At 31.4% G+C, this 72,089-nt stretch overlaps 2 protein-coding genes and 1 long non-coding RNA gene across 3 annotated transcripts; 2 read left to right on the forward strand and 1 right to left on the reverse strand.

The window, feature by feature from the left end:
* The first annotated feature begins 3,735 nt into the window (after positions 1 to 3,735).
* LOC134681799 (uncharacterized) lies at positions 3,736 to 6,979 on the forward strand. The gene is made up of 3 exons (XR_010100698.1): positions 3,736 to 3,848; positions 5,657 to 5,743; positions 6,662 to 6,979. It is a non-coding gene; the product is annotated as an uncharacterized LOC134681799 (long non-coding RNA).
* Positions 6,980 to 14,532: 7,553 nt separating this feature from the next.
* LOC134681800 (sulfotransferase 1E1-like) lies at positions 14,533 to 20,718 on the forward strand. The gene is made up of 6 exons (XM_063541440.1): positions 14,533 to 14,670; positions 16,892 to 17,031; positions 17,532 to 17,852; positions 18,621 to 18,727; positions 19,621 to 19,789; positions 20,240 to 20,718. The coding sequence occupies exons 1-6, from the start codon at positions 14,648 to 14,650 to the stop codon at positions 20,347 to 20,349; spliced, it is 870 nt and encodes a 289-aa protein (XP_063397510.1). The 5' UTR covers positions 14,533 to 14,647; the 3' UTR covers positions 20,350 to 20,718.
* A 17,167-nt stretch (positions 20,719 to 37,885) lies between these two features.
* LOC134727536 (uncharacterized) lies at positions 37,886 to 46,772 on the reverse strand. The gene is made up of 7 exons (XM_063591917.1): positions 46,665 to 46,772; positions 44,957 to 45,050; positions 43,543 to 43,575; positions 41,192 to 41,230; positions 40,068 to 40,103; positions 38,402 to 38,432; positions 37,886 to 37,937 (listed from the first exon to the last, which is right to left on the reverse strand). Exons 1-7 carry the CDS (start codon positions 46,770 to 46,772, stop codon positions 37,886 to 37,888), a joined length of 393 nt encoding a protein of 130 aa, XP_063447987.1.
* Between the last annotated feature and the right edge of the window lie 25,317 nt (positions 46,773 to 72,089).

Here is a 72,089-nt window from a genome sequence, read left to right on the forward strand (position 1 = left end):
CAACTACCATCAGTTTACAATACTCGCAAGAACAAATAATCAAGAACCAGATCGTAAAGTGAAGCAAAATAATTAAAAACAATTATTACACGAGACAAGTCCAGCTGTATTCGAATCTAACAAGGATCTTCCTAGAATCACAAAAAGAGCATGACTTAAATTATATTTGGTTATCAAATTACTTAATTCTATCCTGGTAACTATGAGTTTATTTACATCCATCAATATTCACCAACTATATATATGCACCATCCTTAACCGTTATGTTATTATATACAAAGCAGATGTGAACCACGTTCAACTTGATGTCTACATTGATAAGCCTCGTGATACAACATTTCACATTTCATTAAGGTGATATAAGAGATAAGAGATATAAACTTCTTTATGGGCAGATTACTGACAGTGTTACAACAAAAGTACTTGCACAAAATATGTAAACTCTAATAAAAAGATAATGCAATTGAGAAAATTATTAAAATTAAATCCAAAAATAATTGTCATTAACATTCTTTTTTCTCTCTCTCTCTTTATTCCAGTAATGATAAAAAAAATTATGTGTAGCAGTGGTATAGAGAGAGTGTTATTCCTTCAAATGTTTTTGAAAATTTGATGATCGAATTCAATATCAATACACCTTATCGCTATGTGTCAGCCATTACTGGATATCAAACAGGTTCCGGTAAAATTTTGACGTCATAAAACAACATATCTGACGCCAAAATGGAAAAGTGATTGTTGTGTGCGTCAAAAGTTCAAGCTGCCGGGTCTTCCGGGATAAGCGATACGGTGAATTGTTCTGTCGAATAGGAAATTGTGTTATCTCTTGTTATCGCAATACTTCTATCAAGTTGATATCGTTAATATCCTTGCGACAATATCACTGTAGTAATTTCTGGATAGATGTCATTTGCATAACTGTCAATTTTCAATTTTACAAAATTATCACGGAACTCGATTAACAATTCACTTTATATTACCTGCCATGAATTATACATGTTATATAACTGTCCTAAATCAACTTGTACATCATAGATCCTTTTTTTGAATGAATATTCACACAAAGAATGCACAAACGTAAAATACAAACTACATTATCAAAACTAAATCCATCACACTCTAACAATCTCTATCAATTTCCTCAAATGCCTCAATATCTGTGTGTTGGAATATTTTAACTGATTTGGTGTTTGATTTAATACTTTTAACGAAATGTTATTGTCAAATACTTTTGCTCAAGCTTGAGTCGGTATAACATTGTATTTAGCAGTTATTTGACTCTTGATTTTAACAATTCCAGTCATTTCGTTTGACTTTTGTACGTTTATTTGACTCAACCAAATCATTTCTGACCTAGCTGAAATATCAACTAAATAAATCAAATTAACCCAGAACAAAGCACTTTATATAACACAATTGTCATTACCTCGTAAACGTTTTACACAACTATATATTATTTAAGTAAGCAGTTCCATCTTTTAAACCAATCACTATTATTTTGATATGTGTCATAAAATCAGTTCCAATGGTAGCAACTCAGATTTTGTATGCATGGACATTTCATTATTAACACTTATCTCAACTTCGTCGCTCGTAAAAAAATGTTCTCCTTATATAATATCTCGTATATTTTCAGGTAGAACATAATGTATGTTATCTGCTTACCCTCCCGGAGCACCTGAGATCACCCCTAGTTTTTGGTGAGGTTCGTGTAGTTTATTCTTTAGTTTTCTATGTTGTGTCATGTGTACTATTGTTTTTCTGTTTTTCCTTTTTATTTTTAGCCATGGCTTGGTCAGTTTGTTTTAGATTTTTGAGTTTGACTGTCCTTTTGGTATCATTCGTCCCTCTTTTATGTTAATAGTACAATCAAAATAAAAAATTTAATTTAAATACAATGAACTTAAACATGATGAACGGAAAATGAGAGATCACAGTTACTTGCAAAATCGGCCTAGAGTTTGAAACATATTAACCATCTTGTCTACCTCAACTCTACTGTTGTAATATTGTTGTAGTACATCTCGTTTTGAAATGCAGAACCGTTAAATGTGGCCTATTTAATGACAATTATGACAAAATTAGCTTTTCATCTTTTTACCTGAAGTTGAATATCTTCCTTTATAATAAAAATCTACTTGTTAAAGTTTGTTGTTCTTGTCCGTCCTCGTTATGTTTGTCCACTACCCATATGCTTATTAATTTGTCTCTCGATTCTATCTTATTTCGTGTTACATCTTCAAGTTTTTGTTTCATACTTGCAGTGTAAAAAATGCATCAATTACACTAACCTTTACCGTGCGCATAAGACATTTTGCATTCATGACTGCATACCTGTTTAAAGCTTTGGGTGTCGGTCATTATTAAAGTAACTGAAGGATAAGTCAGGCAAATTGTTGAAGTGAATCCTCAAAATCGTCAGCGGTCCTCCCCTCAAGAAATTCGGTAACATTTCTTCTTTTGCCCTTCACTTCAATAATTTGCTAGACCTATCCTTTCAGTTAGTTTGGTTGAACTTTAACGGATATTACTGACTACTCCAACACATTAAGTTGGTGTAATTTTTAATTTAATCGAAACGTTCGTGAGGAGAGGTTGAAATTTTAGTTCTAACGACAGGCAAACATGGACTTCCCTTTCTGGTTTTCTTTGTGTGGCCCATAATTAAAGACTCTTTCTGATCAAACTGTACAACATGGAATTGTTCAATTACCGAAACAAATTCACGCAAAATCTAACTAAACTATTTCTTATCAATTGTTTTCCTAATATCCAAAGTCACTACTTTTTGTTGATGAAGTCACATTTTTGAATATTCAAAAACACAAAGTATTAATTGTTCTAGATGTATCAAACTTTACACATAAAATATAAAATAAGTTTAACAATTAAAACTTTAATGGAAAAAACGATGACAGATTGACCAGTGATGCGTAGTCTTGTTAAATGATAGTAGTAAATCTACTTTTCATAAGTTGTTAATCATAATTTCAATCTAGAAAAAAACATTTTTTTTTATCAGAGATTCGAAAGTTCACATATACAACAAATGTTCGGAAAATGTGATAGACATACTAGGCACACCAGTATCTATAAACTATGAGAACAAAAAAATCACACAACAGTGCGGACAAACATAACGCATGAATTTCAAATACTAGACGAACAAAAACCGAGCATCAGTGTCCAGTATTGTAAGATAAAAAACAAAACATGCATCAGTGTGTAGAACTAATCGAACTGAAGCCATGCAACAGTTTCAAATCTGTGCGGACAAAAACAAGGCATTAGTGTCAAAACTAAGCAGCCATAAAACACGCAACAATGTACACCACTGTGCGGACAAAAAATACGCATCAGTGTCTAATAAAAGGCAGACAACAACTTTACAACAAGTCGTAGAGTGTAGCAAAAGAATCAAAAACAATAATAAACAACACAATTTCAACTTCATTCGAATTCAACAATCATGACTAGCCATTGTACGCTAAGTAAACAACAACCAAGTATTACATATTACATCTTTTTAAATGTTTATCTTTATCTTTATCTTTAATAATACGAATGAAAAGCTGAATGAAAACCAATATCGGTCATTCCGGTTTATAGCCCGAAATATAATTTTCTTAAATTTATGGCTTATATACAAACATCCGTATTTGGTTATATCCATTTTGAACAATAATTATAATATATGTTATCAGGAAACGTTACATTTCTAATTAACGAATTTTAAAAGGATTACACTAATTTTGCAGAACAAAACAAGTCAATTCACCAAATACATAGCATAACATGTATATGTGTTCATCCAAACGGAACGGTTTTTATTACAATCGATTTGATTTGTAAGTATGAATTTAAATACTTGTGTTAGTTATGTATGTAGTTTACCTGTGTATATTTATGTGTGTTTATGTATTTGTTTGGTTTTTTTTTTTTTTTATTTCTGTTGTCTCTTATCTGTTACAAGGAGCGAATATTATGCCTACATGTAAAACAATGAATTCAGAACGGCCGTCTTTAACAGCCACAACTTTAAACTCGTTTTATTTAAAACAAAGAGGTGTGCGTTTTAATTTATAAAATCCAAGTGAATATATATTCAAAGTGAATCATTTTAACATTGTATCATCATGTATGTTACTGCATGATTTACAATGCAAATTTAAAGCACGGAGTGTTCGAAACACGTTTTGGAATTTATCTGTCGTGATTTATGGTAGCTTTATCCATCCAAGGTAAACATATACAAAAACAATTGACCTGGTTTGAAGGTTTTCTTATCTTCCTTTGTTCCTTGCAATTGAAAAGATATAGAACTTAAGCATATTGTTTCATAGCAGGTATTACTCAATTCAAGTCTGTTAAGTTTACTTTAATGTTGTGCATATGCATGCATGAGGGTGGACAAGGGGGTTCCTAATACTGAAACACGTAAATTAAATATCACAAAAACGCGAAAAACGCTGCAAAGAAAAAAAGTGTCTTAATACCATTTTATTTTTATCCTTACTTATTAAAGTTAGGATTTTGCTTTTTGTTCATTATTTTACGTGAACATGGATATGTTATAAAAAAATCTGGAATACAACGCACCATATGCATCCGATCGGTTGTCTACTCGTATATATAGTAAATGTAAATGATTTATTACTTTGGAACTTCCGTGCTTTAAGACACGATGACAATACAAATTCAATTCTTTTTTCAGTTTAAAATGCAATCCTTTTTTTAAATATAATGTTATAATCATTATGATAACATTTGGAATCATGCATTTAGTTATATACATGTAATTCTAAAACTCGTTAAAAAAATGTATTTACTGGTTTAGTCATTAATAAATGTTTATATATAAAAAAAAATATATATACTTTAACGATTTGGCACTTAGGATGTGTTTAGGGAGTCCTAACATACGATGCGTCTGCAATAGCTTCGAAACACATCTTATCAGTGTCCTAAATTGATTCTAAGTACATCCTAAAATTGATCTTAGGATGTGACTTAGGATGAATCTTAGGATACTTTAGAAAACACAACCCCTGGAAAAAAGGATTATTCGCAAAGGTGAAACACGTCGCATGCTTTCACATGTAATGATTTTGGTAAAATGGTTGATGTACAATAGGTTTAGGTAAATATATATTATTATTCAATACATTGTTTTCTTTTGAAATATAGAATAAAACTATTATTGTCCATTGTTTCGGGACTTAAGTGAACTAAAAGACTTTTGAAAAAGAATATCCACTTTTTCCATTAGCCTCAGTCATTTTTTTCAAAACTCAATAAATCCCTTTTTCTAATTCATGAAAAGAGTGATACAAAGATTGACATTCTCCTGTGATATTCTATTTAATTTCATAAGGCAAAATCGGGTCTTCTTCGTAAAATATATGTGTCAGAGTTTCGGTCGTCTGTCCATTTAAAATTTCCAAAATTATCATCGACAGCCACATTTTATTCTAAAAAAAAAGAATGGTCAAGTAATACACATTCAATTTGTTTTAATATAGATATCTTAAGAGCGATATTATCTCAACTGCAGACTTTAGTATTACTCTGTACCTAATAGAAGACTAAGTTAGAAAGCAAGTATATTTAGCAGTAACCAATTGCAATGTCTTAATTTGATCTTTATTTCTTTTAGTATGAAACAAGATGTGTCACATGACATGTGGTATTGGCTGTTGTGTATTGGTGATTGCAATAGCCATAGTTTTGAGTTACAAAAAGGGTGAGTACAGAAGTTAACATTTGCCAAATACAGACTTAGAAATAAAGTTATATTCATATTTGTTTGTGGAAATGAAGTCTTAAGATAAGCGCTTTTTATTGATACGGACTAGGAATAGTCAACAGTTTTCATTTTGGGCCTTGCCTTTTATTACTGACTATATGGTATGGGGTTGCATCCTTGTTGAAGGCAGTACGGGGGCATAATTATAGTTGTTAATCTCTTGTCTCTTGTGAAGAGTTGTCTCATGAACTAATGATATCCTCATAGTATTTAGGATGTAAAAAAATATTTGTTATGTTTGCACAGATTTGAATATCGATAATAAAATTTTATTTGGGAAAACTTTTTGGAATTTAGGGTCCTCAATGCTCTTCAACTATGTACCTATTTGGCTTTATAACTATATTTTGATCTGAGCGTCACTGATTCGTGAGTCTTATGTAGACGAAACTCGCGTCCAGCGTATCAAATTATAAGCCTGGTGCCTTTGATAACTATTATAAAGTTATAAATAAATGCAGTACATTTACTTTATGTTACAGTATATAAAAGTCTAAAGGTACATTGTAACCATATATACTAGTCAGTGTGTTTTATGACTATTGTATGTGTTTTTTTCTATGAATTTGTTGGTGTCTCTTTTATTTCTTTTTTGTGTTATATTTCACCTCTTTTGAGCATACTACATTTTAACTATTTTCTTCTTATTTATTATTGCATTTTGATTTACATCATGTTTACATAAGACAAACACGTGCTGTCCCAATAAAATCAAAGAATAACACATATAGTTTATACCGATTCTTCTAGAATAACTGTCTCCGGGTACTTATAATTTGAGAAATAATATGTATAATTTGACGGGTTGTAACTTTAAAATTCTTGTTTGAAGATTGTTTATTCTTTTAATTTCAGAAGAAATATCTTGTTTCTTTAGTTGTTCATATGATTGCTACCTTGATCAATCTGGTCTTAAAAGTGGACCACATGTATGTAAACTGTCTTATGCAGCAGCATTCGGGCGACGTTTCTATGAAAGAAAGAATATTCTATCATTTAAAGATACTTATGTGACAACGAAAGATATTTTAAGTATGTGCGGACTATGGTGCTTTAAAATGCCGAAGATTTAGGATCTAGAACCAAAATACGCTGCCAAAAAAGATTGTTGTGCAAAATGTTGAGTACAAGCTGTAGTTGTGTAAGAAATACTGATATGCTATATAATATTAGTAATTTGTTCTCGTTTATTTTTCTGTTATTTGATTATTATTTACTCTTTCTTTCTTTGCTGAGTTGAGAAATTAAATATTACTACGAATACCATAAATGATGAACTTCACTTTCTTAAATGGCCATTCGATACTTTCAATTTGGGTCCGTGTAACACTTATCAATTCAAAGTTTTAAAAAGTTTTGATATTTTAGATTTTTGGAATTTTGATCAGTTTTAAAATATCAAAATTTCAAATTGTGTAAAAATTTTGAAATTTTGAAATTTTAACCAAATAATTAAAATATTAAAATTCTAAATATCGTTTATAAATTTGATAGTTTAGGAATTTGATCAAACTTTTAAAATACTAAACCTAACGTGCAATTTTGATTATTTCACTTTTTGAAAGTTTGATTTTTAAAATTTTTGATTAAAATATCAAAAATGGAAAGGGGCGACAAGAGGGGTACCTATAAACATTGATGTAAACACGGCTCTGATAATAATCAGTCTAAGTTATAAATAAATAGCACGAAATATATCAAATAATTTTAATGACAAAATAAATATTGAAAAGAAGAAGCCGTGTTTATTTTTTTAAGAAACATACAAGACATCACATGGGATAACAGTATCCTGAAATTTTAATGTTGTGCATTTATTAAAAAAATAGATAATTAAACCTATCTAAATCGGATTCAAATAAGTTGATTTAAATCTCTTATATAAGGTTTAGCGTTGGAGATAAATAATTCAGAGCTATTTGGTGATCCCAGTGCCCAACATTTAGAAGTAACAGTGAAAACTCACCAACTCGCAGTAAAATATGGGTGCTACAAAAACCAGCAAGTAAAATGGCCAATATCAGACTCTGAGCCGTACGTCTGGTTTTGAAATGATTTCTCTTCTTTTGAGAAATATTTATTTTGTCATCCAATTTTTCACCGCTTACAACTATTTGTCTGTGGTTTTATTTCATACATAAACTTTTAAGTGTCAGTATGCTTTCAATTCATATTGTTTCGTTTCGTTCCGCAGTTTTATTTCGTTTCGCTTTTTTCAGGTACCCCTCTTTTCGCCCCTTTTCTAATTTTGATATTTTAATAAAAAAAATAAAAAATAAAACTTTCAAAAAGTGAAATAATCAAAATTGCACGTAAGGGTTAGTATTTTGAAAATTTGATCAAATTCCTAAACTATCAAAGGACAAGGTATGATAAGGGCCGTTTTTGGCCCCCCTTTTTCCAGAATTTTTAAACTTTAAAGTTGAATCCCATCACGCTTGTGTAATGAACTTCAATATCTGTTCGTCCCTGTATAACCTTATTTTTAGGTGTTATGTACTCAAATATGTTCAAACTTAGACATTGAATAGGCTTAAACCGACGAAAAGTGTAAGAAATCTACAATTTTGTCAAGTTCGGAGACGAAATTTGACATCAGCGCCAACGTAGACCATCTTGAAATTTTTAACCATCAACGGTACTCTTCTGTATCTTTTCCATAACAAAATATCATGGTGGTCTACGTTGGCGCTCATGTCTAAAAATTTGAAAAATAATCCGATTGTTTACATTATTTTGGCAAGTCATTGTAATACGTCATAGGGAACGGCACGGGTAAGAAATTATTCCGGGATACATAATCGATCAGAATATCACGTACGGATAGTATTACGCCGTATCCAGTCATCAAGACATGTCACTCTCTTAAAGAAATATATTGTACGTGAAATTAGACCCATATAAATCAAAATAGTCCAACACTATGCAGCCAAATACAGAGTTTTGTCCCTTGAAATATGGTGAATTAAATTTTATTCATTATTATTTTCAAATATTCAACGAAATCTTACAAATGAATTTTATAATAAATTCACAATATATTCAAACCCTTTTTGTAGTTCTGAAGAAAATCATTTCATCAAAACTTATATATTTTGCACTTTGAAGTTTTCTATTTTACCATCTACAGAAAAATATGTTACATATCTATTGGTTTAAATTAAGTACATGTGAATTGTCCATTCTTTCGTACATGCTATAGATACTATGACGTGTTAATAGAAAAATATCTACATACAGTACTAAACTAAAACGTTAAGCATCAGTGCAAACAGTACTATTACTGAATGTAAAGTATGAAATGTAGTTATAAACATAATTCCATGTAAATTTCAGAGCAGTTGATACTGAAAATAAGTTAACTACACTTATACAATACTGTAAATTATGTGTTCCAGCCTTTTCATATATCGGTACACTAATTATTTTTCTTATACATGTGTCAGAGCACTCTTTTGACAAGCTGTAACCATACAAAAAAGTACACATGTAGCATTCAATTGACTCAGATCCAATTTGGATTTTCAAATAAAACATGCTATAGCGAAATTACTTTTAACATATTTTACTTTTTAATGTCGAGCACGTTCGTTAATTTAGATCTGTCCGTACGTCCATCCATCCATCTGTCCGTTTGTTTCTGTCCGGACATATACGTCTATTTATCGCCTTAAGATTTTGACCTAAAAAGCTTTTTATTTATAATAGAGATGTATATGTCTACAGGGTTTTGATTTTTTTTTATAAAATTTTCTTTAAATGTCCGGTATATTGACACATTAACTTTTTGGTACAAGCTATATATATGAAGAGTCGGTTACAGAGACGGATTTAGGGGGAGGGGAGGGGGACCGGCTCCCCTTTTGAGAAATAAAATGGTTGCTTATATATAGGGAATCACTGAAGCTTGACAAAATCATGCCCTCTCTTAGGCCTTCACTTATGAACATTTCTGGATCCACCACTTGGTTATCCTACAGTTTTAGAGATACAACTTTAATACCTTTATTGTACACCTAATTGAAGCATGCATTGCCACCGGATTTTTGTTATTCTTCAAATATTCTAAAAATGTCAGGCTTTTGGACTTAGTCAATATTTCTTGGTACTTAAAAAACCCAATTAGGGTAGTTGTTGAATATTCACCAAAAACGGTAGTTGAACTTGTTTTCCCTCTCACATGCTATATATATATATATAGATTACTGAAGACACAAATTGCACTACTAGTACTACAGTTAAATGTCCCTAATGCAATAAATAAGATTTTTTTTAGTAATTTTAAATATTTATTCAATACCGGAAAGGTTGAACTTGGTGACTTCTACAGCCGACATCATTGAGTGTGAAGTCAAAGGTAATATCTTTAGTTTGTTTGTTAGTAAGATGAACCATAAAGTCATTGTTAGGTCAGGTTAACTACCCTCCTTTAAGAATATACTACTTCAACAGATTGCCAATCTTTCTATCTGATGGACTATGCTACTTCGAAAAGAGGGTAGTAAACCTGACAAAATAATGACTTCACGGTTCGGCTAACAAGCAAGCTTACCAAAGACTATACCTTTGGCTACACACTCAATGAAATCGGCTGCAAATCTTGAAAATTGAAACCTTTTGGTTAGACATTCAGACATTCAGAATAAAAATAATAAATAGATCTACTTAAAAAGGATAAATTCAGGTTGAAAACGAGTGCACCCGCACCATCGGGGGTCGAACTCACAACTTCAGTGTTGACTAGCTAGGGATTACAGAAGTAACTTCTTAGACCACTCGGCCACCAAGACCCTTTAATGGTCTTTAATGAAGTGTGTCTACGTTTCTTATCAAATTCAAATGTTTTTAGGTATAAAATACTACTTACCAATAACTGTTTCATAAAAAAAAAAACATTTTGGATAAGATAAGGAGATGTGGTATGATTGCACATGATTCTTTACACTGGCGATCAATGTGCTAATTTCAGGATATATATCGTAGAAATAATATATTTGTAGAGAAGCTTGAAGATGTTCATGCCTCTTTCGTCTACATATCTTCATGACTTTTTATCGTCTTGAAGCCTGACCTCATCGAACATTTTGAACTTTGTTTTTTAAGCATTTCCTTCTTTAAAATATTGTGTTAAGTGTTAAAAAGTTCACAGTGTACGATTATTGAAGTGACAAACAATGGCATTGTATAGGCTATGCATATTTGCTCTACATACTGTATAAATCTGATACTGAATCTTCAATAGTAATCCAGTTTTTCAATGTACCGGTAATCATCATGTAAATGTGAAATGCTATATTCATAACTTTCACAATTATTTATGAATAATAATTGTCACTTCTTGTATAACTTGAAGTTTTTATGGCCCATTTATAGACATTATGTTTTCCGGTCTGTGCGTCCGTATGTTCGTTCGTCCGCCGTCCGCCCGTCCGTCCGTTCGTCCATCTGTCGCGCTTCATGTTAAAGTTTTTGGTCGAGGTAATTTTTTGATGAAGTTGAAGTCCAATCAACTTGAAACTTACTTTACATGTTCCGTGTGATATGATATTTCTAATTTTAATGCCAAATTAGAGATGCTGCCCCATTTTCATGGTATACTATACTGGGGACACATTCTTATATAATTTCTATTTATGCTTTTTTTTTTTTATTAAACAGACCAATTCCTTGATAGCTATCTTTTATCTAATACTAAAATTGAGAATAAAATGGGGAAAGAGACAACAACCCGACCAAAGAGCAAACAACAACTGAAGGCCACCAATGGGTCTTCAATGCCGCGAGAAACTTCAACACCCTGAAGCATCTTTCAGCTGATCCCTAATCAAATATGTATGCTAGTTCAGTAATATTTAGCGTCATACTAAACTCCGATTTATACACAAGAAACTAAAATGAAAAATCATAAAACACTAACAAAGGTCAGAGGCTCCTGACTTAAATGCTGCGGGGTTAAACAATATTTTTTGAGATCTCAACCCTGTTTTTTGTAACAGCATATGATTTAATATTTACTTCATCAAGATATAAATATGATACCAAAAAACCACCATTATTTAATCGTTGCTAAGCACTGTTTTGGCTGCTAATCTTTTTATCAGCATGCTTTACAATTGACTTACTTTCATTTCTTACTTCTAGTTATTCTTGCATGTTTAACATTTCTATAAACCTGGTTGTACTCTAATTTGTACAATTAAAAATCAAAACTGTTTTTCTGTAGTTCAATTTGATTTCTATCTTTTTCGGCTGTTGCTAAGCAACTTTTAGGTTGCTATGGTCAATTTCATTTTCTTGAGAAAAAAAATGATAACCAAGACATCATATATACGAAAGAAAAATCATTTATTGTAGCTAAATCTTTAAATATTGCTATATCTATACCTCAGATGGCCGAAATTACAAATTTTTGAACCGTTGCTAGGCAAAATCTTTGTTGCTAGGTTGTTGCTAAGCATTTTTTTAAACTGAAATTGAAGTGACTTTTCCTTTGCAAACTCAAGTTATTGTTAAACAAACAATACTATTTTGAATTATGCTTATTTGTAATAAGAAAGCAATGCATATGTGATAATTTGGCTATTTATTAAAACCGTTGCTAGGCAACCTTTCTTTCACCGGAACATAAAAAAAACACAGTTTTTAAGAGTTTTTATCCTAAGACTATCAATGATATATATATAAACTTATTTTGGAAGGGGGCCAAAAACGCCTCTTATCATACCTTGATATTTAGAATTTTAATATTTTAATAATTTGGTTAAAATTTCAAAATTTCAAAACTTTTACACCATTTGAAATTTTGATATTTTAAAACTTTGATCAAAATTTCAAAAATCTAAAATATCAAAACTTTTTAAAACTTTGAATTGATAAGTGTTACACGGACCAATTTGCTTTTGTATTAACCAGAAGGCCGGGTATGAACAAAGCGTGGGTCATTTAATGTGAGAACACTATGACTCATATATATCGTCAGTCTACATACAAGTACAGTAGTTACATTTTTTTTTTCGGTTTGACGAATGTATTTAGCATCCTAAAACTAATAGCTCAGCTGGCGACTGTAGAAAAAAAAGTCACGATTCTAGCCTTTCCCCATTGATATAAACATACAAAATCTTTCTCAAACGGAAACCTCCTGGTTGTCTAATCACTTCGGGAAAATTAAAGATAGAATATCGGAAAGCCCGTGAGTTCCCTTTGATAAGCAAATAAAATACATCGGAACAGTATGGTTTGACATGTGGTCACTTATACTTTTTACTGTGTTTCTACAAACTTGGGCCACACAACGGTTGCAATTTGAGGGGCAGGATGCGCTTACCCTTTAGGAGCACTTGATATCACCCTATGTGTCGGTGGGGTTTGTATTTCTTAGTCTTTATTTTTCTATGTTATGTTATGTGTACTGCTTTTTGTTTGTAAGTCTTTGTTTTTTAGCCATGGCTTTGTCAGCTCATTTTCGACTTAGAAGTCTGAATTTTCCTAGCTCTGGTATATTTCGCCTCTCTTTTAAAGCGTCTTGATTAATTAATTTCATCATTCATAATTCGTATTTTCCTCTAAACTGAATGTGCATTGCTTCAGAGGCACATTCCGGTTGTCAAAAAGTCATTACGAGTCCGTTATTTTACGATAACTTGTCCACGCATGGCTATTTGCACTGTACAAAATCGTCAATGAAAAAAAAAGGAAAAATATCGTAGATATATAGCAAAGTATCTACTTTACTATCCAATCTTGTACAAAAAAAAGAAATTAAATAAAATTTTGGATCAATACAATTTAGAGGAAGCATTGGATTTGTAAATGTAATGCTACACACAGACAGCCATGTCAACATGAATTTCAAATTGCAAAGAGATAATTTTGGTGGGATTTTCACTAAAATCAGAATTGTTAAATCTTATGATTCATTTTTGGTGGCAATAATTTAAATATTGTAGAATTGTATACCACACGCTATATTTACCAGATTCAAAAGCTACATATAGGGTAAGCGGAACGGACTTTATTTGTAGATGAAAATTTACATTTTTTTTTTAAGTATAACATTGGTTTGGCCCATCAAAATTATATACTCTGTTGGGGAAAAAAATTTCGGGCCCAGCTGGCCTCTGGGGAAGTTAACTTAAGTTTAGTCCATGGACTCGCGTTTATGAACCTATAAAGGCTTATGTTATGGGATTAGCCGTAGCAACATCATATGTGGTGATGTTTAAATCATATGTCGTTATAACGACAAGTACAGCTAGAACATAATATGTCATTCATTATGGTTTTTATAGTATTGTATCTACATTTTTTTTTTCTTATTTGATTTAATTAATAAACTAAATTCTGTTTCAAATCAATAACCAATAGTTTCTTAATTATCAATGAATGATTTTTTATCTCATTCAACCAGGGACTTTCTTGACTTTCAAAATCTTATATTTTGTCATCGTAAATGGCTATTAATCAGATTTTATATTAACAAATAATAATAATTATATAACAACAATGTACTGTGAAATAATCGTGAAATACGCATTGCCAAATAACTACTTTAAATAGTATATCGTATATCAGAGATACGAAACTAAGTTTATTGTTGGGTGGTAGCTTTAGCAAGCGGCTTAGTAATCAGATAAAATCAATAGAGACGGGTCCCGTTAGTATAGAAAGTCCCTGATTCAACTGGCTAAAAGTTATTTATATTTTAACATGCAGTTAAAACGCCAAAATTATAACCCATACGATGTTTTTAATTTTCACGGTAACCCTTACAGGCTTCCGTAGTTTTACAAGCGTATATATATTTAGAGTATCATATTACCTATATAGCTCAAGGTAATCATGGATAAATTGGTCTCTACAGTGTAAGTATAAAAACTTAGATCTATTGTTAGCTTTTTGTAAATAATCAACAATCAACATTATGACCTCGTTATCCAATTACTGTTTACATTTGCAAATACATGTAGAACATCAAAATACTTTAAAGCACAATTTTGTATTATTCTTTTAATTGAAACTATTTTGAATGAGGAATTTATGCAGTGTAGCAATGTTTAAATATGTATCTGTGTCAGAAGTTATTTACATTTAGTGTACACAGATGTGACTCGGCATAATTTTGTACCATTAAATATGAATAAATAAAAAAAAAACTATGTTTACGTATTATGAATGAATATTGATCGTATGTGCTAGGGTTATAAAGTAATGTCTAAATATAGATTGTGTAAAACATTTTAAAAAAATATTAATTATAAAGAATTCAGTTTCTGTGATATTTTTTTTATTTCTTCGGTAAAGCATTTCCAAGCGGTATTAACTGATTAACTCTACAGTCATTATACGATAATCAGTAATTTATTCATGTTGGGGGAGAGGGGGGAGTGTACAACCATCCACCGTTTCATTGTTATTTGTGAAACTGTTTTGACCTCGGTTTTGACAAATATGAAAGCTTATTAAACAGTTATAATTCAACGGAAGAACAGCTTGATTGATCGAGTCGAGACTGTAAAACATTTGAAAAATAGCAGTCCCAAAAGAATTGGATTGATTGTTCTTCCTTCTTATCCAGTGGCAAATATTTCAGTAGAGCGGAACTTAAAAAAGTATATGCCATAAACACTCGTTCATGTTGAAACTTGGAAATAATTATACGTGCTAATTTTCACTTGTTCATAGTATTTTAAACGCGTTGTATAAAATGTGTCTGGAAAAGAAATACAGCTATATCACTCTCGACAAGAAAATGAACGAGATAAATAGCATGAATAGATAGATTGAATACGTTTGACCTCTTTCAAATAATTAATATCAATTAGTTCGCAGTGAATACATCCAATAGGATTGCAGAACGCAGTACGTTTTATGAATGACCTCCCTCCTTGTGTGTAAGTGTATATGCTTATTGTTGACTGCTAAACGTGCAGTGGCAAATATGTCATTCATGTTCATAACGAGATCAAATTAACAATAAATACTATAGGGAGGTCTTGTAATAATGGCGTCTGGGATAAACCGCATTCGTCGTCGAAATTTTGACTGGAACTCGAAAGTGCAGACAAACTTGGATAGGACAGAAGTTTTGCTATCCATAAAGCAGCTAACCCATCAAAAGATTGCTGCAAGGGAGCGTTAAGTTCCCAAACAGAGGCATTTCACTTTGTTTAAAAGAAGCATCGCATTTTCCGTTCCCATTGCGACCAAGCGTTGCTGCGTACTTCTTCATCCCATACGACCGAGCAAACGGTGGAAAACGTTTTTCAGCCGATCGGAAGAGTAGAATTACTGTATTTCTATTCCACAGTCACACTAGGGGACAACAGTACAATATGGTGTAATAAAAAACCAAGCTGAGCTGTTTAATAGTCACACGTCGCTTAAATAAACATAGTTTAGAACGGAGAATTTAAGATTTGAAGAAAAAAAGGACTACAATTTCTTAAAAGTTTATAATACGTACAGCTTCGCCTCTGATCATTCAGATGTGTGTTTGGAAAGACCTTCGGTTCTTGTATACTGTATATTGATTATTGTAAATGTCAAACTGGAGCAAAACTTTTGAACAACTTTTCCTCCTTATTGGGAATTTTGAATTGTTCACATTCTAGTTTTTCCTGTTTTTATTATGTAGCAACTTAATATGTTTAGAATATCTAGATCATGAATGGGGAATGTGTCAACGATACAGTTAGCCGACCAAAGAGTTGAAAACAGCACAAGACCGGCAACCGCAGTCGGACTTCTTAATATGAAATATATAAGTCGGGCGCCAACTTGTGATGACGTTGTTTTGTATCATGTCATGTACAAGTAACACGTGAGCTCTACAAACATCACAATAATTGATGGAAGTAATATGTCATTTGTTTTAAAATTTCTACAGGTTAAGCTAAACAATTTAGTAAAGGTTGTAATAATTTTTCGGAAAAAAATCACACACCCTTATAAGTGACAATTACAAAATGTACGCATAAATAACTTTCTTTGAAATCGCAACAATACTACAAAAAAGGGCATCGCGAACAAAATGTGAAATGTACAGTAAAGTATTTTACACCTTTTTATTTTCGTTTTTTACAGATCAAAAATACCGTATTACCAGGGTATTTTGCTTCCGGCTTACTCAGAATTTGCAAACGATGTTGAAAAAAAGATGCTAGATATAAAGCATTTTGAATCACGGGAATCGGACATTCTGCTTTGTTCTTCTATGAAATCAGGTAACTTACCGTACCACTTACTATATGAATATTGTCCAGCTGTGCAATACATCTTTGTGCTTTTCGAATTTGCTTTTGAATTTCTTTTAACTATAGACAAGAAGTTTTGTTTTGTTTCATTTTTATCAATACAGACTGCCATAAAACATTCGTAGCATTGGACTCAAAAATCCATTTCATATGCAAGATTCTGCTTAAAATAAAAAAAAAAGGCTCTTCAACAGAAATACGGACTTGGCTTGAATCTGACAGTTGAACATGTACCTTAGTTTGATCAATTATAACCATAATTGCCAACTAGACTTCGTTAGTCTATTGTATAAAAGTATAGCCATTTGCATGCAGCTCATGTTTTAACCTAAACAACGCTAAAGACGATATGGTAGACATTTGAGCTACATGTGCAAATTCAAAAGTTAATATTTTCATAATAAATATGTATTTGATCTAAAGTTTCGAGTTAACAGTTCTATATCAATGACCTTTGTCTTTTTACACAGGTTCGCATTGGTTGTTAGAAATCATCTCCATGTTGCTTTCCGGAAGTTGTGATGTAACAAAAGAAACAGTATTGAGTAGTAATCTTGAATACACACGACTTGAAGAGTTCAAAAATAGACCAGATCCACGAATTAATCATTCACACCTTCCTTTAAAATTTCTACCCGAAAAGCATTTAGAAAAGTCTTATAAAACAGTTTTAGTTCTGCGAAACCCAAAAGATAGACTGGCATCGTACTATTTTGCAATATTGGGGAAAATGCCCGGATTGGAAAATCTGAAATGGTCTGATTACTTCAATCGAAACATGCAAGAAGGAGGTACGGTAAATGTTATTGTAATATATGTTTTAGTTTAGATAACTTTATTTTTGTCATAAATGTAAAACTAAAAATGGTGTGCGATTTGTGAAGGTAGAAAACATTGTACAAAAGACACGGAAATGAAGAGTTGAAGACGGACATAGTGTGCACAACTCCATCGTCGTTAAATAAATAATTTAAAAAATGGAAACAAAACAAATTTAAAAAGGGGAAGTGACCTTGTCGACCCAACGTTTGGGGTTACACTTGCAAATATGCTGTTCATTGAAAAGGCAGAACTTGTCTAACTAAAGCTATTAATGAACTTAGATGCTCAAGCCGATACAAAGTTCCTCATAACTAGTCGGACCTATGGTGTAACTCATGTCAAGTGTTTGAAAAACATCCATGTTAAGTGGCATTCGGTTACATTTGTATAATAAAAGAGGAGAAAAGAAGTACGTGATTTGCAACGAAAATTATTCGCATCGGGCTGTATTCCACTGTGACACTGATATTCCTTCTAACAAACAACCAGTATATGCCTTTTATAATGACGTCCGTAAAAAGAGAGGGCTGCAAATTATCTACCATTAAGTTCTTTCTTAGGAAGCAAAATGCCGATCTTGAAAATTGAAACGTCTTAATTTTGAAATTAAAAGTAGAAGTTAGAAATATAATTGTTAATAGTTCGAAGATGATTTTTTTAAAAGGAATAAGGGTCAAAGAGGTATGTTAAAAATGTCCATGCAATAATTAGTCATAATATGATATTTTTTATTTCAGTTCCGAGAGTGTACGGAGATTGGTTTGATTACACATTAGAATGGTCAGCAGCACTGAAGACAAATCCGAAAAACATATTTCCAATCTTTTATGAAGACTTAAAGAAGGTAAAGATTAAAACCATAAGACTTACAGCCGATTGCATTGAATGTGAAGGTAAAGGTTATATATTTGGTAAGCTTGCTTATTAGCCGAACGGTGGAGTCATTATGAGGTAAGGTATACTACCCTCCTTTCGAAATAGCCTTGTCCTACAGACATATAGATTGGTTATCTTTTAGTCTAGTATACTCTAATAATGACTTCACGGTTAAGCTAGGCAGCAAGCTTACCAAATATATTACATTTACCTACACACTCAATGCAATTAGCTGTAAGTGTGCATAAATGGAGACTGCGTGTCTTTGCCATAGATGTACGCGCTTGTAAATAATTATGATCCAATTATGCATGAGTAAATGTACTAATATTGACGTTTTCTTTTCCTTGAAATTGAATGACACATATTTCTACACGGTGTCATCATAGTGTCATCAGAAATTGATTTCAGGTTTGAGTGCTCTCGTGTTCAATGACAATTATTGATTAGGAAAAGTGTTTGTTTTCATAGCATTTGATTGATACAATCTAAAGTTAGAGGTTGGAAACGAAAATTTCAACTGTTTTTCATTTTTAAAGAGACCAAATGACAGAGAAGTTAATACCTATAGGTCATCGTACGATCTTTAACAATGAGCAAAATCTATACAGGTTGATTATGAGATTGAATGTTCATTTGGTATCTTTCCCTTTAAGTGTTTAATAAGCAGGATATAAGGATTTAGTTAACTTTTCAGCGGACAAGCACGAACACTTTAATTTTTTTTTAAATGGATCTTTGTAAATAAAAAGCATCTGTCCCTATGACCTGTTGTTAATGCAACTATGTGTTGATATTAAACTTAATAGGGTGTGAAAATTTCATGTGAATGTTAACAAAGTTCAACCAATTCATTTTCAGAATTTTGCAGTAAACGTGAAGAAATTGGGTGAATTTCTCGGTGTCGAAAGAGATAATTTGTTTTACAGTGAGATAGAACAAAAATGTAGTTTTGAATACATGAAACAGAATAAAGCTGATGATTTGGTAGCAATTGATCCTAAAGGCCAGTCCACATTATATAGGAAAGGTGAATATCAATTAATGACTTTTTGTTGATTATATGTAAGGCCCTTAAAGTAAACCGTTGTGGAACATCGTTGACACTGATTTACAAAATGAAAACAAAACACCCGAAGCGCTTTCCGGATTTACATTCACTTGGAAAAAATGTTCGTAAATTGTTCGAGAAAATTTCGAAAATAATACCTGTTAATGGAACTCTGTCGTTCAAAAAATAATTTCAAAAAAAAGCAATCGGTACAAGTTTAAAAAAAAACCTTTGTACACGAACATAATTTATTGATTCATTCATTTGTGGCCTGCGGCTGTTGTGTGCTCTTTGGCTGGGTTGTTGTCTCTTTGACACATTACCCATTTCCATTCTCAATTTTATCAAGTAATTAATATATGTTTGCAATATGATTATTTTTATCCATCTTTATTTACCCACGTTTTGTATTTTTTTCATATTTTTCAGGTGAGATTGGTGACTGGAAAAACATATTCACAGTTGCTCAAAACGAACAATTTGACGAAGTATTGCATATGAAAATGTCAGATTCCATGATCCATTTTCAATTCGAATGATACTCTGTATCTAACAATTTGAAAGCATAATTAAATATTTGTTGGTTAATATTCGTTAATTGTCCGTAATAAACTCAAAGTACTTCTCAACGGACAACACTTGACATATCCGAGATATACACTATTGGGGAAAATATTATTCAAGTAGTCAATGGTTAATGGAAGATGCCTCTCTAACGAGCTACAACTAAGAACCAGTGAATATAGCAATGACCGTATGGACTAAACATTACTACCATAAAATTTAACTGCATGTATATATTATGTAGATGATGGAAGTGTCTATTGGGTGTCTTTATGCCATTTTATTTTTTTTTGTTGACATAGCTGTTTGTTTTCATAGTATACAAGATTATAACACAATATTGATTTCTGTGCCTCAATTTATGACATTTCGTATCTTTTTCTGTTTGTTCCTCTCTCATATTGATGTCAACATACGTGTATTTCGTTTCTGTGCGAATGTCATCCAAGTGAGAGGTTTAGCAAGCTATAAAACAACGTTTAATCAATGACTTTCTACATAATTAACTGTACTAAGTCAGAACTGTCACATTTTTTTCTCTCCATTTTTTCGATTCGTTTCATAACCACTTTTTTAAACATGTAGTAATGGTTAATGGCTAAGTGATTACAATCAAATGTTTTAATATAAAAAAGAAGACGTGGTATAATTTCCAATGAGACAATGAGACAACTCTTCACAAGAGATGAAATGACCCAAAAATTAACAACAATACATTTGTAGGTCACAGCACGGCCTTCACTAAAGAGCAAAGCCCATCCCACACACTCAGCTATAAAAAAGCAACCGAAATGACAAATGAACAACAAAATTCAAAGGAGAAAACTAACGGCATAATGTATATGTACAAAAAGAATAACGAAAAAGAAATATGTCACACATCAACAAACGACAACCATCGAATTAAAGGCACCTGCTTTGGGACAGGCACATACATACAGAATGTGGCGGGTTGAAACATGTTAGTGGGATCCAAACCCTCCCCATAACCTGTTACAGTGGTGCAACAGTACACCATTAGAACGAACTGAAAAAAATCATGCAGTCGAAAATATTTTAACTCATCAGATGGATACAAATAGTTATATTTGCCTGTAAAGCACGCTGTATTTTTCAGAACATACATAAAATGTAACTTGTTACTTAAATATTTCAAAAGTAATTAAGTCCAAACATGTTTTTATTAACAGGCAGATAATGGGTTTGATACGAATAATTTACCAGCCTTCGTTACGTGATTTTTGAAAAGCATATTATCATGGGAAATGTAGCATTACATCAAACTGTAATGGTCAATGTTTCAATTATCTGCCTTTTCTGTTGTCTATTGTCGATGGTTGGAATATTTTTAGATGGCTTTGTATTTTTATATTTGGCATTACCATCAATATGATCTCTTTTTCTTTAAAATGAACATGCTCTACACATGTTACACCATAGTCCAGATCATTGTCGACCGACACATCATCCTTTTTTAAATAATTCAGTTTTTGTAAAATTATATTTCTCTCGGAAAATGCTTCTGTTTTGTCGAAACTTAGAAAAAGTAGCAAATTACATAAAAGAAGAGGATGCATCTGTATTCCAGGAACTTGATCATATTTTGGACACGGATAACCTGCACTAAAATGTTTCCTCAGTTTAATAGGCACTGACAGAAGTTCAAATTGAATAACATCTGGAACGGCCCACATTTCCGCAGTCATATATCGTACATTAAAATGGTGTCTGGAACAATCCACGATACATGTATAGATTTGTTTGACTATAATGGAAAAACAGTTTGTCTAATTTTTGGGTGCAATAACACACAATAATGGAAGCTTCCCTATACATTTCTAACTTGATATGTTGTAGATATAACCCGCGGACGAAGTCAAATGTCCTCAAATTGATCACATTTGTTATGTCTTGGATATACTTTTGAATCACATTTATTAATCCTATAGAGATACCAGGTGTCATTTTTGAAGTGAATAAATTCCTTTCCGGAATAATATAATGAGGCAATTTTCTGTTCTTTATACATGTTTGCAATCTTGAAAGACATACATGAAGACAAACAACAAAATTGTCCCGATTCCAGCTGATATTTTCCGTTTCTATGCACCAGAAAATCAGATTTTTTTATACAATAGGATGATAATATTGTTTTATTGTTGTCAGGAAGCCATGCCCTCAAGTCATCTTTCAAAATTATTTTCAGAATAATATAGCAATAAATTTGAAATATGTTTAGTTGTTCAAATATCAACCCCTCTCCTCTAAAAGATATTCGCCATTGTGTTTCATTTTCGTCACAATCGCGGTGTCCAACTGGGGCTAGCAAGCACTGTTGGGACACAACCTTTCTAACTATTTCTTGCTTTAGCCATCCATTTGACTTGAAACGAAGTGTCCATTTATCAGCTAAAGTAGGCCAATGAAGATAAGCCAAACATGGTACATTGTCCCTTATCAGTGATGGTCCTTTTATATCACTTTTATTTTTGTAAAATGAATTGAAATATTTTTCTGTGACTGACGGTCCATTCAAGTCATATTCATTCGATACATCATGATCTAAATCTTCATCATCAGCCTTTGATCTTCGAACAGCTAGCTCGCGGAATGCATTGTTGGGGAAAAAGTCGTCATTCAGTTCGATATGAACGTTTTTCATATTAAATGGTTGTTTACGGGGAGCGTAAAGAAAAACATACCCAGGGAATTCCGTATCGTTGATGGCTAGGAGTTGATACCCTGTATGTTCATTTATCGATTTAATTTCCGAAGTTGAACGCTTTCTTTCGCTTTGAACTACGTTGAATTCCTCAAAAAATGTTAGGATTGCATCAGTATCCGGCTTTTCTCCTCGATAGAATGTACCTGGCAAAAGTCCTTCTGCTATACTACCAACGTATATCGGATGATCTATGTCAGGTAGTAAAAGTCTATGAACATAGTACGGGAAGTTGTATGAATATTTATTAAATTTAATCTGTTCAGCCAAAAAACCCAATACTTCAAGCATGCTTATAAGTAACCGAGAGAAGTACTCTGCATTTTCTTTATCTGAAATGAGGGCAATTCTTCATTATTATAATGGCAGAAGTGTTTGATTTTTGAATTATATCTAATCCAGTCAATAAATTCCATGGGTTGTATGGCATTCATACTTTTAACATGTTTATCCATCTTAAATTTTTACCCCATTAGCTATCATGATCCTTTGTTGCTACCAAATGGAATGTATCTGATAAAGTACGCAATTAGCATAAACATGTACTGATAATCTATGTTGCTTGTCACAAAACAGGACTTCTACTGGAGAATACAGAAAGGCATAATGTACCGTTCGATGTGAGACAATGATACGTGTTAAAGACCGTATTTTGACCTATAATCTTGATAATGATTGACTTTTACAAACTGTAACTTGATGGAGTTGTCTCATTGGCATTCATACCACATCTTCGTATATGGGCGTTTTTCAATAAAAACGTATTTTCTTGTCCCAGCCACTTTTAAAAAAATGTGTTTGGTCTTTGAAAGTAATTTTTTGTGCAGTCAGTACATTGAATTAGATTTAACATTTTTAAGTAAAGAAACAGTTTATTTTTAGAGGGATTGATAAGATATTGACTCCTGAATGGTCCAAAACAACCAAAATGGCATGTCCCTAGACCGCTTGTTCAACATTCATACTCTAAAATATCGTACAAAAATGAAGAAATAAATGTTTTTTTTACTTTACACAAGTTCATTAATAATTCAAAATTATGTTCAGAGCCAAGATATTTTAATAATCAGCTTTCAATATAGGTTTTTTAATTTCAGAAGGTGTGTCCCTAACAAAATGTCCACAACGAAACGAAGTCATAAAAATTTGCAAATAAACAGTTTTGTAAAATCAATCTAATTTTTGTTTGCAAGAGATATAAACATGAGGGTCTTACAAAAGAAGTGATGCCTTTATAACGGCAATTAAATTGTTGGTAAGAAAAATTGAGCACATCAAATAGACCAGAGTGATACCGTATTTTTGATTATGTCCACTACGAAACGGGTCAAATCTCCTTCAGTATCTGGTTTAAAAATTATGAAAAAAATATCAGTGTACAGCTTGATAAATGCTTTGATGAAAACAATCAGTCTTGTTACTATTGCAATATAGGGATTGTGGGGAAAAAATAAAACATGCAAATACGTCCCTTACGAAACGGTCCCCTACGAAACAAGAATGGGAGAAAAACGTTTCGTGGTGGACACTACCACTACCATGCAGTCTTTTTTTTTAATCTTTTTTCAATTATATTCGTGCAAAACAAATAACAAGGGTTAGTTTCATGTAATTTTTATTATGTTTTTATTAACATATAATAGGGTTGATGTCAACTACGGAACTTTTTGTCCACTACGAAACGGTTTTGTCCCCTACGAAACGCATCAAAATGTCCACTACGTAACATGAGTTGAACCTTCATGTGTGAAGTACTGTCTAATCTTTATCGATAAAAATAGTTTTCCAAATTCAGAAAAAAATGATATTTGTCTAGTATTTATATAAAACAAACTAGAATGTCTATCGGAAACATTAAAAATTGCAAAAATTATGTGTGTTTAGAAGAAGTTTCGTAGGGGACAAAAAGTCCCCTACGAAACAGTACACAAATTATGAAAATAATATCATTTTAAAGAATAATTAAGATTGCACGTTTTGTTTACAAACAGGTCTTTTATAGAGGTATTCTAAATAACTCTTGAAATTAAATTTTAGACAAGTTGATTTTCCATTTTTTTTAGGTCTGAAAATAACGCTTTTATTGAAAAACGCCCATATCTATAATCAAACTCTTATATGAGAGTTATTTACATTTAAGAGAGGTACGTACATTTATATAGCAAATATTTGATACTGCACAGCTTTAAGGTCATAAGCAATATCATTACAATCAATTTGAATAAACATTAATATGATCCTCGGATGTAAGCCTCATTGATTTGTTTTTGCTTTAAACATCTCAATGCAAGGATTCTCTGCGTATTCGGTGCGATGACAAATTGACGATCAATTTAAGGGTTATTTATTAAGCAAGATCCGACTATCCAGAATGTTTGATCTCTACAAAAAAACAGGTGGCTTACAACATATCACGCACGGTTCCATGTTAAATAACTGATTTGTATCAATTCCTCTAACGAGTGTCTTTCTTCCTAGTGGACGTATTTGCAAATGTAATAATGTATCTCGCACATCTAAACAGACACATAAAAAATATGGGGTTTATTTCGGACTAGGGAGGTGCAGAGATAAACATATTAGTCTCCTTTTGGAACAGTATGATAAATGACTCCGTCTATTCAATTGCACGGTTTACCCGTTTTTTACGTAATAACGAACATGTTTGGAAATAGATGTAATAATATTGTATCGATTTTTTTTTAAATTTTTAACAGCAGCTACTATTATTTTCTCTGCATATCATGACATAGGTATTTTCAGTTGTCTTAATTGAATCATCAACCTTTCAATTGATATTGACTTACACATTATTTCTCTACTTGGTATCCAACATATTGCGACTGTTTTTCAATACTCCTTTAATAGCTACTGGTAATATGCCAATATCGCAAATACATATTAAATGAAAATATTTTAACAACAGGTCATTGCTTTGTAATGAATATTTAAAAAATCATTATTTTAAATCATATGTGGTAAATTTTATTCTTTAAATATCTTAGGCCGTGTTCACACCAAACGCCGTGTAGAGTAAACATGTTTACAATTAGTTTAGTGTAGTGTACACCTGTTTCACATTACATTTGTTCACATCTATACACCTTGTTTAGCTACCTGTACATAAGATTTGTCCCCACTTGTAAACTATATGTCATTTAAATGTTCATTACGTAGAACTGAATTCAATTTTTTTGGAAATTTTTTCTAGCGGTAAGGGAACAACCATTTGACTTCGAAAACGGGGGTGGGGGATGGAAATATTCCGATCCTCAATTTGATAATAAAAAAAAATGGTCATACAGATGATACTGAAAATATGTTCTGAATCAAGAATTTCCCCATACATTATAGTGTTAAATATTGAAAAAAAGGTATTTGATCACCAGCATCGAAAAAAAAAGGAATAAAAACGTACCTTTTTTAAGTTAAGTGGTTGCTACTTTTATATGAAAGCCATTTTTATCATTTGCAGTAGTTTGAATATACTAGAGATGTCTCGATAACGCATTAGAAACGTTAGCTACAACAGCGTGCTTACAGCCGAAAATCAATTGGTTGCTGCCTTATGGGTTCGGCAATGATGCTTTGAGTCTTGATTAGGGGTTAATAAAGTACGTTATTTTTTTAACAAAAAAAATCTGTAAAATTTACTAATAATTATCAAAAATATATACACTTGTACACGATAAAACTAATGTCCTAAATGCCTAGTTTGGTGTACACTTAACCTACACAAGGCCTACATTGACTATCGACTGTGTGTAGGTAAAACATGATTTAAACTACATGTAAACATTGAGTTTTATCAATGGGAACGCAATTGTGTTTAGTTTACGTGTGAGTTACACTAACACAACACCGAATTTAGGTCAATGTGAACACGGCCTTAGACATACAGGTTTGACCATTGTCCAAAATTCGGATTTCCCGATATTTCCAAAACCCTTGAAAGAGTATTACAGATACCTGTTCAATAGACTAAATACTATTTCTTAAACCACATTCATTAAACAATTTTCTCTGATATAAATATTGTTTAATGGAATTATATCGAAAAAAACGGAGAAAAATTTAAGCATTCCATCTCTAAATACTGTCTAGTTTTTTTTTTTATATATATAATGAAACACATTAACCATCAAGTCAACTTTCATCGGTGTTACTTGACACAACGGGGTTACATGTTTGTGACATACCGGTAGACAGACGGCTAGTTAATTTCTTTAGGTCAGTTTTCGTACAAATTAAAGGTCCACATGATTATTTTAATGATATATAATAAGTAAGGCAAATGGTTTTATTATTTAATATATAATAAAAGTTCGTGAAATTGTAACATTGTTATTTAGGGTAGGTCTTTGTTACAGAAGAAAAAATATTTTGTGTATGAGTATAAGTGTCAACGCAATTCTATTTCAGAAAAAAATGAGGAAGTCGTTTTGGAATTTGTAATTTACTATTAACATGATTAAACCTATGTATATAACATCTTTAATGCACCATGTAATTTATACAAGGAAGCAGGACAACGAATGAATTTGAAAAATAATCTTATTAATACATTTGAATAAACATTTCCAATTGAATGTACAGTTTGGCATAGCTATTATCAGTGTTGATCAATGCCTTCTTTACGTTTATGAAAACAAAATAATAAATATGTGAACACAAAAGGTTAAATTGTATTGGTAACCTCAAAGAAAAACATACCAAACAATAATATTACGTATTATAGTATAAAATAAATTATAGGTGAAACAAGATGTGTCGAAACGACTCGAATGGCCCCGTCTCAAAAAGTTGAAAAACTGCAATTGCAATACAAATGTGGACACAAACATGATGGTAGTATCACATATAAAATTTCAACTCAGAATTTGAAGGCGAATAGGAATAGAAAAATGTCTGTATAATTGTATCGACAATTTTCGAAGTCGCAGATCCTTAATTTTGACAAAAATCAGCAGATCGGAACCTAAATTAAACTTCATCCATGATAAATCATGGTTAACTCGCATACTAAAGCTGGGGGGAATACATAAAATATAAGAGGAAACTACGACACAACAGAAACACACCATTTAAAATATAACATATACAGAAACGAACTATTATATAATAGCTATTTTCCTGACTTGGTACAGGACATTTTAAGAAAATAAATGGTTGGTTGAACCTGGTTTTGTGGCATACCAAACCTTCCGCTTTAATGACAATATTAGATATAACAATAAAATGACAACAATATCTGACAAGACTACAATACAAATAAATGGACGAAAATATGAGACTGAAAAACAGTATGAGGTTTAACATCTAATACACTAGACGTGCGTTTTGTTCATACAAGACTAACCAGTGACGGCCAGATGAAAAAATATTTCGAAAGCCAAAACAAGTTCAAAGTTGAAGAGCATGCACTGAAGACCAAAAGTTCCAAACAGTTGCAAATATTACGGCTTCAGTATTCTGCCTTGGAAAAGAACATCCTTATTATTTAGAATAATTCATATTTTTACAACCATAATTTTAATAAAATGACTATATATTAGATTTTTTTCATACTTGGCAATGTTGGATGTAGTCCGACCGAGGAAAAGGATGCATATGAACTTGTTCAAATGTGTAAAACGAATTATATAATGCCGATGAAAATACATTGGACGATTCTATGCAAAAAGTGAACTGTCCCCGATCAAAAATTGATTATGTATGCTCTTTAGATCGTACACTACATCCGACTATTTTAGTACAAATTTTTAAATAGCAAAAGAAAATTGGACAACTGCAAGGGTTTATCAGACATTTTGCTTCATGTAGAGAAATGCCGTTAAAAATGTTAAGATGATTATTGAATACAGAAAATCCAATCATAGCAATATCATAAGTGTTAAAATATCTATGCAGTTCCAATAATCACATTAAGGAAAATTTTATTTGAATATATTTGATGTATTTAAATAAATACGCATTCATGTTTAACGCAAACACCATTCTTATAAATAAATACATGTTTGTATTAATCTTTATTTTTATCCGTTTCGAAATAAATAGAATATAATTGCAGTAACAAAACATGTTCTGCCTATTGGAATACAATATTTCCTGTTTTTTTTTTAAAGTACGAGTATATATTATATGGTTTGATATGTCGTTTTTCTTATTTTTCGGATAGCATGTGCGGAAATCATTGAATTTTATATGGAATGGTTTTCCATGATTTGTAGTGACTGAACATGTGTAAAGCAGTTCCTAATTGGTACGTTTATTGGTAAATGATTAATAAATTAAGGTACAGTTACAATTTATTACAACTACAAACAATGTCACTATAGGGCCTAACAAGATTTTGTGAGGTAGACAAAATTGACCCTCAAACGATCGTATTGACGTTTGATGTCTAAAAAATAGGCAGATCGGACATCTTTTTAACTTTATGTAAAGACTAATTTAGTTTGGGATTAATTGTAATTAATATATTAAAACGAGACTAACAAATGCATTTTTTTATTTAGATAAACAATAACTTTACCTAACGAAGCCGTGCGTAAATTCTATATCGGCATTTCTGATTGAAAAATTCTTGTTTAATGGAATAAAACGTATTCAAAGTAAACTTTCTCGCTTTTCTCCGCAATATGTATTAAATAAATTAATGTATTTTTTATGTATTCGGGAAAATTAGTGGATATAGAAAAAGTGGCAATTTTTACCTTTCATACCTTAACCTTCATAAAACATCAAATTGACTCGTCCAGTGTACAGTTTGAAGGTCATTTATGTGACTTGACACATTCATACAACTTCTGATTTAATCCATACATGTATGAAAAACGTACAGTTTGAAGTTAAACTAATGATAGGTGCAAATTTGTTAGAGAGAAAATGTCAGATATTTTAAGTTCAACTTTTTGCAATAACGTATAAAAATGTGTCAACCAAAAGTTTTACTCTAAAATTGTAAACATAGAAAACGTGGGCTTCAAATTTCTGCATAATTAGGGACCTTATACAGAAAATTCGCCCTTTTAAAGCTTGAAATATTTCTCAAATAATATAATATGATCTCAAAGTAAAATCATTCCTTTAAACACTACAAAAATAATGCATTCTGATTGATATAGTAATATTGTCATCAAGTGCGCTGGAGTGAACAATGGCATAGCAAACATCTAATTCCCTAACATAATGTTATCACACACTTTAGCAAACAAAAATAGAAAAAACGATTGTAGATTATAACGAAAATTGATTTCGAACAAGACTATGTTTTAATTTACGCTATGCTCATTGCACTATCTAGTTATCTTATTCACTTCGGGAAATCAGGTTCAAAGTTCTATTTTCAAATTTGCATTACTCTTGATTGAATTGTGCTACGTAAAGTGACATTTTTATTCATTTCTAAGTAAACGTTATCACAGCTTGATGATACAATATACTGTGGATTCAGTATTATTCGTTGGATACCAATTTTCGTGGATGTCGTGGGTAAAGGTGAACCACGAAACTAAATGTTCAACGAATAACAAATTGTCCATAGGATTGTTTGCAGATATTTGCAAAACCACGAAACCAATTATCTACGAAAATGTAAAATTTCTATAATCCACGAAAATTGGTACCCACGAAAATAAATTAATCCACAGTATTAGCCAAAATCTAAACCTGTTGATAAGTATTGTATAAGTGTATCAAGTGTTTATGATAACTTAACCGTAAAATAAGAGTTTTAACTGAAATAGATTTACTAAAACTAGCATGATTTTGTATCAATATAACTTCAACTTCATGGAAAAATAAGTTGACCAAAAAATGAAACTTTATGCAGGACGAAAGGAATAAATAACGGATTTACAGACCAAAGCGCAGTATGCGTCACAAATATTTACAAGTCGAACATTAAATATAAAGACAGCGGAATAGCGACAATCGTTTAAACAAAATAGGCATGATGAATTTAAAAAACGAACTCGCGACATACATTTTACGGTAACTTAATATTTCAATTTAATATGCCAGACGCGCATTTCGTATACATCAGACTCATCAGTGACGCTCAGATCACAACAGTTATCATGCCAAACAAGTACGAAGTTGTAGAGCAATGAGACCAAAATTCCAAAATGAGGTCTGCCAAATACGGCTAAGGTAATATATTCCTCGGATTAGAAAATCCATAGTTTTTCAAAAAGTCTGAAGTTTTGTCAACTTAACATTGCCTTAGCATGCTTAATACTATTAATTACACTCAAGATGTGACGTTAGACATCTTTCTTCTTTTTGTGAAAAGTATACAGATATATCACTTTTGCATGTTATGAATGAACATTTCTTTAATGAATCATAATTGTAGTGCTAAATCAAGAAACTTAAAAACGTTGGTTGCAACAGATCCAGTTATGTATATTTTATCATTATGTTCTGTAATTTAGGGAAGTTTTATGTTTTATAAGCATATGCCTTTTTGTGTCGGTTCTATCTACCGGTAGAAAAGGTTCATCGGTTCTCAGTCACACCATTAAATCTTCACAAAGAACTGTGACAAGAGTTTTGAAGGTAAATAATGGAGGACGATTTGGAAAATGGAGTAGAACTGAATTTTGTGCAAGGGGATATTATGCAAGTGGATTTTCATTGAAGGTAACCGTTTTCTATAGAACAACACGCATGATACAAGTAAGTCACAATTCAAAAAGACAAACAACAAAATGAATCTAAGAGGATATGGGACAAGGTAACGTAAATAACAAACAAACAACCAAGATAGGTAAATAGTAGTTCGTCAAGCTTTACGTCTCTCATCTTTTCATAAAAAGCTATGAATATTAGACAGAATTTATCAAACAATTTTGCATCAACGCAAAATTGAAAGACAATATAACGCACGACGACAATTACTGGTTATATACTAGATCAAAGAAGATGCGGTATAAGTGTCAATGAGACATATCTCCTTCAAAATACAGTTTTGTAAAATTTAAAGCTACAGAAGTTCGAAGTGCAGATTTCAACAATGAGCAATTGTTCACACCGAATATAATATAATAGGTAGAAAGAAGACAAGATCGTTTACCCCATATGTTTCTTTTTTCACCTGACAGATGGTTATACAATCTCTCTTCTCCCACTTTATCTTCCTTTTCCATTGTGGAGTTTTTTTTTATTAAACACAAAGTGATTTTTCATGCATTATCTTTACAAAACCGAACAATTTTGCACAACCTGTAGCGTGAACAAAAAGTCCGGTGACCCATACTTTTTATATTTTTGATTTCAAAACAACATGATAAAAACTTCATTTAGACAAATAGTTATCAAAAGAACCAGCATTATAATTAAGTACGTCAGACGCGCGTTTCGTCTACATTAGACTCATCAGCGACAGTTATTATTAAAAATTCAATCAATTTTAATTAAGACACCCAGCCCCTTTAATAGTCTTCTAAAAGTGAGGTCAATGTCAAATTGACGTTATAGATGTAGACCTTTGCTTGTTTTTTGCTCCATTTCTTACAATGCAAGAAATTTATGAAGAAGTATATGTATACGCAAACAAAATATGTGGAATATTTAATGAAATTTGTTCAAACTAATATGAACACGTATTAGAATTATTGTCTTTGGAATGTTTAATCTGAAAATATTTAATTTATACTGCACTTCAAAACTTATGGCACTATGTATGTTTTTTTCTGCCTCAGCTTTAGACTCGAAAAAGAGTTGCATTTTCTCAATTATCATTAAACAAAAAAAATCTCCAAAACAAGGAAAAAGAGACGACAGTGGTTTAAATGCTATTCGCCTGAAATGTCGAAGGGGAACTGGCGCTCCAAATACTGGTGGTACTATAACAGCGAGAGAAGGTCCCTGGGGTCGATGGACAAAAGCTCGGAATTGTCGATCTGGTAAACGTTTGGTTAGTTTTCGTCTACAAGTTCAACCAAAACAGGTATACAGTATTTCGTAAAAAGCGATACATTTCTTTTTAATTAAATTAATTTGTTTTTTCAATCAGTTTGCTACCAGCATCGTTAAATATTTTGCAATAGTTCTGGTTAAGCACAAAGTTCCGTCAATCATGCATCTTTTATATCACAAGAAGGTTCATTTACTTAATTATTAGTCCAGTAAGAGTAATCATAATTGTCAGAAACATTCTCGTGAATTGAGGAAATCTTTAATATTCATAATACTCGTAATTGATCTATTTTTGTTATCATAAAAGATATATCATGATTTTTTTTCAGGCAAATTTACACATATCTGTTAAATATTTTCAGCATAGGCATGGGTTAACACATACAACTTAATCGATAACCCACATACAACTTAATCGGTAACCCACATACAACTTAATCGGTAACCCACATACAACTTAATCGGTAACCCACATACAACTAAATCGGTAACCGACATACAACTCAATTGGTAACCCACATACAACTTAATCGGTAACCCACATACAACTTAATCGGTAACCCACATACAACTAAATCGGTAACCCACATACAACTAAATCAGTTACCCACACACAACTTAATCGATAACCCACATACAACTTAATCGGTAACCCACAAACAACTTAATCGGTAACCCACATACAACTAAATCGGTAACCCACATACAACTTAATCGGTAATCCACATACAACTAAATCGGTAACGCACATACAATTTAATCGGTAACCCACATACAACTTAATCGGTAACCCACATACAACTTAATCGGTAACCCACATATAACTTTATCGGTAACCCACATACAACTAAATCGGTAACTCACATACAACTTAATCGGTAACCCACATACAACTAAATCGGTAACCCACATACAACTAAATCGGTAACCCACATACAACTTTATCGGTAACCGACATACAAATTAATCGATAACCCACATACAACTAAATCGATAACCCACATACAACTTAATCGGTAACCCACATACAACTTAATCGATAACCCACATACAACTAAATCGGTAACCCACATACCATTTTATAGGTAACTTGAATATTTACCTTGATTATATATTTGTAGTAAATACAGGCTATTGTTACGTGTATGAATCTATCAAATTAATGGATACAATAATAGTAGGAATATGATGAGTCATTTTTTATAAAGGTAATACAGCATTTATTTTAAATGAGATTAAGAACCGATAGCAAAATATTATTCACCGAGCCTTTTTCACTGTTACATACCTTCAGTTAGAACAAATAGACCCGATAGATTGATCCATAAATTGTGGATTTTTATTCGTTGGTTCTAGTTTGCGGGGATTTTGTAGTAACCGGGAACAATGAATTTTAATGCCCAAATAGATTTATATCTTACGGTATCTGTCAACTTTCGACAGTTATGTATTACATAAAATTTACATGTTTCATGAGATAAATGTCGTATCTATCTTGATGCAGTGATATATTTGTTGTAGGGTACTGGAGATGATACATCTGCAAACTCTGTACGTTTTAAATGCAGAAAAATCAATGGTGGGAAGAAGGGTGACTTAGGTAAATCTGGAATTAGAGGGAAATTTGGAGCTTGGAGTAAAACATGTCCTGAAAGATCTGCTATATGTGGTATGCAAGTTAGAATGGCACCCCGTCAAGGAGTAGGCGATGATACGGCATTGAATGACGTACGGTTCTATTGCTGTAAATAATACAAACCTATAAAAAAGAAGATATAGTATGCTGAAAATTTGGTTTGTTTGTTTATCTATTTAGCATCACCACTTGTTTATACAATGAAGATTTCCAAAATGTGTTCATATGATGAAATGATATCCATGATATACTTGGTTTTACTCTTCATGTGTACAATAAACAAATATACCTCTGTATTTATTTTCGTGATTGGTTTTCTTTCACTCTAAGTCATAAATGCGCTAGTGTTTCGGAAGTCAATGACATTGTCAGAACATTAAATCCTTTTACTAGTCATATGTTTTTTTATGTATTCTGATTCTCACAGTCATGTTTAAGGTGCTGTTTGGTGCAGTGCTATAATTAAATCATCAATCAATTCAGTAGCTGTGACCTACGAGTTATAAAGAGTTACTATATATTTGCCTTTTACATTATTGGTTTGATACTTTTTGTCATTTACTGCTTCAGTTGATACATATTTATTTACAAACAGTTAAAGGTACATTTTTACTAAAATGCTTTTAGCAGCACTGTGACTTCCCTCGATTAATGAATATGTAAGACATGTAATTGATTGTTGATAACAATACTGATAAAATTAGTGCATTAAATTTCAGATTTTGGACAATGGGTACATATAAAAGGAATACCTTTGCATCTTATCCCCTCGAACTAGAGATAAATAATACAACATATGCAATTATTTGTGAATCATATCTTTACTTACATCTAAACTTTGATTGAAAACATTAGAAATAATTTCAATTTCCTAATTGTGAACTTTCCATCTCTATGTAGCAACAGTCCAGCAGCGCCGGCATACGGAGTAAATATTTCTTAATTTATACGATATTCCGGTCTTATATTTCCTATCATTGATATAGAGGTTTGTTTCACACAAGGAATGTATTAAAACGAGAGTTCCAAATTGTGAATTTGAAGCCAACCCTTCGTAAATTGTACGGACTCTATCACAACTTCATTGACGATTATAGAATATCCGTTTCACAAATGATATCTTTTGTTCCTAATTTCGTTCCTAAAACACATTCCCTTTTCACGAATGTGACCTACCGAAAAGGACTATAACCGGGTTTGTGATTGCATGACCAATACGACGGACGGGTGGCACACCAGGAGCAAGATACACCAGATAAACCATACACTGTGGATTATTTATTATTGGTTGCATACTAATTTTCGTTGATTTTGTGAGTACAAGTAAGCAAAAGAATGTTCCACGATCAACAAATTTCTAATAGTAGTGTTTTCAGAATTGGCAAAACCTAGAACCACAAACATGCAAGGTTTCCTCACCCATAGAGATTGGCACCACAAAGAAATATAAATTATAGGTATCTAAAACAAATTATATACCGATCTCATTGAATACTGACAAAATATTTACATTTCTCACTTCTGAATCACTTTTCTGAATTCATCCTTACCTGATCTTTGAAAGCTATCAATTTATCGGAACTGAAAAAGTGGAAGAGGTTTATGACCAAACAAAACTTAACTAAAAAGACAAATTCGTCTAAGGTCAACGTTAACTCAGAAAGTAGAAACATTAGTGAACTGATGACCAAATTTTGTTATCTGTTTTCATATTTTCATTTGAGTGAAGGTTTTCTCTTAAGCATCTCTCATCTTCTTATTTAAATTCATGTTGTTGAAGGTATCAATGGTGGTCTCCCGAAACAGTTGATTGATATGTTGGTGTTAAACTTCAGCATTATAGTGATATTTCGTGGCAATTATGTTTTATTGGTGGAGACTGGCAAAGTGTACGCTATTTTGTGCATTTTTTTGGGGGATCTTTTTCTGTGATAATTCTTTATATCATGCTACTCGCTTAAGATTGAACTAATTAGACACTTGCAGTTACTAATGTAATTGACAGGAAATTGACAACATCGTCATAGTTATAATAGCGATACACAGAGCATTATTGATCATCTCAACTCGATTGCTGTTCTTTTCTTGAGCCGGTATAATAATCTAGTAACCTGCTGCATGCGGCATTCGAACTCACGAACTCAGAGCTGATAGACTAGAGATACATTAATTCGACCCATACACCGATGCATCTTCCTAACCAAAAATATAGTGTTAATTCCAAATCGCACATTTAACATCTTTCAACAACTATAACAAACAATAAACCGATAAAAACACTAACAGGATCTAATGATGAACCTGATTGTAAGGTCAGAACAGTTTAAACTTTATTTAATAAATATACTGACCGGCTTTAGAAACGCAACACTAGATTAATTTTGTGTTGTTTTTGAATGAATGTGTCACCGTCAAAAGCGATGACTGCCTGTTACAAACGCCAAAATGATTGTCAAAAAGGTCAACAAATACTTTCTGACATGTTTTAGGTTCTGTTTTACACCTTCTGATTTTGCTTTTGTTGACCCATTAATTGCTTTTGGCAGTTATGCAGTTAGAACTTGAGGGCTTTAACGGTTTTCCTAAAGTCGATTCTTTGGTAATTCAGTTTATGGGAAACATTTATGGAATGAATCTGTACTCAATGACACTCGGCAATTTGATGAGCAGTTGACGTTGCGGCCGTAAACATGTCTTGCAAATGACGTTGCGTATTCAATTTCTGTTGACGTTTCATTGTCACTACATGTTGATCTGTTCATTGGTGGCTAAAAACAAATCTTGTCTACTTGTTTTGTTGTCGGAAGGACAGTAAGACGAGTTTCTGAAGTCATAAAGTATGGTTGCAGCACGTTTTGTTTTCATGTTTGCAGTATTCTTTAGGGATAATTCAGTTTTTTTATTTCTCAGTCTTGGAAAAATGGGGATGCAACATTTTAAAACTGAATAAAGTGAGGCAAAGGATTTAAAGAAATGTTTCACAAAGCAAAAAAAACAATCTTTCATGGGTCCAAAATTTCGCTTTAAGAAATTCGTGCGACTTCAAAAATTCGGTATGCTCAATGACCACAGGTAAGTCAGATTTTGATTTTTTGTAAGGAGAAAGAAGTATGGTAAGCATGGACAGAAGTTATAAGAGAATCTAACAAGATGTGGTAGTAAAAAAAAACAAAAAACGAGTAGTGTTGCGTTTCTAATTTCGTCAGTATACATTATATGATATAAAAGTTTATAACATTTCACTTGAAGATGTCTTATATTCTTTTGTTTGCCATTTCATTCTGAAATATAGAATAAGAAATAACTGAATACGATCAAAAACGTATGTCATATATCACAATCATTTTATGACACCTGTTACATTCGAATTATAAAGAATCAAATCTAATAAAAAGTGTTGTATACATCATTTATTCGATGAAGACTAAAACAAAGTTATTACAAAATGAAATATATCAATAGTATCTTGTTATGTAAACATGGTAAATAACATATGACAGAACTTACATACTTATGTAATAAAAGGACTATAACAACATGAACAAGACGCATCTATTTCGAATGTGAATTGAAACATTGGAGATGTAATTTATATGATATAAATATGCATATAATTTTTAACCATGTTAACTGTAGACATGGACAGTTTTTGACATGCATTTTTGATGAGCGATGAAATATCTTTAATTGATATCCTAATTCTGTCAAGTGTTATTACTATAACAATATAGAAAAGTATACTTACTTGCATTGTTTTATGCACTGTTCACGATTTTCTGCAATTCAAAATAGATGAAGACCATAAGTATGACAATAAACATAGTCCATATCTTAACGTTAAAGACACATGCTGCTTACTTAAAATGTATTACATGAAGAAAACCTTAATCTTTTGGACATAATCTGATAAACTGCATTTTGTAACGCTTGAATAAAGTATTAAGATTTAGATTTTTTAAAGGCTGAAACTTTAATATAGTTAACTAGTCTATGTTTTTCAATCATTAGATCTTAATTAGTACAATTGATAGATATAGGAAGATGTGGTGTGTGTGTGCCAATGAGACAGTACAATTGAGCATGGAAATGGGGAATGTGTCAAAGAGACAAGAACCCAACAAAAAACAGACAACACCAGATGGTCACCACTTTCTTCAATGCAGCAAGAAACTGCACCCGGAGTTTTTTTTCAGCTGGCGCCTTCGCAAATATCTATAGATGTGCAGTGATAATGGACGCCATATTAAACTCCAAATTATACACAAGAAACTAAAATTAAATATACCTCTAGCCAATGTAGAAAAGTAAATGCATAACAATACGTACATTAAAATTCAGTTCAAGAGAAGTCCCTGTCCGATGTAAGAAGAATTAAAGAAGTAACAAAATAAAATAATCAAAATGACATTGATACATAAAAAATACGACTAGCAGTTAATTGACATGCCAGCTCCAGACGACATCAATTTAACTCATTGAAATATTATGTCTTCATCATATGAATATCCGACACTATCCCTCCCAGTATGGGTTTAGTATCATACCAACATAAAATAAATGTGAAGAACATAACCCATGTCATGCCAACAACTGGTTTTAAATAAATGTGTCTAATTCCAATGCAAAGACCTATATACATGATATAAGTGAATGAATAATTAAGACCAAAATATGCATTCTTTAATGACCTAACAACAGTTTGTAACTATATTCTAAACAGTATGTTGAAAGGTTTTGTTAGCTTTTGAGGTGAATACTGACATTGTTATGCTTTGAAAAAAATATTACCCAAGCGATTGGATGTGAGATACCTGAACGTATAAGATGTCTGTATGATGAGTTATATGTATGAAAGATGTCCTTGTACTGATGATCAAATTTAGTGAATGTTTTGACTAGTTTATGATATCGAAAACCCTGGTGTTATGATTTTTATAGAAATACATCAACTTATCTCGCTTAAATCTAAAGCGTTATTACATACACGAGCGAATCGTTCAAGTTTAGATAAATGAATATCAAAATATGGTGAAATGTGAACGTCATTTTCGAAATAAAGGATAATTAACGATAGGAAACGAGAAAAATATCTCTTTCGTCATACATTTGTGTATTAAGCTTTCCGTTTATGATATAGACATCAAGATCGAGAAAAAAGGCATTGTTTGTATTAGTTTTATTAAAAGAATGTTTAACAGGATAAATGTATTTAGTATACCTACTTAAGTCGTCATTATGTCATCAAAATATCTAAAAGTATTTCAACTGTTACATTCATACGTTTATTTTTTGTTGTCATAATGACAATGATGAAAATATCATTGATTTGTCGTATTGTCAATTAAGTTTCGAAAATCACGCCAACGATGAATTTTGAAGTTTTAAACGTTACATAGTTGTACAACACTTACCTCCAGATTGAATGCATCCTGCCACACAACTTTCAACTTTAATATAGAAATGAGATTTTCAATTATGTAACCTAACAGCAATCAATAAATAATTACAAAGAAACCTCTGTTATAAAAGTGTAACAAGTTGTTGATTTCCATTGATTCGTGAATTGTAAGTGTTATTGGGAAATTACTGTTATCAATAAAAGTTCCTACGCCCGAAAGATCTATTAGACTTTTAAGAAACAGTATGAAAAGAATATATTAGAACCATTTATCAAAATTATCAAATCAAACAGGAAAGGTTTCATTTGATAGAGTCTTCCAAAGTTTAATTGTCAAATTCAGATAAAAATTTTACTACGGTGAAAAGAAATCTATATATTTCTAAATGGGTTTGTCTCTATGAAAGATAAATATTTGCGTTAAACGAGCCTTGTTCAAAATTCATTGATAACTGATTTATTGGAAAGCAACTGTGAGTCATTTGTATATGCAAATCAAAATAAAACAAAAAAGGAATCATCGTTAATTTCTATAATTTTTCTTCGTTAGTTTCATTATAGAATAATGAGAACTAAATAACCAATCCCAGTTCAACTTTAAATTATCAAGAGTGTAAGGGTGTTTCAATTTTCCATCGCATATATATATTCCTAAATTTATAATTCTATTCATTTACTGGTAATATGGATTTAATTTAGGTGAAAATAGGAGTTAACAGAAACTATCAAAAGTACCAGGATTATAATTTATACGCCAGACGCGCGTTTCGTCCACATTAGACTCATCAGTGACGCTCAGATCAAAATAGTTAAAAAGCCAAACCTATACAAAGTTGAAGAGCATTGAGGACCCAAAATTCCAAAATGTTGTGCCAAATACGGAAAAGAGAAAAATGAGTGAAAAATACAAAATAAAAATAAAAAAAATGGTGTCAAAAATAAAGAATACAGAATATCATGAATAATAGGATGTCAAAATAAACAGATGAGAGATTAGTGCTAAAAAAGGCCAAAAATATAAAAACATTGCACATAAAATTCAAAACAAAACACATGAAAAGAGATCGTGCATCAAGGACCATCCTATCTAAGAAGGATCTGAACATAACCATCAAGTTATATGGACAATTGACTTACCACGTTTACAACTTTCGTAACATCTTTGATTTTCAGGTTCTCCAAAAGCAAAATTTTAATATTGCACCAAGATAAACCAAGGAATTATTATTATTTTACTTATATAAGTATATACACTTTAGTATATCAAGTCTTTTGATCTTTAGGGACACTAGCTACGAGAAGAAAGGAAAATCATATCGTTTGATTCGATCATATTGTTCAATCATTCACTTGCAAGTGAATTTTTTTGACCTCATTAAATCTGTATGCATTAGACCTATAACTAATCCATTAGCTAGAGATTGGTTATGCCATTCTAAAAGAAAAGAATTTCAGCATTTACATTGAAACAAGGGTTTACCGCTTCGTCGACTAAATCTATACATACAAATTATTCTTGTACAGATAAAAATTTTAATCACTTCTTTGCAACATATAACATGAAATCAAACAGAACTTAGAAAGACATGCGCATTTTTTGTATTTATGCCTATATCGGATTATGTTACTATCGACACTATTCAGAAGCCATATCGATAGTTAATGGATAGCGTCTAGCTTACACCCGAAATTCTAAAATATATTATCGAGTGCATGCTTTCTAAACTATTTATTTCCGATTTATTGCAATTTGGATTTCTGTTTAAGAATGTTGTAAATAATACCTAAAAAAATTTAAATCGGCGAATCTGAATTTCACAGCTAGTGTCCCTTTAATCAAATCCATTGTTTATTGGGTGTTTATTCATATACATTCCAAAATGAAAATGTTAACAAAACTTCCAACTTACCAAACTATGTTTGGGTGCTGACGTCTTTCTTGCTACCATACCCTAAATTTACTTAAGCGTAGAAAGGTCAACGATTTTTCAGGTTTCCCGTTATTTTATCGCCTTGCTTGTTGACCACATTTCTTGTTGCTATTTTCACATGATATGTTTCCGTTGGTACGATAATTGTTACTAAGCTCATCAAAGATACCAGGATTATTTTTTTATTTTTGCGATAAGACCGCATTTCGTGTACAAAAGACATATCAGTGACGCTCAAATATAAAGAAGGTTAAAAAGGTTAAAAAAAAGTAAAAAGTTAAAGATCATTAAAGACCAAACGTTCCTAATAGTTTTGCCTTAAACAACTAAGTTAATTTATTCCTGAAGTAGAACAGTCCAGGTATTTCAAAATTTAAAGTCATATGAAACGAGTGACTGGTGAATATCCAATTCTAGAACCAATGCATGTATATTTCTTCTGTGCACGATATAATGATTTTTTTACGCGAATATATCGTATAATCTACAAATATTTTTTCTTCTCTGTCTGTTATGAATTAACAAATTAATATAGCAGCCCATTACATGTTTTGACTACGAAGTTTACCGATTGTCACTTTATAATAAACTATCTACAAAAAACATGGATATTGAGCACGCGTTTAACATGTGCAATCAGACAATAGTTTATTTCAGTGACAGACCAATGCGTATTGCGATCATTGGACGTTTACGAGAGGGTTCACGTTATGGTCACTCTGTATACGGAAAATATGTCGGCAAATAGCTACCTGGAAGCAAGCAATTAAAAAGTAGACTTTTCCTTAATGTGGACAAATCAAAGATTTTTCTTCAGAAAAAAGTATATGTTCAACAGTTAAATAATGAAAACTGTCCATTTTGCTATCATTTTTTTTAACTTGAGGTTTCATATGACTTTAAAGTTTTGTAAACAGATAATTTTTAATTATGACAATATCGATGATAATTTATGTCAACGCAGAAGTGCTGTAATTTTCTAATTGTTGATCTTCTGTATTTAATTTATTTCAGTATGTAGACATTATAACAGTTCAATTAATCGAAACTATCATGTCATTAGCTCACCTATTAAATTAATTAAATCAACTTCGATTACAATAAATCACAGTGTTAAAGTTCTACAACAATCAACAAACAAGACTATTTAAATATTAAGGATGTTCGCTACTCAGTTTAAAAATTACAAGCTTTTCTAAAGACTGTTATAAACTGAAAGTATATAAATAAAGAAACTAAAAAAGCAGAAAAATGGAGGGTCCGTGTGCTTTTTTTTCGAGATGAGTTGTTTAAAATTTCGCGGGAAATAATTTTCTCTAGATTTTTCTTTCACTTAACATTGGCACCATTTTATTTTAAAAAATATGGAAAAAAAACCAAGGATATCATGAGATTTGAAAATATGTCTTTTTAAATAATATCTAATAAAAATACGAAAAGAAAAGTAGGGGTTAGTGGGGAATTATTTTAATGTTAATACATGGATAAAACAAGAGGATCTGGAAAATCTGGCAAAAATTTAAAAGGTAGAGGAGCAAACATCCTTAAGTAGATTACCTTCATAATCAAAACATTTGTAACACTTTATACCTGCAAGTATAAAATAATTAAAGTATCATTGTGTTTTTTCTATAACCATAAGTACTAAATTAAATATTGAAAAAAAAGGTAAAGTCAAGATTACTTTGAGATTAATCATGAACTTAATTAACTTTAGAAAGCTTCAATTAAACGTGTAAAACAATTGGAATTACTTAGTTTTTGGAAATGCACATGTAGAATAAACTCACGTTATTTAGTATGAAAAAGAATGGTGTTACTAAATTACAATCAAATTAACAATTAATATCTAACCGTCTTCATTTAACGAATACAACCACTGATAAAGAAAAGAAAAAAAACAGTTATAGTAATTAAAACCTTTCTTAATTAAACCGAGAACGCAAGTATAGCATATAGAAAGCAGAAGTGTTTACTCTTTATGTTTAAGCCACATATGTTAGTGACACAGAGCTTTGTTCCCACCATGCGTATGGGCTCGATTATTTTTGTAAACTAATATAAACTATTTTATGAATTTCATCCTTCAATGTGTGTGTTTTTGGACAATAAATAGAAGTTAAAAGCTATTACATACATTAAATTGGGAAGTAGCCGTGCAGCAGCAGTCCGAAAAACATATGTTTCAGAAACGGAAACGTGTGCCGCGTTACACTACCGGTTCCAAGTTCGAATAAAGGAGTAAGGAAATAATTACTCTTTTAACTGGCGCAATCGTATGTTTTATTTGTGGCCGTAATGATACCACCTAATTTTAAAACATGTCGCGCAAACGTTGCATTTGAGAAAAAAAGTAATGGCGCAAAAGGACGCATTTTTGGATCTCCATCTAGAATGAACAAGATAACTGTTAATGGTAAATACATGACGCTTATTAATGAACTTTTTCCCCATTTTTTCAACGACACTATGGATAATTGTTGTTATCAATAAACGACATTTATCAAATAAAAAAGTTTACCCTAAAAGGAATGAAACTATAGAGAACCGTACACATCTGTTTTGAACGTATACGACTGGGTTAACAGTAATAGAACATTTCAAACATGTGGGATAGTAAATTCGACCTTTTCACTTTTCGAGTGTTAAAGTAGTTTTCCTTAACGTATTATTTCAGTTTGAACTGGTAAGACGACTTTGCTGATGATTAAAGATTTACAATCGAAATGTCAAAAGCGACACATCGAATCGATTCATTAAATAGTGGTAAAACGTATTTTGTGTCCATTTCAGCCGTTTTAGTGAAAATAGATTTTGAAGAAAATGGTATAGTATATTTTATCTGATACAAGGAAGAAAATATACACTTTTAGTTAAGCACGGATCATATATCCTTCTGTTTAAAAACTATGCTGACATTTAACAAACAAATGTACCTACCGGTAATTATAATGATAAAATTATTACTTACATTCTCTATCTACGCTCTGTTTTATAAAAACAAATACTACGACCAAAACCAAAATGATTGCAATGTGTTGCATAATCTCACAGTAGCGGGACACCTGAAAATGTTTAAAAGCATTACAAAATTTATAATTTATTCAAAGCAAATTAAAAAGTATTTACCTATATCTGCTACAGCTGCAACATCTTTACTTATTTGTCTCACTTCAATTGGTTTTAAACAAAAACAAATGAAAGGCATATTACATTCATATATTTGACCGTGTCAACATTGGTCAACCTGCCAATTACTACAATCAGATTTTTGATATCTGATATTCGAGTCACACTGAACTGATAATTCAAAAGAGTGCAACGTATGCGTGTATTATTGTCTACACAAAAAAACATACGGAATTTCTTTGTTTAAAAAATATTTTCTTTTATTTTGATAGACAATGCATCTGACATCTTCTAATGACATCAATTTTCAATTTGACAATCATACTTACACATTTAAATATACATTTCCTTTATAAATGGAGAGGTGCCTATTCAATTTTCTCACCGTTCTTCTTTAAATAATGCTAGAAGATACGATTTATCATGGATTTTTTTTTTGTACCATGGCAATTCCGATTTTAACATTTCGAATGATATCAAATACCTCACTTTAAGGACAACTGAAATACTTATCCAAACAATTATGTCGTCTTAAAAAGGCTTTTTTTAATTTTTATGTGACGCCTTGACGTCTTGCATGGCTATTCAATACTATTTTGCCATCCTGAAAGATTATTTTATTTATTCTCTAAATATAACACCTACATACGAGTACAAGAAAACACCGTTCGTGATCACAAAAAAAACTTTATGTATTCAACGGGAAGACGATAAATGTTGTCACTTGCGTGCATGATTTTCGTTCCAAAATATTCCAAAATGAACAATATATTTTTTCGTCCTTAAGCTGGAGAGCGTTTTTTTTTTTTGCACCCCTAAGGTTCCAGTAACACCCGATTTTAGACATGTATCCTTAATTGGAAAAAAAATAAAATACAAAACCCTGAGGAAAATTCAGAACGTAAAATTCTTTATCTAACGGCTAAATAAATAACTCATTTTCATTCATAACATTAAAAATTCAAAAGATTTTAAAAAAAGATAGAAATAAATGGAAATCTTTTGATCCAAATGGCTCGGGAAAAGTTGACTTTAAAAGAATTTGACTTCTCTTTTCTTTTTTAATTCTCTCTTTGTAATGAATTAAGCTCCTGACATATCCAACAATATAAAAAAAAACTTCGTGCATGTAATATCAATTACGTGCTATTGTTCATACCATTAACAAAGGGATAAGACAAAAGATTTTCAAATTTGTTAAAAATCTATTCAATATGTCTTCAACTGGAACATAATTTCAATTGTTTATTGTACGTTTTGAAATTCATTTAATAATTCCTATATTGGCCAGTGATCACATGCATGAAATGAGATGTTAAAAGATTTCAGTGTAAATAAAATCATGTAGATAAAAGTTTTGTCAGCCACGACACATAGAAGATGAATCTGGAATTGAAAAAAATCAAGTTATATTATATTACCGAACATATTAATCAGATGAATTCCTTGTGAAAACGATCATATTTCATAACATTATTGTAGCATGTGTAATGGTACTTGTGATTAAGTATCCATATATATAAAAGAGTTTTAACTTATTTTAAAATTACCTTATCGTCAGCTGCTGGTCCCTTCATTCTCATACACAAGCAATAAAGACATGCTAGAATGAAAACCACTGCTGAGGCCACACATTGTCCTATCAAAGAATCTTTCATACTTGTTGTTCAGGAAGTAAAAATAAAAGCAGAACCCGGAACACGAAAGTTCAGAGTTCAAAACCCAAACAAAACCTTACCGGTTAAATATGAAATTTGTATAGACTGACACTTGAATAGAGAATGATTAAAAAAGAAATCAGCTTATATTGTATTTTTTGTATTCGACTGAGAAAAAAGAATCTTTGTGCGATAATTAGACATACCTGAATGTAAAGCAGTATTGATACTCGTATTTAATACGATGACACAGAAGAAATATCAGGACTGCTATAAAAAAAAAAGAGTTGAGCTGATTTCATTTGTATTTCATAGAATTTTTAATTGGTTATGCTTCATTCTTTAAATTTGTTTAGATACTACTTAGTTGTTCTTTGATTCAAAGTTTATTTGTCAGTTATAATCTAAGATCACATTGTATTTCATTTGTATAATATTCCTGATAAATGTATGTATTTTGATGACTACCTTCAAAGGTATCAAATTCTGTTATCATTCGATTTTGCGGCCGCCAACTACATTAATTCCTCCCTATTTTGTAAATAAGTCAACCGTCCATGCTCTTTATTATGTAGTTTTTGATTTGAAAATAAAGTCCATCATCGAGCATCAATGACAAGAAAAGATAAATTTCATATCGAACACGTAATCAGAAGTTAAGTTAATCCACGCAGTCAAATTCATAAGTAGTTGCTCTATATGTATGTAAGTATATAAGTAATTGAGAAATGTTGAATTTTCCATTTTGGTAAATGGTTTTGCATTGTATACGTTCATATATATCCCTATCATATCAATGTTATTGATATGTCTCATATATACCCCTATCATAGCATTGTTATTGATATGTCTCATATATATTCCTATCATTGCAATGTTATTGATATGTCTCATATATATCCCTATCATATCAATGTTATTGATATGTCTCATATATATCCCTATCATAGCAATGTTATTGATATGTCTCATATATATCCCTATCATAGCAATGTTATTGATATGTCTCATATATATCCCTATCATAGCATTGTTATTGATATGTCTCATATATATCCCTATCATAGCATTGTTATTGATATGTCTCATATATATCCCTATCATAGCAATGTTATTGATATGTCTCATATAAATCCCTATCATAGCATTGTTATTGATATGTCTCATATATATCCCTATCATTGCAATGTTATTGATATGTCTCATATATATCCCTATCATAGCAATGTTATTGATATGTCTCATATATATTCCTATCATTGCAATGTTATTGATATGTCTCATATATATCCCTATCATAGCAATGTTATTGATATGTCTCATATATATCCCAATCATAGCAATGTTATTGATATGTCTCATATGTATTCCTATCATAGCAATGTTATTGATATGTCTCATATATATATCCCTATCATATCATTGATATTGATATTTATCATATATTTACTACAAAATACAGCTATTTTGTATATCTAATAAAGGTTCGTTTTTCCAGTCTGTATCACCTACCCTGTATCGCATACCCCGTATCGCATAGCTAAACCCGTATCGCATGGTAAAACCCGTATCGCATACCTTTTTTTTTTTTTTTTTTTTTTTTCAAAGAAAGTCAGTTTTTTGTTTTTTTTTGCTTAAATTTTTTTTCCCTAAAAATAGGTAAATTTTTTGAATGACGTCATTGTTTGGTATGTAACGTCAAGAACGTCAAGTTTTCATATTGTATATGACGTCACGAACATCAAGTTTTTACAACATATTTTTGGCACACTAAATGCAACTATAAAAAATACAAAACACTCAAATAAATACAATAATAAACAAAATATTTTCAAAACAACAGATTGTAAGGTAACCCAGGTGCTTCGTAAAAATAATAGAGCAGTTATTTTAAGGCTTTGAAACAAGACAAAAGCAGAATTGAAGGTAACCCAGTGCTATGGATCAGAAAACAGTTCTGTTGAAATATATGATAAAGCGTATAATACATGGCAAAATCCGTATCACATGCCGTATCACCCTCGGGCTGATATTGATGTCTCGGGATGATACGACATATGATACGGATTTTGCCATGTATTATTCTCTATTTATCATATATCCCTACCATAGCATTGTTATTGATATGTCTCATATATATATATCCCTATCATAGCAATGTTATTGATATTTATCATATGTTTAGTACAAAATACAGCTATTTTGTATATCTAATAAAGGTTCGTTTTTCCAGTCTGTATCACCTACCCTGTATCGCATACCCCGTATCGCATAGCTAAACCCGTATCGCATGGTAAAACCCGTATCGCATACCTTTTTTTTTTTTTTTATACATAAAGTCATTTTTTTGGGGTTTTTTTGCTTAAGAAAATTTTTCCTCAAAATAGGTCATTTTTTGAATGACGTCATTATTTGGTATGTAACGTCACGAACGTCAAGTTTTCATATTGTAAGTGACATCACGACGTCATCAAGTTTTCACAACATATTTTTTGGCACACTAAATGCAACTATAAAAAATACAGAACACTAAAAAAAATACAATAATAAACAAAATATTTTTAAAATAACAGATTGTAAGGTAACCCAGGCCCCGGCGCCATAAAACTATTTGAGTAATTTTTTTTTAATTTTTACTCAGCCTGAGAATTTTCTCATTTTTTTTTATTCTCAGCAAAATACACCGCCATAAAAAAAAATCTCAGATTTTTTTTACTCAAAGTCAAGAATATTCTTAAATATTTGAGTATGGCCAAGAGCATACTTAGTATAAAAAAAATCTTAAATGTTGCTATTTAGTGTATTTGATATAAAATTACTATTGTTAATAACATTTTTTTTTATTTTGAAGAACGTTACTATTCTACACAAACCAAGTTGTATCCAAAAAGAGCATACACATATTTATTCAGTTCAACATTTTTGTTTAGTTAACGTCGTCTTTTTCATATATTTTGTAGAATAATTACTCAAATTTGTCAAAAACTGTAAAAATTGAGGTTTCAGGCTTTTTTCCAGAGTTCATAATTTGTTGATTGATTTAAATTATTTAATCAAACTGTTGCTAAAACAAAAGAAAAAAGTACATACAGTTCTATGATACTATGATTTTAAGAAAAGATTGAAAGACTTTTTTTTATTCTAGTGTGAAACAGCTTCACTGCTCCTTTGTTTTAAGAAATTACCCACATTTTAGAGGGCATCTGATATTTGAGCGAACACTTTTTTTTTGGTTAGGGCTATTTGACTGATACTCTAGAACGGAAACCATTACATTTGAATTTTTTGGAGGTACATATAACTTTTTTCTTCCCTACCAATAAATGTTTAATATATTTTAATATTCTCTAAAATATTTGAGATATAGACAATAATTGATATTATGTTGGGATATGACAGTTGGACCTATCAAGGATAAAATATAGTTTAGGTGGTCGGTTTTTTTCTTTCTTTTTAGATTAATCTCTCTTAAATCTCCGTTTTACAATTTTCTACTGCATGGCACCTTGATAATATTGCAATATTGGTGCCTCATATCAACAAACCAAATGTATGTATAATCAAATAAACCTAATGTCACCATTTCTACTGTTTGTTATCTTAGGTATCCAAATTATTACAAAGATGTAAAATAATTTTCCCCCTGTTTGGTTTTAAACAGGTATGAAATTGATAAATGTCCAATTTGTGCAATACAGTAACAGATTCGGGGGAGATACAGACGAAAAATCTATCATGTGAAAATCATGATACAGAAGGAAATTCCCATTTGCACGATCAGAACACAAGAATTTTACAGAATAAATATTTCTTACAAAATACGAAAAAAAAAGAACCACCCCAATTCCCTCCTATCCCTTATAAAGACCCTCATATATCATTGTGACGGATAGTTTTGTTTGTTCTATTTAACTGTTTTTATTTTTGAAAAAGAATGTTTGAGCTCTTGGTGTTTTTAACAAATGAAATGGGCAATATATGTCATGCCTTCTCACACGACGTCGTACGTTCAATTTCTTTTCCTGTGCAATATGATATTCACCTCATTATGATGCTTGCTGAGCAATTTTTATAACTACTTGCACAGTAATTAAATCGCTTCAAATTCTGTATCAAATTTATATTAAAAGTTACATACATGTATCCTCAATATTGATTACAATAAATACTTGCTTTCATATTATAAAAATATCCGGGTTTTTTTTTTTGTTTGTTTAAGGATCTGAGAAAAAGAAGTAATAAACAATTTACTAAAAAATGTCACGTAGTGTCTTCCAATATGTCGTCTGAAATCATAATGTATGTTATTGACCCGTCTTAATGTTTATTTGGCATGCCATACTCGATAGAAGTGCGGACGTGAAGGAAAGCACCCTCCGCGTAAACGTCAACGCATATTACATTCAAAGGAGACAATAAATTGAAGATTTCGCCTTTATTATTAATAAAACATCATCATTAAAACGTGTATCTTTAATAGACAGAAACTGTATGAAAAGAAATATTGGCACCGACATAAATCTGTTGGATGTAGAAATTATCTTCAAACTAGGTGGTGTTTAGTAGGAATAGACCATTCCATGGATATTACATGCTTGTAACCAAAGAAAATAAACAATTCAACTTTGTCTAGTTTTCCAGACTGAAATAATTTGGAATAAATTATGGTATAATCAGAGACATATAATTAAGGAATACCATTATTATGTCTTAATGTGGAATGTTTTAACAGAGACATAATCTTTATAAAATAAAAAAATAAAAACCTGAAACTCATTTAAAAGTAATGTATATTTATAACAAGCTACGGGTAAATAACTTTTTTTTTAAATATTTTTGAGGTCTTTGTCTTTCATTTCAATCAATTGTCCACAAATTATTTGTGACTTTATATCATGTGACTTTCTGCCCATTTACAGATGCTTACATAGCTTATCAGTGCCTACAAAATGCGGTGTTTGTCATTTCATCCATCATTGATTTTATTTATGTTTTACATTGTTGATATATATATATAAAGAGATAAAACCTGCGTTTTGGCGAAGTTTGGTACACTTTTTTAGTTTTCAAACATCTATTTTACCGCTTACATCACTGAGAAAAAAATTCTTAACTGAGAAAAAAAATACTCAGCTGAGAATATTCTCAACGTTGAGAATATTTGTTTATGGCGGATAAAAAAGATCTCATTCTTAGCTGAGTAAAATGATTAATTCTGAGAATATTTTTTTACTCAGAAAAAAAAAGTTTTATGGCGCCGGGGCCTGGTGCTTCGTATTGATAATTCAGCAGTTATTTTAAGGCTTTGAAACAAGGCAAAAGCAGAAATGAAACGCTTTATCATATATTTCAACAGAAGAGTATTATATTATATGAACTGTTTTCTGATCCATAGCACTTCTCTATGTCTCATATATATCCCTATCATAGCATTGTTATTGATATGTCTCATATGTACCCCTATCATAGCAATGTTATTGATATGTCTCATATATATCCCTATCATTGCAATGTTATTGATATGTCTCATGCATATATATCCCTATCATAGCATTGTTATTGATATGTCTCATATATATCCCTAGCATACAGTGTTTCCGCTTGCGGTCGCCATTTTCGCAATTTGCGGAAAAAAATAATTGTGGCGATAACAATTCGTCATTTGTGAAAGAATTTGGCGAAAGAAATATATAGAACGATTTATTTTCCTCCATCTTTTTTATTTACTTTTTTCGAGTTTCTCGGACTTTACCCGATCAGACAATACTCGGAATTCACCTTGACCTCATTAAGGTCTGGACAGAAAATCCATTATCAGCTGATTGCATTTTATAGCTATCGACAACAAAGGACTATACCAGAGACATATGTCTCGGACTATACTAATAAAGGTGTTGATTGAATTGTTTGACTAAATGATATGGTTAAATGGCTTCTGCTAAATGTCACATACAGAATTTGTTTACCACTTTGCGACACACGTGTTTGAAGCAAACTTTTGACGTCTCCTCCGCTTTTAAAGATAGTTTAGAAAAGAAACTGTTGTTGTGACGAAAAATGTCCAAAAGCAAGAAAAATCTCGGATTTAAAACTTTAATAATCCTTTGACTTAAATATCGGTAATTGATTAGGAAGACGTTTTTAAAGTCGTTTGAGTGACACACGTGTTTCAAGCATAGTTTTACGTCTCATCTTTTTCATTCACGATGGTCAAGAAAAGAAAACTGTCGTTATGAAGAAATCTATCCAAAAGGTTGGCTCGAAAGAGGGTAGCCCTTCAATGTAATGACTACACATGAAACGAGGGATCAATTTCATGTGATAAAAGATTTTGTTTTGTTGTAAAAAAAATCTTTAGTACGAAAGGGAACATCAGTATTTTTCTTTTAAAGAAACTTTCCCTACGAACTATACTGGTATTATATAATCAAAACATGTCCATTAATTTACTTATATTCCAGGACGTATATCTTCTTTATTATTAAAAGTATAGTGGCCCAATCAATTAGAAAAGTTGTTTAAAATACAATGAATAGTTTTCCCTTTTAAATTAAACAATAATGTTGTTTTAAAGTAAATTTTTAGTGTTTATTCATTAACATGTAAACTCTAAAATAAGTTTTAGAGCATAATCATAAACACAATGGGCAAAATCATTTTATTTAAGGGAAAGGGGGAGGGGGGAAATGTAAATTTTAAACGAAAAATATAGTTCTGTTATTTGGCGAAAAAAAAATAAAGTGGCGAAAAATATATTGTTTTGGCGAAAGAGGTGGCGAAAAAAATAATTGACCCAGGGGAAACCCTGCTATCATAGCATTGTTATTGATATGTCTCATATATATTACTGAGTTTTTCTTATAAAGTAATATATCATTTGAGTGATAACTTTTATATTTAATGACTGGCATTAAAAAGAAACGCCGATGTGGAACCTGCAAAATTCTGCTTTAGTTTTCATCAGGGTTTTTTGTATCCATATTGTGTATATAGCTGACATGTTTAAACATAAGAGTTTACAATTCATTGTCTTCATGTAAAAGTAAGCTGTTTATCCTAATGTTTCCAAGGGTTTATTTTTGCAAAGATTGCCTGCTGATAGTAAATCATAACAGGGATGAGGTATTATATGACTACGTTGTGTTATAAATAATTATCGTTGGGCAACAGTATCTCCCAAAAGAGAGATTGAGATTGCCACACATGTCTTACACCTGGATTGCTCTTTTGATGGTCGTGCTTTGCAGGAGAGAAATCGATTGATAACCAGGCAACAATAGTGCTGAGATATATGTTATCATTTGCATTGAATTAGTGAATGGGCCAAAGAGACAACAACCTGATCAAGGAGCAGAACACAGCCAAATTCCACCACTTAGTCTTCCATATAGCGAGAAATATCCCGCACCCGGAGGAGTGTATTAATTGGCCCTTAAACAAAAAGGTGAACAAGTTCATTGATAATGGACGTAATACTAAACTCCAATCTACATATGAGACATATCCATAACATTGCTATGATAGGGATATATATGAGACATATCAATAACATTGCAATGATAGGGATATATATGAACCCTTATTAAAAATCAAACACGACTAACAAATGTCATACGGCTGCAACAGTTCTCTTCTGTAGATGTGACATTTCTAGAAATCAGAGAATAGATATAGGACGATGTGGTGTGAGTGCCAATGAGACAACTCTCCATCCAAATAACAATTTAAAAATTAAACCATTATAGGTTAACGTACGGCCTTCAACACGGAGCCTTGGCTCACACCGAACAACAAGCTATAAAGGGCCCCAAAATTACTAGTGTAAAACCATTCAAACGGGAAAACCAACGGTCTAATCTATATAAACAAAACGAGAAACGAGAAACACGTATATATTACATAAACAAACGACAACTACTGTACATCAGATTCCTGACTTAGGACAGGTGCAAACATTTGCAGCGGGATTAAACGTTTTAATGAGCCCAAACCTTCTCCCTTTTTCTGAAACAATAGCATAACATCACAACATAGAAAAACATACGATCAAATATCAATTGGCAGACTTAACTCAATCAAAAAACGTATGATTACACAATGAACGAATAAATTTGATCTGCGATATCTGAATACAAATGCACAGTTAATTAAATATTAGAGACAAACATTCATGACCAAAAGGCTAACAAACAAATTCAAACACACTGAGAAATATTTAACCAATCAATGTTCACTTTAGAAAAAAACCGTTTTTTTATAATCTTGAAGTTTATACAAATGTTGTAAGAATAAGTGAAAAATTGAAGATATTACAAATAATCCAAGCTGGTATACAGACAAGATCCATATAAATAAAAAATGACAAAAAAACATTATAAACAGTATCAACAGGTCGAATTAACAAGAAAATACGATTTGAGAGTACTCGCAGTTACTGACAGCTAGTTAAAAGCCAAAACCAATTAATAGTAAAAAATCATGCATCAGAGACTAATAAACTGTTAGTAGTTGGACGAAGTCTACGTGTTATTCAAATGTCGACCACTCATTCCAGGCTCTTTGCCAATATTTACAATCCACAAATGGACGATTATTTAATGGAATGTTTGGCAAATACGAGTTTCATGTATCCGGAATTCGGGATTTCAGATTTAGATTAGGACGGTCTGTTTGTTATAACCTTTGGCTAGGAAAACAATGCTACTAATATATCGGTTTATTTGTGATAAATCAAAATAACAAACACCAAAACAAAGAATGTAGGACGTATATATAGGAGCATAACATTATCTTAAAATTATTTTTTTTGTATCAACACTTTCATGTGAGGAATACAAATCATTTTATTTCTGTATCACATATGTGTTCCAGTTTTCGGGGACGAAGCATACAAGATACAGTTTTCATTTTAATGCTTATTAGAAAAGAAACCATTGCTTTATATGGCCTTTACAAACGCATGATATTGATTTCTATGAACAGTTGATTTATTTGATAGTTTTAAACTCTTCTGCCCGCACTATAGTCACTGTGATATCTCAAAGTGGGTAGTTTTTATTGGCAAGGCAGTAAGAGTGTGGGGAGAAAGGTAGGAAACTAGCATCACTTGAAAATAAAAATTAAAGTCGATTAAACCTGCTATATTCGGCATTCGAACTCACAATCTCAGAGCTGATAGACTAAAGATACATCAATTCGGGCTGCATAGACCATCCAGACACCGAGGCCTAACCAAAGATCACGTGTTAGTTCAAAGAAAACATTATACATCTTCTGACAATTATTCTACTTAAAACAATAAGATTTAGAATGGAAAAGGGGAATGTGTCAAAGAGACAACAACCTGACCAAATAAAAAAAACAACAGCAGAAGGTCACCAACAGGTCTTCAATGTAGCGAGAAATTCCCGCAGCCGGAAAACAATAAAGTGATACCAACTAACAGGTCCAGGCTTGATCATTTTTGTAAGTTCGGAGCTGTTTATGTATGCCAATATGATTTACGAAATACATGCTATGAAAAATTATTTTATTTCACTTGATTATATCTTGGATTCTCACTCTGTCTCTTTTATCAACTTCTGAAATTTAAAATAAAATAATGTCAGGATGATATAAAAATTATGATACATTAGTTAATTTTATTATGTCTAGTGCATTCAAATTATACAGAAGCATTTTTAAGAAGTGTTTTGTACATCATTTTCTCTGTTTCAACAGTTACTCTGCAATGAAATCTTCTTCACGTTGACCTATAATGGTTTACTTTTATTAATTGTGACTTGGATGTTGAGTTGACTCATTGTTGATCATACCACATGTTCTTTTATTTATATTAAAAAAATACAAACTTCACGAATAATCTTACCTGCAGTGTTTCATGCACTGTCCACGATTTTCTGCAATTCAAAATAGATAAAGAGGATCATGATTGCTATATTAACATTTTTTCGTATATTAAAATCGAAGAAACGTGTTGCTTATAATCTACATTTGCTTTATATATATGTAATATATTAGGGAAAACTTTGTCTTCTGAACATAAACTTATCCACTGAATTTTGAAATGCTTAAGTATATGTTACAAATTAGATTCTTGATACGTAAAAATGTTTAGATACTTTATTATGATTTTTATTTAAATCGATATATCTTAATCACGGACAATTCAAATTTTACATGCGTTATTGTTTTGTAATAACGATGATAAAATTATAATGGATTTGTGGTATTGTTAATCCAGCTCCAGAAATGCACGTTAATAATTTAATTCAATATTATAAACATACATATATATCTCATCACTGCAACACCGGTATTTCTTCACTAGAGACAGCTATATTTTAATATTAGTAGCACGAGGCTTGCCAAGCTTTTTAAATTAAAAATTAACAGTTGAGAGTGATATACTATAGTAATACAGAGTTACAGTAGTGGATTTTGTTTCTCTAATGATTTTGACCCTTCCTTTAGAAAGATTCGTCTAAACTTGTGTTCCCAATATGTGACGCCATTAGGCATGGTGGATGGTCACAAACGGGAATTCGAGAAAATTCAACGTCATCATTAAATTGTATCCAATCATTTGCCGAAAACAGATAACTAACTTGTGAGGAAAAATCTTTCTCACACTAACATTTGACAAAATGTGAAAATGGCACAATTTATAGAAAAATAGTTGCACAACACTTACCGCCAGAACGACGCATGCACCTTCTCACACACCTTTCAGTCCTAGCATTGTCTAAGAAATGAGATAGAAAATTATGTACGCATACATCAATCAATAAATAACTATATAGACATTTCTGTTATACACATTTTAGACGTTTTAGTTCCCTTGATTCATGTATTGTTACTGCTGTTAAGAGAGGGATGTAAAGGGGTATGTGCACAAACATACTCGTAAAAAAAAATTGCCATTTCAAGATGAACAAACAATTAAACGTTTTTTGCACGTTGATCTTTTTACCGATTTTACAAAACACTGTGAATAACGAGCCTTTTCAAAGACTGCACATGAAATTAAAATGACAAAACACGTTGCACGAAAAAAAAAAACCTTTACCACCCTCTGAGGGATTTACTAAGTATGATAGCAATACGTTTATCAATAAATATATGTCTAAGAGACTAATAGATAAAATTAAAGTATAAAGGATCAATTTATTTTCATGTTACATGTCAAAGTCAAACGAACCTTGTGATAAAGCGAATGTTATTCATTCAAATTGAACCAACTTTGAATTCGAAACTCAAATAAAAAAGGAATCATCGTTAATTTTCTCATGTCAACTCTCAAATATCAAAAACGTAGAGTATGCTTTCGATTTAGTCGAAACGTGCGTCTGGCGTAATACATTATAAGCCTGGTATCTTTGATAACTATTCAATGGGATATACATTTTTATTATATAATGATAGTTATGTATTTGTTATATGAAGACATGTACAGCAGGGTGTGAATAAGGTTAACAATATAGAGAATAATGAGCAAAAAACATAAATAATCGAAATAAATGGACCAGACGTATAAAGAAAAAATGCATCCTTTATTAAAGAATACATAAAAGGGCTCGTGCATCCATACCCTATTATATCTATAAGTGTGTGCGAATAGCCATACAGTTATTTGGATAATTGACTTACCCTGCATACAACGTCTGTAACATCTATGCATTTCAGATCCTACAAGAGCAAAATTTAAATTGTTAACCAAGATTAATACAATATTCTTTATCACTGTACATATAGATATACCGAAAATTGTATTCGTTCACCAAAGCCATCGTTTATTTGATACGTTTTCAAAGTATATACCAAAATCAAACGAGAAAATTAAACTTGTTATCCTCTAAACCTCCAAACTTCGAAACAGTTGTGACGTCTTCCTTGCTACTCTACCTTGATTTTAATTTGGGGATGCAAGATCGCCTATATTTCGAACTTTGCCAATATTTCCGTTTTTTAACACTATAATTGTTTAAAACATTTTATATTCTAATGCCATTGTCACATGATCTGTTTTCCATTAGTACGTTAATTGTAATTTTCTGATATGAAAGTTATACAAGTATGAAGACATTTATAAGATTGGAGAACAATTGGTGGCCTTCGGCTGTTGTTTGCTTTATGGTCGGGTTGTTGTCGCTTTGACACATTCCCCATTTCCTTTCTCAATTTTATTATTTATAAGAGGTCCATCCAACTAAACTATAATGTCATTAAATCACCTAAATTTATCATTAATCATGGTGTTAACGTATAATTTAAAATGTTAATCACTATAAACCTGATCAACAATAAATACAATTTTCGTAATAGTACTAAAACCTACCTGAATAACGATTACAACTGTTACACCATTTACCATTATCTGTGTGTATAAAATAGTATAAGTATCAACATGTGTAAATGTAAATATAAGTAGTAAATCAAATATTGAAATTAATGCAAACATCAACTTTGTTTTAAAATTAATCACGAACTTTATTGATGTGCGAAAGCCCCATATATACATGTTAAACCATTGGATTATTTCACTTTTGAAAACATGAAAAATGCGTAGAATAGTATACCGTTATCCATTACGAAAACAAAGGAGTTATAGAAAAATTAAATCATAAAACGAGTAGCGTACCCTCCATTAGTTAACTAATTTCACCACTTAAAAAGAACGAAACTATAGGTGATTGTAATCGTAAAATAGCGACACTTTTTTGTTTAACTTGTTTTATCACTTATAAGGAACGAAACTATAGATGATCGTTATTGTATAAAACGAGTATTTTTATTAGATTACGGCAACAATTGTTTAGCGATGTTCACATCTAGCAAATAGATCAAGAAGAGACAAATCAATGTCACAAACAAACGCTAAGGGAATTACATGAACTCCAAAAGGAGGCTGACTGTGTGTACCTACAGGACAAGCGTCTCTTGCTATGTATAATGCGAATTCATTAAGTCAAAATGAGGATTGGACGCAATCTAGTATTATAGGTTAGACCCTATACTAATATTTTAAAAATATATATACGACTACAAAATCCTGTCGCTAGTGCATAGAGACACCAACGCATAGTACTGCTTAATAATATTGGAAAAAGTATGTGTTGTTGATTTCAGTCGTTCTAGTCAAATATATTTTAGAAAGGGTATACTGGCATGTAAAATTAGGAAGATTCTATACATTTTCAGAAAAAGAAAAAATGAGAATGGTTCATAAAGCCTTATTAAACTGTCAAGAAATAATACAAACAACGATATATACTTGTAGTTATAATGATTAAGTTATTACTTACTCTTCTTGCTTATGACCTGTTGAGTAAAACAAGACAGTACGACTAATACCAACAAAATTGCAAATAGTTTCATGACGTCACAATAGCTTGCTAAATAGTTTGAATGTTCAAAAGTTTTACACAACTAATAATTAATTTTTAGCAAGGGATAGTGTTTATTTATACTTCATTACTACTGCAACATCTTTACTTGTTTTTCTTGCTTCACTAGGTTTTGACACACAAAAATACAACATCACCTTACATTTACAAATTTTTCCTTGTCAACGCTCCAAGAAAAACACACTAAATTTCATTTTTAGATATTCGAGACACACTGCCCTGAAAATTAACATGAATGCGACACATGTGTGTACTTATTCACCGTACTAAGAAAACCTACGGAATTTCTTTGTTTTATATTTGAACAAAACGTGTTTTTGTTTGTTTTTTGAAGGCAACACATTTGACATCGATTTTCAATTTAAGGATTGACAATTTCTTTCGTTGAATTGTAGCATCAATATTATTCTTTGTGTTGATATAAAACGCTGTTCGTATCATCTTTATAACGATTTCAAAAGTATAATTGCCAATTATGTTAGTGACCCTGTAGTTAAAGTTTCAAAACTGACAGTTAAAGCATTGTAGGGGCATAATTTAGCATTTCCAAAGAAGAGCAAAAGTAATTGAGCGTAATGTATACAATGTGTAAAGTTTTGAAATCTTTTAATTATAATCAATCTTTTAAATATCTTATAACTTTTGATCATGAAAATTGGTTCAAAGTTGTGTACGATTGTCAACTTATCCTCCTTCGCATGAACATTTTTCAAGTTCGGAACCGAACATTTGGCAAAGAAAATAAACATGTGTTTTACAGAGTTGGGGTAATTGTAATTGTAATCCTTAATCAGCTGTAATTGATTACAATTTTTCAAGTAATCAGTGTAATCATTAATCAGCCAAAAATCTGATTACATGTAATTTAATTTAATCAATTACTTTTCAAAATACCCTGTAATCCTGATTACTTTATGATTACATTCTGATTACAATGAAAAAAATCTTAAACTGTGTTTATGGTCAATAAAGGAAACTTTTTGTTATTCTTATTCAATTTAAATTGACCATGGTTTGAAAGATTTACTTTTTGTTTTATAAAGCATGAAAATTGGTTTGTATACTTCAGTAAAAATATACTGTTACAGTATTGAAAAGTTACAATAGCCTATGAAAAGACATAATACAATTAAATGTTTCTTGCCTTAGTAAAAGATATTGCACATATATTCATAATTTAAAGATGTAGATAATTATATATATTTGATAATAACTGTTATTTTCAAGTAATACTTTTCTTTAACCCTTAATTATAATATTTTGTTAATATTGTGATTTTTGTCAACTTTGAATTGGCATGGTAGAAAACCAATTAAGGTTTGTTTTTATTGCAATTACCAACTGAGTATAGCTGAAGGACAATATATATGGTAAAAGATAAATCAAACATGTGATAATTTATCCAATAAGAACAAAATTGATCAAAAGTTGGACAAATATCTTGTTTAAAATAAGCAAATTTTTGTATCTATTTGTTGGACTGGACATGTAAAATGCAATGATCTTTCATTAAGCACTTGCATTTTGTTTACAAATTGATTAAACTCGTAACTTTATCTTATCCATATTTTAACTCCCATAAACTGCACCTTGAAGAAACAAATATAAATTAAAGTCTAGAATATGTCAGAAGACAAACAGCAAAAGCTATATTCAATTGAAGTCAAAACAATTCAGAGATTAATGATGATAAAGTGCAATGGGTCGTAACCAGTGACACAATGTTCATTTATGTATGACGTGAACTTTTGAGGTTTATTAAATAGATAAAGTTTGAAGTTATCATTTTATGATATAGCAAACACAATACTTTTAAAAAAAAGCTATAGTTATTAACGTTTATACATTCACATCATGCAAAATGTTTGTTTTTTTAATTCATTGTAATCAGATGTTATCATGATTACTTTGCCAATGTAATCATTAATTTAATCAGACACTTTCAGAAATGATGTAATCATTAATTTAATTTCATCGTACAAATGACAAAGTAATTGTAATTTAATCAATTACATTGAAAGTAATCGGACCCATCTCTGGTGTTTTACGAGCGTTACATCAAAATCAATTTAGTAATCTGTAAATAGACCATTGATATGTTATAGTGTATTCGACTGTACACATTCAATGTTACCCTAGTCACTAAAAGTTAATGTCGATATACAATAACATCTCCGTGCCTTATATTTCATGTACTGTAGTACGATGCAAGATTAAAACTGACGAGGAAAGGTAACACACGGCCATCGTAAGCTTTATTTTTGTAGAGCCGAGGTGGTCGTGTGGTCTAGCGGGATGACTGCAGTGCAGGCGATTTGGTGTCATGATATCACAGTAGCATGGGTTCGATTCCCGGCGAGGGAAGAACAAAAAATTTGCGAAAGCAAATTTACAGATCTAACATTGTTGGGTTGATGTTTAGACGAGTTATATATTTATGTATGGCTTTTAAACGACTTTTGTTTGAGCTCTTGTTTTTGTAAAGAAACTATTTTTATGCTTGTCGTAATTTTTGGCGGCCTACCAGACGAGAAAATATATTATGTGGCATAAAGTCCTTCATATAAAATCGAAGGAAAACCAATATATGCAAACAGAAGTATAATTGGATGGAACATGAATTTTTTGTAAACGTTTAATTGAGGAAAATTTCACAGATTTGAATCATGCTGACAAATTGAACTTTTTAATTGTCTTTCTACATAAGAAAATTAGCAAAATATATAGTTCGTGCATTTCATATAAGACGTCAGTTGCTGTATAACACTTATCTTTTTTGCATATTTAAAGCTTAAATTTTTGTTTACAAATATTTGTATGTCTATATATTAATGAAACTTACCTACGTCAAAAAAATATTAGAACGCGATAAAATTGTTTAATAATTATTTTATTTTATTTGAGGTGACTTAAAGGTCCATTGGGCCGGGTGTATTACTATAAATCATATATTATATGTTCATAATCTGTACATAATTCACACATGTCACTATAATAAGTAATTTACTTACTTACTTACTTACTTACAACGTATTTCACTTTTTTTTTAATTGATGGGCTATACATATGAGCGTGTACCTCAAAGGTCTCTAGAAAAAAATTGGCATACAGAATAACATTTGCAGATGTCAAAACAAACCTATAATAAATTTTAGGGCCAAGTTATAATATAAAATATGCAATTCTGTTCTGACTGAGTTTCCGTTATCGATATAGCCTTTGTTTAAATAGCTAAACTGAACCCAAGTGCAATCATCTGCAAGCGAAATTAAAGTATTATAAATTCAAATGTGATCGAATTGTAGTCTTGCAAGTAAATTATATATAAACGTATGTTATGGCTTATTATGCCGACATTGAACCAAATAGCTGATATAAACTATTCAATATACTTAGAACCGTTCTGGAAAGTGTTTGAAGCCCAGAAAACATATTTTGACTTTAAAAACCTATTTGGTCAAAATAATAACTAAATCGCCTCTATCCCAAGTATCGGTACAATTTTAAACGACAAATCGATTCGGGTTATAAACCGTTGTTATGTATCTTTATCACATTGATGATATGTCTTACAAATAAAATATATACACTACATAATTTGACACGTTTCGAATGCAACCACGTGTTTCAATACATTCAACGTTAATCGATATACAGTATCCAACCTGTCGAACAGAAACGACTTGATTGTGAGATTGAAGGATTGTGTACATGCTATATGTGGAGGGAAAGTCTTTCCAGTAAGAATATATATCTTTATTTTCAACTTCATTTAGATGTCATTGAAGGTTGGTGGCATTTAACAATTGCACAAACAATAATGGAAAACAAATAGATTGAAATAAAATGTATTACACAATTTTCAGCAGTTTTGTCTTTGTTTTAATAACTAATAACATTAGTAGGAAATAGAAATTTTAGTATTGACATGTATGTATTTTACCGTTAATTTTGTATTTTTTTATTTAGTGTTAATGTTTCAGTTTTCCAATTGTGAACTTTCCATTTCTAAATAGCAACATTCCAACAGAACCTGCTTACTTGAGTTTGACTGTCCCTCTGGTATATTTCGTTCCTCTTTTACGACACTGTCTTTTCTACATTTTCAATCACGACTTAATTAAACGATGAATGAAATTTAACTTTATACATGTATATGTATTCCAGACCATATGAGTATTTGGACTAAATGCGTATGGTCATGACCACATGTGTAAATACTCATATGGTCCGACTTTACGCATATGGTATGGATAATTTAACGAAGGACGGCGACATGAATTACGTGTCATAAATCATTGATTTTTTTTCAAATGACTTAAGATAATTATTCGGTAATCATAAATTTACTCACTAGTTAAGATTATAGTGGAAGCATTTTTGCCTGGTGATTATCAATATGTTTTTACGAAACACAATATGTTAAGAAAGAAATCAACGATTTTACTCATGAGCAATTTGGGCATTGTGCCCTATTTGTTCTCTCTTTATTTTGGTTTAAAACAACCCAAAATCCTGTAAAAGTAATATCAGAACAGCTACACTTGTAGTTGTTTCGAAAAATTAGACTTTTTTTTAGATTCCTCATTCGAATATACTTGCATATATATATCATTTTTCGGAGAAGTGTGAATATTATTTAAATTATACATATATTCCTTTTTTTATTTTAGTAACTTTATAGAATTGTACGGAAGCGTATTAGCGCCACACATTTTTTTTTTATTTTTCTTCCTACGTTTGCGTTATAACGCAAACCTTTGCGTTATAATGCAAACATTTGCGTTATAACGCAAACCTTTGCGATATAACGCAAACCTTTGCGTTATAACGCAAACCTTTGCGTTATAACGCAAACCTTTGCGTTATAACGCAAACCTTTGCGTTATAACGCAAACCTTTGCGATATAACGCAAACCTTTGCGTTAAAACGCAAACCTTTGCGTTATAACGCAAACCTTTGCGATATAACGCAAACCTTTGCGTTATAACGCAAACATCTTTATTTCAATTATTCATTAAGTTTTGTATATATGTCCGTCTGTCATTCATTTCGGATGTGATTTACTAGTAGATAAAAAAAGAAACATACATACAAGGCCAAATCATTATAATAAATATGCATAGGAATAATGGAATAATTGAAGTGCAATTATACATAAATTAAGACTGATTTGTGCATCAGAAAAGTATATAATTTAACAAGAAAATAGATATAGTATATAGTCATATTAAAATTGAAAGATCAAAAATAATGTCATACAATTGTGAAACCTCCAAGTCAAATAGACAAAATGATCTTTCTGCTTTAAAATGAATTATTAATAAGGAAACATATTTTTTAAATCTCAGAATATGATCAAGATTCTTTGATAGAAAGTCATTGAATTTTCATTTCAATATAATGAAGTATTTTTAAGATGCTTGGGTTTAATTTTATTAATGAAACATCTTCATTCTATACATTTATTGCCAAAGGGTAGCTTGTTTGAATGTAACCTACTTTACACAGTTCTCAAACGAGAGCTTACTTTGGAAGTATATTTATATTCGGTTATAGCTATATTAGCAGGGTTGATTTTTTTCTTAGGTATAACCTCAATTTACTCAATTTTCTTTGTAATATATATACTAGTAGTAACTTGGATATCGTTTTTGGGGACCTTATAGTTTGTTGTTTAGTGTGAGCCAATGCTCCGTGTTGAAGACCGTAATTCGGCCTATGATGGTTTACTTTTACAAATAGTGACTTAGATGGAGAGTTTTCTTATTGGCACTCATACCACATCTTCTTATATTATTATGCTCATTATTAGTCATTGATATGATCTAATTATTCAAGTAGTTTACTTTGCATTTACTACAAAGGTGATAAATTTTATTATATCCAGCCTCCTCCATTAATAACTACTGTTTCCTTTGAATCTTAAATAAGAAATAAGATAAAACAAATATTTGCGTTATATCGCAAAGGTTTGCGTTATAACGCAAAGGTTTGCGTTATATCGCAAAGGTTTGCGTTATAACGCAAATGTTTGCGTTATAACGCAAACATAGGAAGAAAAATAAAAAAAAAAAATGTGTGGCGCTAATACGCTTCCGTAGAATTGAATGATTCTATTTCTGGAAAAATATTTCGCAGAATGGTACATATAGTATAGTAAAGAGCAAGAAACTGTGAATACAACAAGAAATCAAGATTCCAATTCTATATAGGGCTGATAGCTTTTATACGATTAAAAGATTTCGACGTCTAATAATTCAATTTTGTTTTATTACATCCCTAATTAATGTAAAATAAGAAAACACGGCTAAAATTACAACGAAATCTTAATTAATGCATCTTGAAATTCACGACCTTTTCTTAACAAAAGTCAAGTAAACGTGACAAAGGCTGCAACCTACGTGAAATTACTAAAATAGGAAGAACATGTTGGCTCTGCTTTACAAATTGATGACATATTCGACTAAGTTGTGTTTTTGTAGGTATATCGACTGTTGAGGTTTGCATTGTGTGTTCTACTTAAACAACATGTGACCTAAAAATGGAAAAAGGGAAGTGTTTTTGCATGTGGGACTGAATAGAAACTGATCGTATGTGTGCTGTACACAGTCTGGCCATCTCTACCATGTATTTCTAATAGTGGAGCGGCGGAGAGGACAATTTTAGAAATTTAAATTACCTAAATACCTCATGCGATTTTAATAGCTCATTGGAAAGCTGAAATCTTGTTCTTTTTGAAAATATGTGTCGTCAATATCAAATCTGGTACAATAATATCGAAAATCAAGGTCAAAGGACATCACTTAAAAAAATTATACTTCCATCTAGAGAAACAATACCATTGATATTTTTCAAAATTAATAATATATTCAATAAATTATATGAGTAGTATTATGTAGAAAAACGTTAGTTCATACAAAATCTTTTTCATATTTGCATATGACGTCAGAACAACGTTTAATTTAACTTTTTTGAAGGTAGTCCATGGTATACAAATTGTAATGCCTAATGGAAAACAGGAACATATTAACATTGATAATTGACATCGACAAATAGCATTTCTTGAATACTTTGATAGTTAAAAAGTTTTTCAAAGAGTATCTGAAATGCATAGTTAATAAATCAAACCAAATATGCAGCCGTGAAAAATTGTTTCAGTTTTCAAGGATTCGACGGGTCACTGAGTTTTCTTGAAATGAATTCAAACTATCTCAATACAAGATACCTTTTAATATAATATAGTTATTGGAGTTTGATATATTACTCAATTAGTGCAAGCGTGTTGTAGAACAAATTCCGAAAATTGACCGTTATGGTATCTGTGATGAGTTTATTTTCATACCAAATGAAACGTCGAAAACATTATAGCAAATTAAAATAAAGTTACCAAATATTACAAGAACTATGTTCATGATATTTCATTACAACTACCTACATTTTGACAAAAAACATAAATCAGTGCAAGGAAGATCCTGCTCCTTTCAACACGTGCTGCCTGGCATGTTTTCCCCTTACATGAACAAATTAGATCTTGTAGAAAATCCGTTGTAATGTGTCCCTCAGAGAAAACTGGCTCTAACTTGTCATTTTGCGCAGTTTTCCAACAAAGGCACATTGGGAGCTTTTATTTCGGTTGGCTAGATTTGCAGACAACCAAACTTTGCTTTGCCACATTGTACGTAATACGTGTTGCTTAAATACGAATTCACATGCCGAAAGCTTTTCGTTTGAATTATTTTACATTGTCTTATCGGGGCCTTTTATAGCTGACTGCGGTATGGCCACTTGGGCTTTGCTCATTGTTGAAGGCCGTAAGGTGACCTATAGTTGTTAATGTCTGTGTCATTTTGGTCTTTTGTGGACAGTTGTCTCATTTGCAATCAAACCACATCTTCTTTTTTTATATTATAAGACTTTTATCTTCATTTATAGCCAAGTGATGTCTCCGAAAATTTCAATCGTTGTGATAATTCTTAAATTTGTATTTCGAGTCGTATAAAGCAGCTTCAATCACTCTAGCAGCAACTACAGCACTATCAACATCATAGTGCGTTAAGGCTACAAGATAACCGAAACGGCTTGGTTTTGTCCTAAAGAGGTTGAATACCGACTTTTAACCGATTCCAAAACAAACTTGAAGTGGAGTCACACCCACCCCGAGCATGAACGACCGGCATAATAAGACTTTAAATGAAGTAGTTATGTTATTACAATTTGACACCAGGCACTCTGCGAGAGTAGCACATTTTCCCCGAATGTCATGCGAAATATTCATTGATACTGAAGAAAATGTTTCAAAAGACTTTGTCAAGAGACAAGTAACAAAACTTATCAAACAGGTTGACAACATTGCTTCTGATATTTCCAACGATATGCATTTGTACTTGGTTATTTGCACGATAATATTCCCGAGATATATAAATATTTTCCATGTTTGTCATACAATTGAGGCTGCTTCATAAAGTACATGCATACCGATTTGTTCGTTGGTTTTTTATGGAGCTACATGTACTTAAGTCGCCTTTCATCTCAAGCGTTTCTAATTCTGCTTAGATGTTATTCGCTGTATTAACAGCGTCTCCGACGGAAATATGGCTAGCAAATACAATGCTGGATTTATATTGTCCTTGTTGAGCAAAAAAGGCAATGGCATCCCTGTAGTACCTTTCAAGTTTAGCCTTATGTTTAGAGGAAGCAGCATCTATAAGATTGACTAATCTTTCAGCAGATGAAATTGTATGTAATGTTTTCACCCTTTTATGAGATTTTTTATGCAAATAATACACTTGTATGTATTGTGATCTTTTTTTCAGGCACCTAACAATTAGATAAATCGGAATCTATATCTGGTGATTCCTTTTCAGCTGATACTGATTTTGAATTTTGCTTACTTGTGTAGCTTTTATAACATCACCTATGATATCTAAATACGGGTAATTCACTTGCTGTTTCATTGCAGAATTCGTTCAAATAACTGAACAATCTCATCACGTCTCTTTGCTGCAGCAGTAATCAGACTTTTTCTTCCAGATTCTGTTGATGTTATTAATATTTCATCAACAACAGAATCGCAGATAATTTGTCAACACAAACTTCCACTTTCCTTTTTTTGGCATCTTGCGGGACCAGTTTTTACGAGATTGTTAAATTGTCCATGTGATTGAATAAAAAAAAAAAAATCAAACACACCTGAAAACCAAACGAACCCTAAAATGAAATTCACTTTCCCAGTTCAATTCAACAAAAACGAGTATACAACAATACCAAATAACATAAATTAATCACAAGGCTTTGGAAATTATAAAATGAACAAGAAATATGCATGAAAATGACTACAAATGACCTTCGCTAAATCGCTAAATGTGGGACTATAAATAGAAACCACAACAATGTCGGTAAATCTGTGACAAATATTCGGACTTGAAATCTGGATAAAAAGCAGATATTTAGCAAAATATTTATATTATTAGGAATTAACTTTAAAAAGTAAATCGGGTCGATTGAAGTATTATACGGCGCTTCACTGTTGTGTCTTTAAAATACACCTATACTGCACGTGCAAATAATGCTAGATGAAAAACGATGATTTTTACAGTGTTATTTTCAACCATTTTCAGATGCATTAAGCATTAAATTTAGGACTATTTGGAAATGCCCTTACATTGTATGAAGTTCACGAATAACTGTATATTTCCCAATTTCATTCACAAATTATTGTTTAGAATGGGTTTGTTGTGAAATTTGACTATCGAATCAGCAGTGGGGTATTCGATGCAAGTTGGGTAACGTCAGTAAAGGCTGTTTTTAACGTCATTTGTACCACATTTGATATTGACGACAAATATTTTCCTAAAGCTGAATAATCGATAAACAATTTAAGACCTTAAAATTCCATGAGGTATTTAGGTAATTTAAAATCGTTACCTAAGCGACTTTTTCAACATTCGCCGCTCCACTATAATGGTTGTGCTGTCTATGTTTATACGTTTTTTTTGTCAGGAGTGAGGTTTTGGTGGTTGCTGTTGTCTTACATATATGTACCTTCAAATATATTTGGTAGTTGCTAATATCTATTTTTTTGTTATGATCACTACCGGAAAAACATAAGATGCCAATTTGCTAGTAAGTGACGATCATATGTCTAACGAGGAAGGAAGGGGCAGGAGAGTTTTTAGGATGAAATATTTATTTATACTGGTAAGGCTAATTCGTTTTCATTAGTTACATACACAACTAGTTCTTGCAATATATGTGTTATATTCTAATAAAACCTCCGTTGTCATCATATTGAAGGAAAGAATAATTTTCCTAAGTTCTTCTGGTCAGAATATTTATTTAAAAATTATCCTTTCCACCACTACCACCATGGTCATTCCCTTATATAATTGTCACAAGTCGTTATTTGTGTTCAAGGGTCAAATTCGCTGATTGGATAGTTTAAAGATGATGTATTATTAAACCGAAGTGCAACAATTTGATATTTAAATGATGTAATGTCCACACACTTAGGATAATTTAAACATCTTGGTGTGTTTTTTTTTTTTTGCCATTTGCACTAAGAAAATCACCCCATGAATTTATATCTATGCTATTGAGACGCAATAATCTTATATTTACAATGATGGTAACATCTTGATGTTTGGGTTTTTTTCAACCGCACTTAAAAATCATCCTGTGATTTTATATGCATGCTACTGAAGATGCAATGACCATAATTTTACGTAACATCTTGGTGGTATTTTTCCATTCGGTTCGTTTTTCGACCGCACTAGGAAAAACATACCTTGGATGCATGTTGTAATATTGGGAATACAAAGTTTTAAAATTAAAAAGAAAATATATTGGCTTGAAGGACACACATCCAGCCACTCCTCAATTATCTTAATGATAATTATAACTAGAGATATGTACAAGCACTAACGAGGCTCCAAAATTGGTACAACCAAATGGATATGTGGCGATCTTTACCTTCTGCAATTGAAATATGAACCTATATGAACTTGATCAGAAAAATATAAAAGGAAAAAGTAAGAACGAACAACTCAATAAACCGTTTCAGAATCTAAAGGATCGTGGGTAGTTTCATTATTCGTACCTCAAAACGGTGTCACGTCATTTGTTCATGTTGTTGTAGCCACATTGTTTAGGACGTCATAATCCTACGACAACGTTTTGAAATACATTTTTGAAAATCCTACCCAGAATTCATAAAATTATGATAGGCTAATTAGTGAATATGGTGTAACAAAAAATTCAAGTACGATCGAAACTATGCTTTGAAAACATTAGCGTACAAAATAATCAAGTTTAACTTTAACATTCACATTCGCAAGGTCAAAGTAATTTCCCTGATGATGTGATATAATGTTGTCTCACTCTCTAATATCGGGCGTTGTTCTTCAAAATATACTTCACACAGAAAGCCTTAAATGGAGAAAAAACAGTACCTCGTGTAGAGAGTACCACGCTCTCTGCACGTTACGAACCCTTGCAAAGACGCTTTTATTGAACTGTGAAGAAACGCTGACGCAATTATTGAACTCCACAAGGGTGACTGGGGAATAGACATATGGTCACGTTTGTCTTTTTCCGTGATAAAGCAATGATGCTGATTAAATGCGCTGAACTGTCCATTGTATATGGTTTATTATCAATGTGTCTGCATGTGTTTCTAGCAAACTAGTTTTCTCCTGAACAAAGATATGATATCAAATAAGAAGCATTAAAGATTGGAAAGATTAAAACACAACCGATATACAAAGGACAGACAAAGACCAGGCAACCCATTATCAGGTCTACATTGCTAAAAGGAGTTGCAAGATGAGTAATGCTTTTACGATTCAAACAGACTAGTTAAATATGGCATGATTATCTTATCGTTTGTCAGCTTTAACTGCCCAATGCCCA

The sequence above is a fragment of the Mytilus trossulus genome, chromosome 8 (assembly GCF_036588685.1).
Source record: "Mytilus trossulus isolate FHL-02 chromosome 8, PNRI_Mtr1.1.1.hap1, whole genome shotgun sequence".
Lineage (NCBI taxonomy): Eukaryota > Metazoa > Mollusca > Bivalvia > Mytilida > Mytilidae > Mytilus > Mytilus trossulus.

Coding starts and splice junctions, on each gene's coding strand:
- LOC134681800 (XM_063541440.1), top strand. CDS start 14,648: ATGGATAAATTGGTCTCTACAGT. Junction 17,032..17,531: donor TTGTTCTTCTATGAAATCAG/GTAACTTACCGT, acceptor CTTTTTACACAG/GTTCGCATTGGTTGTTAGAA. Junction 19,790..20,239: donor GTCCACATTATATAGGAAAG/GTGAATATCAAT, acceptor CATATTTTTCAG/GTGAGATTGGTGACTGGAAA.
- LOC134727536 (XM_063591917.1), bottom strand. CDS start 46,772: ATGAAAGATTCTTTGATAGGACAATGTGTGGCCTCAGCAGTGGTTTTC. Junction 43,576..44,956: donor ACAGAGCGTAGATAGAGAAT/GTAAGTAATAAT, acceptor TTATACTTGCAG/GTATAAAGTGTTACAAATGT. Junction 38,433..40,067: donor AGGATGCATTCAATCTGGAG/GTAAGTGTTGTA, acceptor TTTGAATTGCAG/AAAATCGTGAACAGTGCATA.